General features: G+C 43.9%; 1 protein-coding gene across 1 annotated transcript; it reads right to left on the minus strand.

Annotated features, from left to right (window-relative positions):
* Window positions 1–15,251: 15,251 nt before the first annotated feature.
* On the minus strand, window positions 15,252–31,058 carry LOC141984528 (uncharacterized). Its single transcript, XM_074947607.1, has 4 exons — window positions 30,864–31,058; window positions 20,917–21,286; window positions 20,020–20,328; window positions 15,252–15,316 (listed from the first exon to the last, which is right to left on the minus strand). The coding sequence occupies exons 1-4, from the start codon at window positions 31,056–31,058 to the stop codon at window positions 15,252–15,254; spliced, it is 939 nt and encodes a 312-aa protein (XP_074803708.1).
* Between the last annotated feature and the right edge of the window lie 41,031 nt (window positions 31,059–72,089).

Consider the following 72,089-nt stretch of genomic DNA (forward strand, 5'->3'; position numbering starts at 1 on the left):
GGAGACATCAGCTATGAAAACACCAGTCTTATCTGCCCATTTGCATGAACCTGCTGCTCACATATTCTCTCATGCCACACATTTTCACTTGATGTTAGATATGGTCCCAGTATATTTCAGGATTCAAAATATCACCTGAACAAAATCACAATTCTGTAGCTCCCATCAAACAATCTCCCTAATCAGTGTTGATATCAAGTTTCTGACTATCAAGGAAAAGGAAGGCCCGGAAAAGAGCCCTCCCCAACACCTACCAGCAAAAATGACTAGATAAGAACACTGGAGTTTGCCATATTACCAGCCAAATGCATTCTTAGGATGTCCAGTTGAGAGGAGACTCACTTCAAAGGATAAGCAGGCCACAGCTAGGTCAGATCCTGACTTAATGGGAGTATTGGAGCAGGAAGAAAAGGATTGAGCCAAGCCCCAGAGTTCTGCTGGAGCCATATCTGTCCAGACTGCTAAAATCTGTTATAAACGTGTTCATGCGTTTAAGTCCCCCCCCCCCCCTTTGCCTTTAAATAGCTTCATTTAATGTGGCTTACAACTATGTTTCTGCTCGGTGTGTTCTAATTTGTCACTTTTGTACACAAAAATTCTTGGCTTTGTATTATTTTATGATGAGTGAATTTAAAAAGGGGGTGCCAGAATGAGAACAGGGGTAGGGGCGGGTCATTGCATTATGTTCCATGGCCTACGGTCTGTGACATTTCTGGCACCATTGCAGGCCTGGCATTATAGGAATTCATGTGCTAAGTGGAAAATCAGATGAATGTCTCATTCTCTCTCTGTGCAGCTCATTTAGTACACAGCTCCAGAGAACACTTTTCATTCCGTACTAGGTTTCTTTAATTCAAATGGGCAAGTTTTGAGCTATGGTAGAAATCATTTCAGATCTGGCCCTTTGGCATTCGTTTGACACCTGTGGAAAGTCCCTCCTTTCTCTGGTTCCATCAAGTTTATTTTCCTGGAAATATTTATACTTAATCAGCCCACTTGCATTTTTCAAACCTAATTTCAGTCTCTCTGTTAGCAGTATTAGGTTCAGTTGAAATAAGCAAAACTCCAAGGTCAATGGAATAAATGTTAACAAGCTGATAGCACATATGTATAAAAGCTTTTCATCTATAAGGTTCCTTAAGCATTTTACAAAATGGGCCAAATTCTGTTCTTTGGGTACATTTGCATAACTGCCATTGGACTTTGTTGGCAGTCACATATATACCAGGGCTTCAATGCTGCCAACAGATATGCTAGCATGGATCTCTGACCTGCATGAATTCCATGCGCTCACATTTATGCTAGTCCATGTTTACAGGATTGAGACCTAGAATATCAATATGGGCCTCTGCCCCTGCAGTAGTTGTAGTACCTGGGCAACTACTACAAACATGGCTGACAACCTCAGCTCAAGAGCAGAACCTACTCAAAAATAAGTAAATAGATTTCCGCTTTGGATTCATGCCGCAAGAGAGGGAGAAGGAAGTGTCATTGACCCTGCTGTTCTATGTACTTTGCAGAAATAATGAAAATAGATCACAGGTGTCTGAACCTCACAGTAGTGGAATTCCTCCAGACTGAGACTGTCACAACAACTAGAATCTGGTCCAGCTGCATCTGGTTTCAATTATTTTATGCCTGTTTAAATGCACTATTGAACAGAATAAGCAAAAGACAACACAGACTAGGAGGTTGGCTAGAGGCCAGAAACAGGAAGATTCCAGTTGACTTGTGCATGTCCCTTATGCTTTGGTGTCCTTTCTCCATCAGTGCACACCTTACAGCTCTTCCACATTACAGGCACTGATTGACTGTCCATTGGTAAGACACATGAGTAATTACAGAGTAACTCCTCAAGATGGACTGAGGGGATTACATACCTGCTTGTCTGACAGCAGAGTTTGGCCCTAATATTGTTATTGATATTGAGATCTGTAGTACCTAGAGGAGCCAACTGAGAATGGAACTGGATGTGCTAGGCATTTATGGGGGGTGGGAGGGAACAAACCACACACAGAGTCCCTGCCTGCACTGAAGAACTTACTGACTAAATACACAAGGAAGATAAAGGCAGTATTAACAACTCCATATTAGGCAATTTAGTAACAGATTAAGGGACTTGCCCAAGATTATATAATAAATCTGGGACAGAGTCAATATCAAACCCAGCTTTTCTGAGTCCCATTCAAGTGCCTTAATCATAAGATAACCGTTCCTCTCTAAATATCTGGAGTCCTCAATGAAGATAAGTAGCTTTGTGAAAATCATATACTCAGGGCACTTAAATTATATTTAGAATGTTTATGAATGCACAGAGTCTCCTTGGAGGGAAAGCAGAGACACCAGGAGCCATAAAATAATTCAGATACACAAAGAGTCCAAAGCCCCTTCCTGCCCCAAAGCCATGATAGAGGTTTCGTTTAGGATGGTATTAATGAAGCTGTTTCCTCTTTTGGGGATATGACCCAGACCAATGAGGGGCTGTGTCACCCCCTGCTTTGCAACCTTGCGTGCCTCACAATGTTTTAGTGCTGTAGCTCCTACCTGGGCCATTCACAAACAGCCTGCCAGAAGGCAGGTAGCACCCTGAGTGTCTGTATAGCTGCAGCCTACCAGCCACAAATCAGTCACACTCTGGTTTCCACCAGCCTTAGTTACCACTTGCAGGGTAACCCTAACACACTCCCAAATCTGGATTTCCCCCCAAAACATGAGTTCTGTGCTGCCCAGCCCTCTCCTGGACAGTCCAGATATATTAGGTTCATTTCCCTCTGTAAGGGGATTGATATCCAAACAGTTTGCTACCCTCAATGGAGTTACCCACACAGTTCACAACACTGGATTAATTTTGATTAAGGAATAAAATGAGTTTAACTACAAGGAGATAGGTTTTAAGTGAGTACAAGTATAAGGCTTTGAAGTCAGAAATGGTTACAAGATGAAACGCTTCCTAGTACTAAAACTTGAACTAGACTTGGTTCAAGGTGAAATCCCTTACCACATATTCCCGGTAACATTGCTGACCCATTTCTCAGGCCAGGAACAGCTCCCAAAGCCCAAAAGGCTGTTTCTTTTGTCTTCTGTGACAGAGATAGATGGATAAGGGGTGTTTTGCCCCTTACTTTTATAGTTCAGTCACCTTTTGAGAATGCATTTTCCTGAGGGTCACCCCTAGATAAAGTTCCTTCCTGCTGTGAGGATGGAGACAAGGAGTCTGGTGGTGAAAGAGGTTCCATGCTGTTTGCTAAAATGCAGATCTGTTCCTTGCCAAAGGATGGCCACCAGATAGGTGATGGCCCATCAACTTTGATGACACCTGGCTAGAAGCATCAGCTTGTCCTTTGTCTTTGAGAAACTGGTTTACTCAAACTAGTCTGGTAAACACATTTCAGACCTTTTATGGTCACAACTTTACACGTAATGTTGCTACATACATTTTACCATGATATTATTGACCAGAAAATTATTACTTGAAATCTAATAGCTCACAAAGAACATTTTGTGCAAAGATTATTACATTGGTGTGTAGGGTGTGAATACAGGGGGCTCACTTGGTCACAGGGGACTCAGAATTCTGTCTGATTTCAAGAGGTTATAGTACAAACTAGCAGTCATGACTAGTCCCTGTAAGAGCAAAGCCGAGCTTTATTGCCCTCTGCAAGGATCCCGCTCTGTCTATTAAAAAGTGACTTGTTTCATAGGTGCAACAGCAGACCTGCCAAAGCACTGTAATTGAATAGCCCTATACTTGGTTATCCCTTTCAACCAGCCTCTTCCTTGAAACAAGAGCTAGATGCATAATATCACTGAACTAGATTCATATACTTCTCTTTTGTGAAGAAAAACATTTTTGATTTATTAGCAAAGAGACAAAGCCCTTACGATACCTGTTTGTCTTATTTAATAAGGGAAACCCTGCCTGTGAAATATCCAGCTCATACATTTTTGCCATCTTGAAGCATTTTGCACCATTAGAGAAGTATTTATAGCTACTTCTAAATGAACTGTTACAAGAGATTCTATTTCCTGTTTTCTCCTGAAAGATTTTTATGTGCCTGCTCTCTGAAATAAAATACATTGTTCACATGCTTGCCTTAATATTACTTAATCTATCAAGGAATCCTGAATGGTGAAAGCTCCTGCAAATCCATAGCCATGGGAGATGGCAAATGAAGTAAAATAACCAGAAGCAGATTTTTTTGTCTTGTAGTCTTCGGTGGCAAAATAGAAAGAGAGAAATTTATAGAGGCTATGAAAACTAATATGATACACATTTAAGAAGGGATCAAAGGAAGACATGGAAATCTATAGCTGTGGACATGCAACTTTGGTGTCAGGAAAGGTTCTTGAAAGACACTGATGAGGGACAAAATATAATATGTATTTAATGGAGATGCTTATGGCTTGGTTGGATGTGAAGGTAATAGTTTTATTTCTGCACCAGCTTTGGGTGGGTCTTTTTGCTTGTTAATTAGACAATTCTGGTTTTGTCTGTCTGTGTGAAGAACTTCCTTGTAGAAGGATCCAGGTGTGGCACAGAGGGTCAGCTTACCTGCAGCTCTCTAGCTAGCCAGAAAACACCAGTATAGCACTTACCTTAACTGTCTGTGCTTCCAGGTGATGAGAGGGTGGGGGAACCACTTACCACTGCTCCTCCTCCCAGCACCCCAAGACATATGCTGGATCTATCCTGGCTGCAGCTACCAAGGTCTACTGGTGTCTGGTAAACCACTATTGTCCCTCACTTTCTTTTGCTGTCTACTCTGGGTGTCCTTGCCAGTGCCTTTGCTGGTGATCTTGTGCCTGAAGTTGGTCTCTGATTGCTTGTTTTAAGATTCAAGCTCCTCTTCTCTGCATTTTTTGGTTGCTTCACCCCTTCAGCTCTGCTGGAGCATCCCATTTATCCCTCAGAGAGTCCATGATGGCTCCCTCTAGTGGCTATTTCCATTTCTGTTAACCATGAAGATCCAGAAATCTAATGGTCATATGCAAATAATGCAATGCATTAATTGGCATATTGATCAATATGCATTGCCACATTTGCAGATTTCACAAAAATACAAAGTTCTTGTTTTCTTCTGCTACTCCCAGTTTTCTTCACAGTTTCAGGCTGTGAAAGTCAGTAAAAGAAAGTATACTATACATTTAGGAGCTTTTGAATCCTCATGAAATTGAAACATAAATACAAGGTGAAGTTAAACTCTTGAGCCCGAACATCATGGTGAGAAGAGAAAGCTGTTCTAGTCAAACGAAGAAAAATGCCATGTTAAGTCCCTTCCTGTTACTAACGCCATAGGATACCTGGCACTCCAGGGATCGAAGAAGTCATCCCAGGCCCTGTTTTGTCATTGCTGGCAGCCATTCTGTGCTCTGTTCCTCCTCCCCATAGCTGCTAATCCTGCTGTGAAAGCCCCCACCCCTCTGCACACAGAGTGCGGGTGGGAGGTGCTCCATCCCAACACACTCTATAGTCCCATCCTCTGTCTTCTGACAGGAAGGGAGGGCAAAACATGCTATCCGCACACATTCCTATTCTCTATGGTCTCTACTATGTTGCTTCAGTCAGACTGGAGAAACCTACCAGAGACCATGGAGGCTAGGCATATGAGGAGTGGGGTATGCTTAGCATCTCACCCTCCATTTCCTATTGAGTCTCCCTATTACCCTTAGGAGATTCAGGCACCCCTGGGAGGGCCCCCTGGGTGCCTGAATCTCCCAGGAACATGGGAAGCCAGGTCTGAGCATCCCATTGGTTTGCTTAACATTCCTTATGCAAAATTAACAAGTAACTTCCATGGATCAATCTCTCCCATTGGAGCTCAGGTTGGTGTATTTACACTCTGGTGCAAAATGTTTCTTTGCCAAACACAGTGGTTATAAAAAACACAGAGTCAGACCCTCTCCCCAAGATAATCCAATTTTTGTCTTAAAAAAAAAACAACCAAAAACCCACAATGTGTGTTTCATCTGGCTTTGAATGTTGTAACCTTAAGTCTCATGCCACCTTGGTAAGATAGGTATTACTGTACTCATTTCATAGCTGGAAAACTGAGACACAAAGTCTGAGAATTAAATTTTGGCATTAAGTCATAGACCTGAACCCAGGATAGCACAGAGGCTCATCACCCCCTCCACACAGCATCCACCTGATGCCTTTCACCAGTGCTACATTTATTATATTATTTTAAGAATTAAGATGGCCCCAGGAACTCCCAGGGAAGCCAGAGCAACACAGGCACAATGCCGCCTCTTAATAGGATGCAGCAGTGTTGCTTCCAGAGATGGACTAACAGCAAGCTGTGCTAAGTCTGCAATGAATTTCTACTCAAGGAATCTCAATTATGGCTTCTCACTGCACATGTCAGGGCAAGGATGGTATTTGCTCCCTTTCCCGTTATTAGCCATGCAGGGCTGGCCAGTCTGGCTGGTAGAATTGCTTACTCAACATCCCAGGTGAATGTTTAAAGACACATGTGATATCACCAGGAAGTCCATAGCAGAGACAGGCAAAAAAATCTATATCTGAGACCTAGTTCTGTGTCTTAATCACAAATCCATCCTTCCTTTCCTTTAGATAGTGTCAATCATGTTGATTGTTTTGTGCCAAAGACACTTGACAGCTCAGAAATGGACTGAAAGTAATGAATTGGGGCTTTCTGATATCATAGAATTACAAGTTTTAATCATTACCAATCTGGGCTGTATTTTGGAGGGTGGGAGGAGTGAAAGCTCCTTTTTGCATTAACCAATCCCGTGAAGCATCACTGCTACATAGTAAAATCGGTGACACTAGCAGTGTAGGCATCCTACGTCAGATACAAAATCAATTTTCACACTGGTTTAACAGCAGGTATAATAATCAGAAAAAGAACTGCACCACTTCAAGTAAATATCGCCTTAAATAGTAACGCCCTGAAGTGAATGGCTAAATCACCATTAAAACAGGATAGAAATGGATTTACTACATATATCTGAGAGACTGGGATCCCATTCTTCTGGTTTGGCAAGTGATGTTATTATGCAACAAGATGGCTGCCATCAGCAGGAGGCCCATTTGTATTCCTAATATTTAATTTCACATTACATTTAGATATCTAAAGACCTTCACTCCCCTCCCTGAAACCTAAGCTGAACAAAATGAGTGCTGCTTTCATTTGCTACTGCAGAACTGTTGCCCACCTATTACTCAAGAGAAAAGCTTTCCCCGGCCTCAGAAAAGCATCCTTCAGGTATGAAGAGCCTAGAGGAAGTGGGTTAAATGAAGAAGTTGTCAAAAACATTATAGGTCCTAAAGCCACACTTCATAGGCTAATAGAATTCTCTACCAATGGGTGTATGAATCCAGGTGACTAACTAATCTAACTTCAAGATAAGGGGAAGATCATATAGAAGTTGATTTTTAGGGAACTAGTATTGTTTGAAATGTATTGACTAAATTGTATTGGGAACAGAACTGCAATACAGTATGTTTAATAATACATGGATTTGTCATATCACTTCTGCCATAGCTTCTATAAATGAAGCCATTAGTTTAGGACCTCCTACATTTTAGGCTCATCACTTCAGGAGAAAACAACTGTATTATAGATACATTCACGGCTCTACTATTTGAATCACCTATGGAGTTTGATTGCAGACATCACAATGTAAATGTCATGCCTGTCTAAATTCTGGTGAGCTAATTAGAAGCCTCACAGCTAAGCAGCTCTTCGCACATCACTGGGTGTCACTGCAAGTATTCGTATTCTGTGGCTTTCAGAAATCACTTGCAAGTTCAACAGATATATGATCAGTCAAGTAAAAGAAAATTATGTTGTAGAAGCCACTTTGTAAAAAGAATGGCATACAATATATGCAAGGAAGTGCCATTTAACAGAATGGTCACTTAGTAAACACCAAAACCTGCTACTCCATGGCATTCGTGGGCTCTGACTCAACAGAACTGGTGCAGTTCCTCTGCGGGGGGGGGGAAAGAGGGGTAGAATTTGGGGACCCCACACTGAGGCTCCATACCCCATGGAGCATGGGCATTCTCTGTACTAAAATGCACAGGGAATTTTGGGGATGAGCCTAGGAATCCAAAATTACACTGATCCAACAGCCATTTTCTCCTGTGTATCTCCAGCATTGCTGAGCAGTCTTGGAGGTGGAGAACTCCTTCTCCACACAGCCCCCACAGAGATCCCCAGCCCATAACCCAACCACTTAGGCTGCAGGCTAGTTTCAGCATTTGGCTGTGTGGATTTTAATCAGCACACACAACCTCAAACATACACGTAAGAATGAGTGCCCTGTGTCATCTTGTGCCCTCCCCCCCATGCAAATGCAGACACCTTTCAACATTCAGATGCAGCTATATTTGGGGGATAATCATAGAATCATAAAAGATTAGGGTTGGAAGAGGCCTCAGGAGGTCAAAGCAGGACCAACCCCAACTAAATCACCCCAGCCAGGGCTTTGTCAAGCTGGGCCTTAAAAACCTCTAAGGATGGACCTCCCTAAGTAACCCATTCCAGTGCTTCACCACCCTCCTAGTGAAATAGTTTTTCCTCATATCCAACCTAAACCTCCCCCACCGCAACTTGAGACCATTGCTTCTTGTTCGGTTATATGCCACCACTGAGATCAGCCAAGCGCCATCCTCTTTGGAACCCCCCTTCAGATAGTTGAAGGCTGCTATCAAATCCCCCCTCACTCTTGTCTTCTGCAGACTAAATAAGCACAGTTCTCTCAGCCCCTCCTCGTAAGTCATGTGCCCCAGCCATCTAATCATTTTTGTTGCCCTCCACTGACCTCTCCAATTTGTCCACATCCTTTCTGTAGTGGGGGGTGGGGGAGGCAAAACTGGATACAATACTCCATATGTGGCCTCATCAGTGCTGAATAGAGGGGAATAATCACTTCCCTCAATCTCCTGGCAATGTTCCTACTAATACAGCCCAATATGCTGTTAGCTTGGCAAGAAGGGCACACTGTTGACTCATATCCAGCTTCTCATCCACTGTAATCCCCAGGTCCTTTTCTGCAGAACTGCCGCTTCGCCAGTCACTCCCCAGCCTGTAGCAGTGCATGGGATTCTTCCATCCTAAGTGCAGGACTCTGCACTTGTCCTTGTTGAACCTCATCAGATTTCTTTTAACCCAATCCTCCAATTTGTCTAGGTCACTCTGGACCCTATCCCTATCTTCCAGGGTATCTACCTCTCCTCCCAGTTTAGTGTCATCTGTGAACTTGCTGAGGGTGCAATTCATCCCATCATCCAGATCATTAATGAAGATGTTGAACAAAACCGGCCCCAGAACAGACCCCCTGGGGCACTCCGCTTGATATGGGCTGCCAACTAGACATGGAGCCGTTGATCACTACTCATTGAGCCCGATGATCATCATTTTAAGAGAGTCACCAATCTGCCTCAGTAAGACAGACTTAAAGTAGTCCGTTGTGACACTTTTTTGATCATTTGGACCATTCTATCCTCATTTAATTTAGCTTCTGCGCTCTTACAGACGTTCAACTAAAGCATTTTAACCCTGTTATTGACACACACAAAAAGGAAAAAAAAAAGATAGTTGACTCTGCATTGATGGTCAGTGCAGTGAGGCTTGCCTGGTTCTCTTTCCCTCTCTCAAGTATTCTGAAGTAGCCAAGAACTAATCACTGCAATCAGTGAAGTAATCTGTGACTAGACAGCTACAACATGGGAATCTGGGAGCTACCCAGAAATATGGAAAATCTGGGAATTCTCTGATTTTCTGTGAGTTCTAAGAAGCCTGACTAAATACAATGATAAATCTAAAATTATTTTCTACCATCTAGGGAAGATCTATAAGTTAACCTGTGATTGCTCAACTCAGCAAGGAATTCAAGCACATCTTTAGCTGGGTGTAAATATCAAGAATGCCAAGTCCTTCAATTTTAGCCACTAACAGACCAAGGAAGCCAAGAAACACCAAAACCTCAAGAGGAGGCAGAGGGAAAATCAGTATAATATAGTACAAAATGCACTGATAAGAGCTGGGTTATGATAAACTGTATGTTTCTCCTATTTATAAATACCCCATTCCCATCTGGACTCAAACCAGCCTAGTTTTTGCCCAGATTTAGTTAGTTTCCCTTCAACTTAATGTGATTTAATGAAGTTTCTTGATCTTTAACATTAGGATAAACAAAACCTCAGCAAAATTTGCATTTATATAATTTCAATGTTCATTTTCCTAGCAGTGCACTTCTACCAAATGGTGTTTTCTTCTTAATCTTGATGCAGTTTATTCCCCAACCCCCTGCCAATAAAAGAAATCATATTTTTGGATCTATGTACAAAAGCCATCATTCCTTCCACAAGGAATTAGCGAACACCAGTGCTTTCAGGGTATCTTTTGGAACATGCAACTGAATTAATTTGTTTTATTTACTGAATATGTTACCAGTAATCATACAAGAAGCTTGTATACTACTTCATTTCTGTTGCAGCTCATCTAGATAGTCTCCTAAATACTATAAATCCCATTGAGATGGAGAAAAAAATATTTTCAGGAGTATTAAGTAAGAGTCTAAAAAACTTTAAATAAAAATATTTGGCATTTACATAACATTTTTTATCCAAGGATTTTAACTCACTTTACCAAGCTCAATTAAGCAAGCCCCACAACGAGAGTAAGCTAAACAAGTTTTGTTATATTCATTTACAAATGCATTAGCTGACGCAACGATTGTCTTTCACTAAGTATTTTGCTGAAGGTTAAACGAGGAGTAAATGGCAGAGTCAAGAATAGAACACAAGAATCTTGACTCCCTGATTGTTGCTCTAACCACTTATACTGTGCTCTATTCCCTCTTAAAATGAGGACTAGTGAGAGCACATTGATTGCTTAAGCTACTCTCACAGCTACACTGATAAAAGGCACACATTTATCAAAACCTTGGGGCTCATTGCCTTTAGGCATATATTTGAGGTTATTATTCACCAATAATGGAGCAAGACACTCCTAACCTGTAATTTCTCTGTGATGTAGTGGAGAGTTCAACCATTGTAACCCTCATTGTTCTTGAAATACTACTGAAAAAAACAACAGTATACCATAGAAGAGTTACCATTTTACATTTGTAGCAATTCATTTTTTAAACAAACAGTATTTGGGGCTACATGGTCTCAAATTACCTAATAAGATGACATTTAAAAACATTGCTACATGTCCCCAGATGTACCAAGATACAAAGGAAGAGGTTTTAAATTTTAACCTCTTCATTGAAAGTCCATTTCTGACATATGATTTATGTTCATAGAATCCAAGAGCCGCAGTTTGGGAGGCTGTTGATGAAAGGCTCACATCACCTGGAGCTTGGAGCTGAAAAGCAGAGATAGTGAAAATCTCCAGCAGCATGAACACAAACAATGCAGAGAAATGAAACGTTTGGAGGCTAATAAGGTTTGCCATTGAATATTACTGAATTATTATTTATTTATAATACCCTAGAGGCCTCCACTGAGATCAATGCTGCATTGTGCTAGGCACTTGACATATGCCTAATAAGAGACAATGCCCATCCCAAAGAGTTTATAATCTCAATGCACAAGAGAGAAAGGGTGGGAGAAATGGATACAATACAGAAGCAGAACATGAGGCAGAGAGATTGGTTGGAAGCCTGGTCTACACTACAAAGTTTTGCTTCCATAGTTATGTCAGTTAGGAGTATGGGAGGGGGGGGAATCTCACAGCCCCAGCCAGCATAGCTATGCCAGCAAAACCCCCAGTGTATATGCAACTATACCGACAGAAGAATGCTAAAGTCAGTTGAGCTAACATCTTCCAGGGAGTTGGTGTTACCATACTGGCAGAACCCCTGTCACATAAACTGAGTCTATACTAAGGGCTCTGCCGGTGTAGCTATACTGGCTAAGGCTCTGTAGTGTAGACGTGGCCTAAGGGACTTGCCCAGGATCACTCAGGAAATCTGTGGCAGAGCTGGGAATTGAACCTAGGTCTCCTAAGTTTTAGGGCTTCTCTGCACAGGAAAATTTTACCAGTTATACCAGTATAATTATAGCTGAACAGTTAAACCACTACAGTTATACCAGTATAACTTCCAATGGGGACAAATAAGAGTGACTTTTTTTGGTTTAGCTTAAACCCCTTGCAGAGCGATATAAGCAAAACTGAAAAAGGCACTCATTCAACACAATTACCCACACGGAGAGTTATCCTAGTTTAACTATAGTGGTTTAAATTCACACTTAGCTAGTACTGGAAATAATCCCTCAATGCCTTATCCCTAAGACCACCCTTTTCAGGGGAATTCCAGGAAATATGCCAAATGTTTTAAACCTGCATCTGCAGTGAAGACTCAATGAGAAGAAAGGTGTTTTCTGAGTTCTGTGCAATAGTGTGTCCTGAAAGAGGAACTCGTAGGAAAACCAGGTTCTATGACTATGAGCAAAGCAACTGCATTTTTCATTAATTTTATCTCAAGTTTAGCTTGAAGTTATAGTCGAATACTGATGATGACTGAGAATGTGGCCTCATGGCTATTACAGAAGCTTGGGAGACAGGACTCATGAGTTCATAGGCTCAGACTTGAAGACAAGAAGGGACCATCATGGTAATCTACTCTGACCTGCTGTGCATCGCAGGCCACAGAACCTCACCCATCCACTCCTGTAAAAGGCCCGTAACGTCTGGCTGAGTTACTGAAGTCCTCAACTTGTAATGAAAAGACTTGAAGTTACAGAGAATCCACCATTTACTCTATTTGAAACCAACAAATGACCCATGCCCTACACAGCAAAGGAAGGCAAAACACACTCAGGGTCTCTGCCAATCTGACATGGGGGAAATTCCTTCCCAACTGCAAAACGTGCCAATCAGTTAGACCCAGAGTACTTGGACAAGACCCACTAGCCTGGGAAATGTTTCTCTGTAATAACTTAGAGCCCTCTGTATCTAGTGTCCCTTCTCCATCCACTGGAGATATGTTAATAGCAGTCACAGATTGGCCATATGCCATTTTAGGCAATATCATCATACTGACCCCTCAGCAGCAGTTCAGATCCTAGCTCTGCTTGATCTTGGGCAAGTCACTTAACCTCTGTATGCCACAGGGAGTGCTGTACTCCTTCACCGGAAAAAGCGTTAATATTCAGGTTTAAGTCCAAAGCAACAGGTAATGTTAATTGTGGTAACTCAAGGTAATTTACTTCTGGTAATCTTGTTTTAAAAAGAATACTTTACCGACAATGATCTTGTTGAATAATATGAAAATATGGTGTATGTTTATGATCTTTTAAGATTGCAGTTTGTTTTGATTACCTGAAACAGCATCTGCTCTGTTTTTTCTTTACCCAAAGCAGAACCACAAAATAGCACTGTGCATATTTTGGGATTTGCAAGTCTTTCTGCACATTTCATTAGAGAAGAACTTTTCCAAGGCAAACTTGAAAACATATAACACCATTAGGAAAAAATATATACCACATTTTGTTATGAATATTTCATATTTGCATTCTTATTACTGGAGGCATTAAGATTTGAGCAAGACCTTTCTGTCACACCTCAGATTCTGCCTCAACTGTAGTGCATTCATAATCTTATGTTTATGGCATCCATGGGTGTAGTCAGGCATATACTATGATCACCATAGTGTACAATTTTTAATTTCCTCAGGGCAACATTTTTTATTGCAACTGGCAGGTTGTTGCTGTTTGAAGGTGCTTTTTTGTTGTTCTTCGCCAAGCCATTTATTAACTTACTGCTAGATATCACTCTGACTGCACATGCTGTGTTAGTGATAATGTTGTCTGTAATGGCAGGCCTACCTTGGCAGATGATGAGTATAAAATGGGCAGGGGGCAATTGACTTGTCAGAATATTTACAAATTTCAAATTGCTGGGTACACCCCTAATGACTTTTGCAATGAAAGAGATTGCAGTGTCACCATATCAGCACTGCATGACGTCAGCTAATAGGAGAAGAAGATGGGCTGAGACAAAGAAAACCCTTGTTAAAAACAAATAGCTTTGAGTGACATGAAAAACTGAAGGTGCATGGAAGATAAATGGATTATGTATTTTATTGGAAGTGTATGACTCCAAGTAGCTTTAAGCCGGTTTTAGTGCCAGGACAGTCACTAATCCAAGGACCAAGTCTATTAGCCAACGTGAAAGAGAGCTGTGTTACTTCACCATGGCCATGTCCACCAAAAATGCACACCACCTGTAATTCAAAGGACTAATACAGTTGTGTACTATATATTTTGCACTCTAATTGTACCATTGTCAACCAACTATTTTTTTAAATGACCTACTGTATCTCACTTACTGTCATTGCACTTTCCCTTCCTGGCTTCCCTTTACTTTTTCTTTACTATGACAGATAAAGCTTTAATTACTGTGGAGTAACCTTCAGTATCCCCGACCTTGGTAGAAGAGAGGGAAGGAAAAGAGCAATCTGTTTTTGTCTTGCCCTATATTGTATTCTCTGTCTCCCCTTTCCTACTTTTCTCTGAAAAATTGGTCTCTGTTCTGTATCTTTATAACTTATTGCATCAGTCTCTCCCACTCCTATTCACACACACACAATCCTCCCCACACCAATTCAAGCACATTATCTCACCCTCATTCAGTTACACAAGGCTTGGAAATTTTACCAGACAGCTAAAAACCAGGAGATTAAACTTACTAGCTAGGATGACCATATGTCCCATTTTGGCCGGGACAGTCCCTTTTTTAAGCCCTGTCCTTGCCGTCCTGACTTTTGCCAAAAAAGTGGGGTGCAGACTTCTAGCAGGGTGCAGAGGAAGGTGCGGAGCAGGTGGGTGAATGGCGACACCAGGCCTGTGGGGGAAAACAGGGCTCCAGTGAGCAGCAATGCCAGCTGCACAGGGGGACAGGCAGGGCACGGGTGAAGAGCTATGTCAGCCCTATGCAAGGAGCAGGCTGGGCTTGGATAACAGCCCTGCATGGGGTGGGGGGACGCAGGCCTCAGGCCAGCCCCATGTGTGGAGGGAGGGCAGGCAGTGGCTTAGGTTAGCCTCATGCATTGTCCCGTTTTCCCTTTGAGAAATATAATCACCCTATTACTTGCAGGTATGTGTGGTGTGTGTGGAATAACCTTGTCTATTCCATCTGGCTCCTGAAAGTGCATGGAGTGCATGTGGAACAAAATGTCATCCTCCATGGAGCATGTCCTCAGATGTATAGCATGTGTGAGGTCACGCTGTGCGAAGGATGCTATTCTGTTGTACAAAGTGGCATCTATCATGTTCGTTTGGACGGAATCCGGAGGTCACGGCCCATGCAGGATGCCATTTTGTGGATCACCGCTAAAAAAGCATGCAACTGTAGAAGGTTTTAATGGAGACTTGCCACTATATAAATAAAGAAGGGAACTTCTCTGTTCTGACGACACAGTGATTCAGTAATTATTATTGAGACATCATGCCTTTGTATATTTCTGACAGAGGATTAGATTAAGTGCACTACAGATGTTTAGCATAGCTCTTTGAGGTTGGCATTCTGATTCAATGTATCAACTAAAACTTCACACTTGCAGATAAAAATCAATTAAGATTACAGCTATATGAGAACACTGCTGAGTTCTTGAGATGAATTAATCCAGTGCAGTTCTGCATGGAGGACTGAAAAGGCATGCAAGTGTAGAATTGAATCAACCATGTTAGAACAGAGCTAGTGGTCTGAACTCTCTCAGAATGGAAAGTTTAGTGCAAAATGTGTTAATTCATTCAGTGCTCTAAGCCAGTGGCTTTCAACCTATGGTTCATGGACTCCTAGGGGTCCACAGATTATGTCTAAGATTTCCAAACCGGTTTGCACCTCTATTCAAAAATGTTTAGCGGTCCACAAATTAAAAAAGATTGAAAACCACTGCTGTAAGCGCTAGGCCACACTAGCTCCTCTTCTCAAGTGTCATACTTGCAAGACATTTTAGTACTGTAAAGTTCTTTTAGGATAGGGTTTTTTTTTTAAATTAAATATGCAAGTTAGGGTATGTCTACACTACGGAATAAGGTCGAATTTATAGAAGTCGGTTTTTTAGAAATCGGTTTTATATATTCGCGTGTGTGTGTCCCCACAGAAGTGCATTAAGTGCATTAACTCGGCGGAGTGCTTCCACAGTACCGAGGCTAGAGTCAACTTCCGGAGCGTTGCACTGTGGGTAGCTATCCCACAATTCCCGCAGTCTCCGCTGCCCATTGGAATTCTGGGTTGAGATCCCAATGCCTGATGGGGCTGAAACATTGTCGCGGGTGGTTCTGGGTACATATCGTCAGTCCCCCTTCCCTCCCTCCCTCCCTCCGTGAAAGCAAGGGCAGACAATCGTTTCGCGCCTTTTTTCCTGAGTTACCTGTGCGGACGCCATACCACCGCAAGCATGGAGACCGCTCAGGTAACCGTCACTGTATGTCTCCTGGGTGCTGGCAGACGCGGTACGGCATTGCTACACAGTAGCAGCAACCCATTGCCTTGTGGCAGCAGATGGTACAATACGACTGGTAGCCGTCCTCGTCATGTCCGAGGTACTGCTGGTCGCCTGTGTGAGGTCGATCAGGAGCGCCTGGGCAGACATGGGCGCAGGGACTAAATTTTTAGTGACTTGACCAGGTCATTCTCTTAAGTCCGGCAGTCAGTCCTATTGAACCGTCTTATGGTGAGCAGGCAGGCAATACGGATTGCTAGCAGTCCTATTGTACCGTCTTCTGCCGAGCAGCCATGAGATGTGGATGGCATGCAGTCCTTCTGCACCGTCTGCTGCCAGCCAAAGATGTAAAAGATAGATGGAGTGGATCAAAACAAGAAATAGACCAGATTTGTTTTGTACTCATTTGCCTTCTCCCCTGTCTAGGGGACTCATTCCTCTAGGTCACACTGCAGTCACTCACAGAGAAGGTGCAGTGAGGTAGATCTAGCCATGTATCAATCAGAGGCCAGGCTAACTTCCTTGTTCCAATAAGAACAATAACTTAGGTGCTCCATTTCTTTATTGGAACCCTCCGTGAAGTCCTGCCTGAACTACTCCTTGATGTAAAGCCACCCCCTTTCTTGATTTTAGCTCCCTGAAGCCAACCCTGTAAGCCGTGTTGTCAGTCGCCCCTCCCTGCGTCAGAGCAACGGCAAACAATCGTGCATCTGAGTTGAGAGTGCTGTCCAGAGCAGTCACAATGGAGCACTCTGATTGGGCTAAAACATTGTCGTGGGTGGTTCTGGGTACATATTGTCCGGCCCCCGTTCCCTCCCTCCCTCCGTGAAGGCAAGGGCAGACAATCGTTTCGCGCCTTTTTTCCTGAGTTACCTGTGTGGACGCCATACCACCGCAAGCATGGAGCCCGCTCAGGTAACCGTCACCGTATGTCTCCTGGGTGCTGGCAGACGCAGTACGGCATTGCTACACAGTAGCAGCAACCCATTGCCTTCTGGCAGCAGACGGTGCAGTATAACTGATAGCCGTTCTCGTCATGTCCGAGGTGCTCCTGGCCACGTCGGCTGGGAGTGCCTGGGCAGACATGGGCGCAGGGACTAAATTTTTGGTGACTTGACCAGGTCATTCTCTTTAGTCCTGCAGTCAGTCCTATTGAACCGTCTAATGGTGATCAGGCAGGCAATACGGATTGCTAGCAGTCGTATTGTACCATCTTCTGCCGGGCAGGCAAGAGATGACGATGGCTAGCAATCGTATTGTACCATCTTCTGCCGGGCAGGCAAGAGATGAGGATGGCTAGCAGTCATATTGCACCATCTTCTGCCAGGCAGGCAAGAGATGAGGATGGCTAGCAGTCGTATTGTACCATCTTCTGCCGAACAGCCATGAGATGTGGATGGCTTGCAGTCCTTCTGCACCGTCTGCTGCCAGCCAAAGATGTAAAAGATAGATGGAGTTGATCAAAACAAGAAATAGACCAGATTTGTTTTGTACTCATTTGCCTCCTCCCCTGTCTAGGGGACTCATTCCTCTAGGTCACACTGCAGTCACTCACAGAGAAGGTGCAGCGAGGTAAATCTAGCCATGTATCAGTCAGAGGCCAGGCTAACCTCCTTGTTCCAATAAGAACAATAACTTAGGTGCACCATTTCTTATTGGAACCCTCCGTGAAGTCCTGCCTGAACTACTCCTTGATGTAAAGCCACCCCCTTTGTGGATTTTAGCCCCCTGAAGCCAACCCTGTAAGCCGTGTCGTCAGTCGCCCCTCCCTCCGTCAGAGCAACGGCAGACAATCATTCCGCGCCTTTTTTCTGTGCGGATGCCATACCAAGGCAAGCATGGAGTCCGCTCAGCTCACTTTGGCAATTAGGAGCACATTAAACACCACACGCATTATCCAGCAGTATATGCAGCACCAGAACCTGGCAAAGCGCTACCGGGCGAGGAGGCGACGTCAGCGCGGTCACGTGAGTGATCAGGACATGGACACAGATTTCTCTGAAAGCATGGGCCCTGCCAATGCATGCATCATGGTGCTAATGGGGCAGGTTCATGCTGTGGAACGCCGATTCTGGGCTCGGGAAACAAGCACAGACTGGTGGGACCGCATAGTGTTGCAGGTCTGGGACGATTCCCAGTGGCTGCGAAACTTTCGCATGCATAAGGGCACTTTCATGGAACTTTGTGACTTGCTTTCCCCTGCCCTGAAGCGCATGAATACCAAGATGAGAGCAGCCCTCACAGTTGAGAAGCGAGTGGCGATAGCCCTGTGGAAGCTTGCAACGCCAGACAGCTACCGGTCAGTTGGGAATCAATTTGGAGTGGGCAAATCTACTGTTGGGGCTGCTGTGATGCAAGTAGCCCACGCAATCAAAGATCTGCTGATATCAAGGGTAGTGACCCTGGGAAATGTGCAGGTCATAGTGGATGGCTTTGCTGCAATGGAATTCCCTAACTGTGGTGGGGCCATAGACGGAACCCATATCCCTATCTTGGCACCGGAGCACCAAGCCGGCGAGTACATAAACCGCAAGGGGTACTTTTCAATAGTGCTGCAAGCACTGGTGGATCACAAGGGATGTTTCACCAACATCAATGTGGGATGGCCGGGAAAGGTACATGACGCTCACATCTTCAGGAACTCTGGTCTGTTTCAAAAGCTTCAAGAAGGGACTTTATTCCCAGACCAGAAAATAACTGTTGGTGATGTTGAAATGCCTATATGTATCCTTGGGGACCCAGCCTACCCCTTAATGCCATGGCTCATGAAGCCGTACACAGGCAGCCTGGACAGTAGTCAGGAGCTGTTCAACTACAGGCTGAGCAAGTGCAGAATGGTGGTAGAATGTGCATTGGGACGTTTAAAGGCGCGCTGGCACAGTTTACTGACTCGCTTAGACCTCAGCAAAACCAATATTCCCACTGTTATTACTGCTTGCTGTGTGCTCCACAATATCTGTGAGAGTAAGGGGGAGACATTTATGGCGGGGTGGGAGGTTGAGGCAAATCGCCTGGCTGCTGGTTACGCGCAGCCGGACACCAGGGCGGTTAGAAGAGCACAGGAGGGCGCGGTGCGCAACAGAGAGGCTTTGAAAACCAGTTTCATGACTGGCCAGGCTACGGTGTGAAAGTTCTGTTTGTTTCTCCTTGATGAAACCCCCCGCCCCTTGGTTCACTCTACTTCCCTGTAAGCTAACCACCCTCTCCTCCTCCCTTCGATCACCGCTTGCAGAGGCAATAAAGTCATTGTTGCTTCACATTCATGCATTCTTTATTCATTCATCACACAAATAGAGGGATGACTACCAAGGTAGCCCAGGAGGGGTGGTGGAGGAGGGAAGGAAAATGCCACACAGCACTTTAAAAGTTTACAACTTTAAAATTTATTGAATGCCAGCCTTCTGTTTTTTGGGCAATCCTCTGTGGTGGAGTGGCTGGTTGGCCGGAGGCCCCCCCACCGCGTTCTTGGGCGTCTGGGTGTGGAGGCTATGGAACTTGGGGAGGGGGGCGGTTAGTTACACAGGGGCTGTAGTGGCAGTCTGTGCTCCAGCTGCCTTTGCTGCAGCTCAACCATACACTGGAGCATACTGGTTTGGTCCTCCAGCAGCCTCAGCATTGAATCCTGCCTCCTCTCATCACGCTGCCGCCACATTCGAGCTTCAGCCCTCTCTTCAGCCCGCCACTTACTCTCTTCAGCCCGCCACCTCTCCTCCTGGTCATTTTGTGCTTTCCTGCAGTCTGACATTATTTGCCTCCACGCATTCGTCTGTGCTCTGTCAGTGTGGGAGGACAGCATGAGCTCGGAGAACATTTCATCTCGAGTGCGTTTTTTTTTCTTTCTAATCTTCACGAGCCTCTGGGAAGGAGAAGATCCTGTGATCATTGAAACACATGCAGCTGGTGGAGAAAAGAAAAGGGACAGCGGTATTTAAAAAGACACATTTTATAAAACATTGGCTACACTCTTTCAGGGTAAACCTTGCTGTTAACATTACATACATAGCACATGTGCTTTCGTTACAAGGTCGCATTTTGCCTCCCCCCACCGCGTGGCTACCCCCTCAACCCTCCCCCCTCCCTGTGGCTAACAGCGGGGAACATTTCTGTTCAGCCGCAGGCAAACAGCCCAGCAGGAATGGGCTCCTCTGAGTGTCCCCTGAAGAAAAGCACCCTATTTCAACCAGGTGACCATGAATGATATCTCACTCTCCTGAGGATAACACAGAGAGATAAAGAACGGATGTTGTTTGAACGCCAGCAAACATACACTGCAATGCTTTGTTGTACAATGATTCCCGAGTACGTGTTACTGGCCTGGAGTGGTAAAGTGTCCTACCATGAAGGACGCAATAAGTCTGCCCTCCCCAGAAACCTTTTGCAAAGGCTTTGGGAGTATATCCAGGAGAGCCGCGAATGCCAGGGCAAAGTAATCCTTTCACATGCTTGCTTTTAAACCATGTATAGTATTTTAAAAGGTACACTCACCGGAGGTCCCTTCTCCGCCTGCTGGGTCCAGGAGGCAGCCTTGGGTGGGTTCAGGGGGTACTGGCTCCAGGTCCAGGGTGAGAAACAGTTCCTGGCTGTCGGGAAAACCGGTTTCTCCGCTTGCTTGCTGTGAGCTATCTACAACCTCGTCATCATCATCATCTTCTTCGTCCCCAAAACCTGCTTCCGTATTGCCTCCATCTCCATTGAAGGAGTCAAACAACACGGCTGGGGTAGTGGTGGCTGAACCCCCTAAAATGGCATGCAGCTCATCATAGAAGCGGCATGTTTGGGGCTCTGACCCGGAGCGGCCGTTCGCCTCTCTGGTTTTCTGGTAGGCTTGCCTCAGCTCCTTCAGTTTCACGCGGCACTGCTTCGGGTCCCTGTTATGGCCTCTGTCCTTCATGCCCTGGGAGATTTTGACAAAGGTTTTGGCATTTCGAAAACTGGAACGGAGTTCTGATAGCACGGATTCCTCTCCCCATACAGTGATCAGATCCCGTACCTCCCGTTCGGTCCATGCTGGAGCTCTTTTGCGATTCTGAGACTCCATCATGGTCACCTCTGCTGATGAGCTCTGCATGGTCACCTGCAGCTTGCCACGCTGGCCAAACAGGAAATGAGATTCAAAAGTTCGCGGTTCTTTTCCTGTCTACCTGGCCAGTGCATCTGAGTTGAGAGTGCTGTCCAGAGCGGTCTCAGTGGAGCACTCTGGGATAGCTCCCGGAGGCCACGTCGAATTGTGTCCACAGTACCCCAAATTCGACCCGGCAAGGCCGATTTAAGCGCTAATCCACTTGTCAGGGGTGGAGTAAGGAAATCGATTTTAAGAGCCCTTTAAGTCGAAATAAAGGGCTTCATCGTGTGGACGGGTGCAGGTTTACATCGATTTAATGCTGCTAAATTCGACCTAAAGTCCTAGTGTAGACCAGGGCTTACTGTTCGAAAGAGATTGTATAGAATTCTGTAATTTCATCAGATTTTGACACTGTTCTACAAACACCAATTTTTCTAAATTATTCAAAATATTAAAAAGGTAATAGTTGGAGCATCTGGTTTATCATAAAATAGAACATATTTGCTAAAGAGAAAGATTTACAAATGTTTTTAAAGTTTCTATAGAAACCAGAAATTCCCAACACTCTTATGCCAGTGCTATTAACTTGGGAAGGCTGCTTAGACATTTTGCAGCATGTATGGAACAATATATTCCCAACAGAATAGCATTTGCTCATTTTTTTAAAGTGACAGTGCTGGCAAAAGGTTCCAGATTGACTGCCCTGGAAATGGAAGATCTCTGCCATCGAACAAATGGCAAAGCAAGCTTCCCAATGCTGCCCCACCCTGTTGCCAAAGAAAGCCCTGCTTTGAAAGGGTTATTTCCCTAGAAGAAAGGAGTTTAGGCTCCATATCCATCAGCTGATTCTACCAACTGGACTCAATTATGATAGATTTAGTGATGTAAACAACTGAGATTGAGTGGATTGACACCACTAAATTCATTGCTTTCAGGCCACCAAATTGCCATCAGATCGGAGCAATTTTGGTCACTATCAAACTGGACTAGATTATTGACAACACATTTTCTTTCTTCAATCACGTGAAAATCCATTTTCTCTTTGAAAAGTCTCACAGCTTTTTCACAAGAACTTTTGGATTTGTCTAAGGAGGCCAATTCATCATTTGCACTGGCCAAGACAGTTTAATAGCAATTTTCCTAAGGAGAGCAAATTCATTTAATTAGTTTACTTAAGTGAAATTTTGCCCCACTGTGAAAACTTCTTTTCCCGTCATTAAAAATGGCAAAATAGCTAGGTTCTCGGAAAAACAACCAAAAAATTTATTCAACACTTGGTTTTATTCCCCTCCGAGCCCGGGATCAAGTTCTTATACTTGCTATGCAATAAATTAGCAAAGCAAAGTTCCCCCACATATAAAAACAGCTAATTAAAACCTCCCTCATCTTCATACGTTATGGAAAACATGGGATGGAATTACTTTTGCAACGGTGATTTTTCTCTTTTCTATTTCTTCCCATGTTCTCTTAGGTGAACTTGACTGATACTTAACAATGACTAGTACTTAACATCTTAGAAAAATTATATCATGCCTAAAAAGAAGCCATGTGGCCTAAGCTTAACTTTACATTTGAGTAGTCCCATCAAAGTCAACAGAATTACTTACATGTATAAAGCTATGCCTGCACATAAGGCCCTGATCCTGCAAGTCATTCTGTGCAGATGGCCCTTGTGCTGACACAGAGGCCCTTTGCAATAGCAGAGGGTTGCACTTGCAGAGAGTGATTTGTGGGATTGCAGCCTTTGTGTTTGCAGGATGGGACCTGCTCTGCTTCTGACTTGCCCAAAGTCATACAGCAAATATTAGGCCCAAGTTTTCACTAGTGGCCTGTAATTTTGGAGGCTTTTTTAAATAACCATCTTCAGAAACCTAGGCCTTGATTTAAACACTAAAAATCCAGAACTTCAAGGGAACGGAATGGGAACTCTGCAAACCCAGGTCTTCAGAGAATCAGGCCACTTATAGTTAGGTAGCAGACTATGCATTGCAGCCTCATTTTAGTCCAAGTTTAAACATTTTGCCCTAAAGTTGTTCACCAAAACTTGAGGCATCCAAAATTAGAGGCTACTTTTGAAAATCCCATCAATTGCTGTGCCTTAATTCCCAACCTGTAACACAGGGGAAATGATGACACTTACTCACCTTTGTAAAGTGTTTTGCGAAATCAGTGGACAAAGAGCACTTTTACTTACAAAGTGTTATAACTAAAAAGATTTTAAACAGCTTCACAACCGGAAGCCACTTTATTCCTCTTGTGAGAACACAAATAGCTGCATGTTTCTTTGAAAAATACTGAGTGCTCATAAGGAGCCCTGCCTAGTATAATAAAAAGAGGGGAGGGAGAATCTACATAATATTCCAAATTAAGGTTACATGAAGTATTCATATAATTAACTTATAAACAATTACAAGAAATTGCTTTTCCCTCCCTAAAAATTGTAATAAGAGGTAGTCTCATACTTTAAAATCTGTAGGGAGTTTCTGGATATTAATATCGCAACTCCCAAAAAGGAGGGAGTAAAAGGCACCAGGGTTGGATGTTGAATATTATTCTTAGAGTCAGACTCTAACTTGAAAATCATCAAGTATTAGCAAGTTTTATTAATCCTTTGTTAATTACAGTATTAACAGTGTACAATACATAGAAATGCTGCCTTAACTTAAAGTGTTACCAACATTTATTGAATTGCTGGGATAATCCAGGCTTGTACATCAAGGAATACTAGGCCCAACATCTGATGATGGCAAAGTGAATTTATCACTTTGCTATGAGAATCTGAATGTGTCCGCCTTGATAGGAATAGCTGAGGTTGTCACTGAGCTGAGGAGTTCTTAGGGTCACATTACCATCCTTCTAGTTATGGTCACAATAAATTCTAGGACAATTAGTTGCTTAGAATTCAGAAATGTCTCGTAATACACATCTGGACACATCTCTAAGTCACACTGGGCTTGCTTGTGCAGCATATACTTATGTGAATGAGCTCTTACAGAAACTGTCCCATTGAAGCCAAAGGGTGCAGTAGCAAGAGTAAATACTCAGTAAATAAGAGCTCCATAACCTGGCAGACTAAGATTGCCACTTACCAATCACCACTCTTGAAAAGGAAAAGATTTGCATTCAGGTCCTTTAGTTATCCTTCTATTTCCATAACTATTTTGAGGTCTTAAAATGACAGTTCCACAGAAATAAAACCAATGCTAGAATTCTCTTTCAAATGTGGTAAGTACCAAAGTGGCAAACCAAAGAGATCAACTTGCCATCTGTCCATTCACCATTGGCACATAATTTCCCCATACCTTCAGATGTTGTATGTGAATTTACACACCACATAACACTGGCCTCTTAGTAACCAAAGTTAGTATTACTGTTTTATTGCATAGCATAACATATATTACTGCATATTGCATAACACAGCCCTGAGACAGATTGGGGTGCCATAATAATACAAGTAATCAATATTATTATGGGAATATGGATGCATTACCTTATCAACACACTGGCAATTACTAAAGAGCAGAGCTGGACACTGTATGACCAAAGTTCACCTTCCCCATTGCCCACCAGCTGAAACTAAACTACTCAAGACTGATGCCTCACCAACCAGCTTTCAGATGTATCATCATTGCTTTGAAATTGACAGTGTAATGAGATGCATAAACATTCAGTGGGTCTATTCTCCCATAGATGTTTGCGGCTAATTCTCATTAGTAATGATGGGATACAGTGTTTTCCTCGTATTTCAATCCAGTAAACGCTGAACATTTTGACAGTTAATTATGCAGTCATATAGCTACCACCATGATGCTGCAGGTGACAAATATATGGTCTTACACATCCTGATCATGTTCCTACTGAAGTCAATGACAAAACTCCCGGGGCAGACTTTGAGGATGCAGAATTAAGGCCATAACTGCAGTAAGTGTCTGTAGAGAAAGTCAACATTTGTTCAGTCACTCTCATGGGTCTTCGGGCATTTTCTTCTGTCATTCAGAGTGTTGCCCTTTCTTATTAAATCGAAAATGTCTATACTCCGTGATTGAATTATCCAAGAGTACCTGTTTAAAGTGATCAAACTAAAAAGAGTAGAAGTTGTGCAGTCTCATTTTAATATAAATAATTTGATTCAAGAAAGGTTTTGATCTAATTAAATGGAGGATCTAATTAACCAGCCATTAAATTAAGTGGAGAGCATGATATAGAGGCATAAATCCCCTACACATTGAGAGGAAACTAATTGTGATACCCATATTTACAGATGTAGCCAAAGGAAAGTAAGTAATAAATTCAAAGAAGAAAGAGAGGTCACAAAAGAAAGAAAATAAAAGATGAAGGGACTGAAAGAAAGGAGATAACTACAGATACTGATTACCACTGTAACAGCACTAGCAAAGGCTGGTAGACTGAAGCCTGGAAACAAGCCGAAATCTGAAGAAAGATCACTTGTAACCTGGAAGCCTTGATTGTGTCAATGGAGGAACTTCATCATACACAACAGCAAAATAATCAGATTACAGTGTAAGTGATCTGCAGTTTACACTGCAAGGATATAATAAGGAAGAGTAAAGTCCTAAGCACACATAGGGGATTTCCTATGGCCCTACCCACACAATAGCCCCAGGCTGTGGCCACAATTTTGGTTGTGATGGTTCTGATCACAAATTTGGTTCTGATCACAATTTTGGTGATCAGACTCACTCAAGAGCCATTTGCTGACTGCTCAGGGCACAACTAAACACTCCTTTTTGAACAGGTTGGAGTCTCTCTCCTTTCCAGTCTTTAGGCAGGCTGTGGTTTGCCCTGGAGGAGGGAAGATTCAACCCCATCCAGCCCACAGAGGGTTCTGTGTGTGGACTGATGGCAGGGGAAGGCCAACAAAGCATGGTGGAGATGGGGGTAGCAGTGAGGCCTCTCTCCTCATCACACACACAGTCCTCTGCTGAGGTGGTGACAATGGAGGCCAGCAACTTCACACACACACACACACTCCTCACTCTGAAACTGGCTGCTTTGAACAGCCCATTGAGATGAACGAGGAAGTTCACATCTCACAGAGCAATTGTTTCAGGCTGGCTGTGTAATTGGGCAGAAGCCACTGCATCAGTTACACTCTGATCACATTTCTAAGGGCGTGTCTACACTGCCACTTTACAGCACTGCAACTTTCTTGCTCAGGGGTGTGAAAAAACACCCCCCCCTCGAGCACTGCAAGTTTCAGTGCTGTAAAGTGGCAGTGTAGACAGTGCTCCCAGCGCTGGTAGCCGTGCTCCCCTCACTGAGATGGTTTAATGTTGCTAGTGAAGACGTATCCTAAGATGTTCTTCACAACCAAGAGAGCTTAAGTCATGGCTGAGATTGTGACAACATAACTCCAGAAACCAGGACGGTAGGCATGTGCTTCTGCCTTAACTAGGCCCTTTAGAAAAGGTACATTACTAAGGATTCCAAGATTCAGAGAAGTACAGTCCAGTTGTTGGGGCACGTTTGTAATAACTGAAACCTAACATACCTACCCCTATTGTGAGCTCAACTGTTGCAAAATAGGTGAAAGTTCGTAGTGTTATAACCTGTAACAATGAATATTGATAGAACGGGCTTGTAAAGGAAACAGACTAGATTAGTCCAAACAAAATGATTTACTGATACTACCCAAAGACTGTTTTTATATTAGGACTGATAAATAGAAGGAGAATGGAATTGGAAATTAAATGAACCACAATTGGTGTGTCAGATCTTAGGCCTTAGAACACCAGAGAGGAAACTAAAAGCATTTCCCTCACCACCCCAACCATGGTACACGCTTGCCAGGGCTCAGAGTGGCTAATCAGGCTGTTTTTGCTGTACTTGTGTTTTTCCAGCAGCAGAGTCAGCAGCAGACCCAGAAGCGGCATGTTCTATCTTTGCTGTTCTCTCCCCCTGTGCATGTTGGTCTTATATTTTTCTTCAGAGAAAAATGATCCGACTTTTAACAGCAGCAACAGTAGCAGCTGCAGTCCATCTCCAGTAATGTTTTTCTCTTTTCCGCACAAGGACAGTTACCACCATCTTTAATACTAGCTAAAAGACTGTCACGGAGGGAGGTTTCCTTATAGAAACTCTTTACAGCTAAAGGGACCAATAGATCATTAAAATGAACTCCTTATTTAACACTATACATTTCACATGTTTGTGTGTTTTCCCTTTTGTTTGGTATCTTTAATCAAAGGTTACAAAGCTTTTTGATGCTTGTTGCTACCCTAGAATAAGCGGGCTAAAGTCTCTGTACTCCAATCCCCATTTCTAACATGATATTCACTGGTGACACGTAGTATTTAAGTGCTAATCGTCATCACTTGTTTTTAAAATTCTCTTTGTATCACTTACAGACCAGTTCATCCATGTCTATATCAAATAAAAGCATCTCTGAACTTTCATCCCAAACACGGAGCAAGCTCAAACCCAAAAAAGTTAACTTCTCTGGTTTTCTGCCCCTCTGAATTTCCAGATTCTGACTGGACACAGAAATGGCAGAATTTTGTGATAAATCACTCTGTTCTTGCAACACTTCTAGCCTGACCACAAGAAAAAAAATCCTGGAAATCTCAGAAGACAACCTGTTTTCAGATGATCTCTAGATTGATTCCACAGACATTCAGAAAGGTCTGAGCAGCTCTGGATAAGCATCCATACTTCTTCACACTTATACTAACAAGCTGACAAACATTTGGAGATGTAGCCATCACTTCCCATTTTTGCATTCTGCAGCCCCCCTTCTTCGTGCAAGTTGCAATCTAACTACAGTGGAATTCTGCTGGAGTTTTGCACATTTAAATTACACTGCTCTAAAGACAGCTCACCTTTTCAAGTGTGTTGCTTGAACAGGTTACAGAAAATAGCCTAGATTTTCAACAGGGGCTAGTGATTTTGTGTCCTTCAATATTTGGGTGCCCCCAACTTGAGAGGTCTTAAATGGGGCTGATTTCCAGAGGGTTGATACTCACCATTTTCTGAAAATCAGGTGCTTTTAATGCACCCAAAAATTGAGGTTCTGAAAATCTCTAGCCACTTCTGAAAATTTAAGCCACTGTTTTTACATTCCATCATAGGGTTAATGTAGATTTTTGTGCACTAATCAGTTATATTATGTGCATAGCAACGATTCCTGTTCCATGGTAATTTTCAAAATAATCTCAGGCAGCATTTTCTTTTTCATTCACAGTTTTTTCCACCTACACAAAATAACCTTGCGTTTGCAATCAGTAGCTTGAATGAAATATTGGATTAGAAATCATAGTGCATGATCAAATTCAAAGTCTTAAATAGCAGAATGCTGATTGTTCTTTCCAGAGTAGTAATGCCAGGATCTCTCTACCATCTTTTTAATATCAACAGTTGTGCAGTGAAGATATTAATTTCCATTAACAGGCCTGAATTATGCATATGGTAGTTGTCAGCTACTTTATGTGACCGGAACAATGAGTCAGCCGTACACCAAGCTGGCAACTCTGCAAAAAAATGTATATCAAGGTCTAGCCATCCATTTCATTTTCCTTTGCTACGGGAACATTTCTAACTTGGGAAGCTATGGCAATCATTTGTTCTCTTAAAATCTGATAAAACAGATTAATCTTATTTTATACATAGAGTAACACATTCTTTTATACACAGTATTGGTTAATTTCTGTATGTAAGTGTACACCGAACACTAGCAGAAGTTTAGTACACAAGTGCCATAATAGTTTCCCATTCTCTTTCTTTGCTGGGTGGCAGAACTTGTTGCCTTCCCAATAATGGCCTCCCTCTCCACTGATTGTTCTTATGGTTTCTTTCCTTGTATTTCCCATGGGAAATCGGTAGTTGTCTTGCTAACAGAATCAGGAACATGAGAAGTGCTCCAAAAAGACCTCTAGTTTTCCACTTCATTTCACATAATCATGGCTCCCATGACCTTCATGACTCCTCACTACATGCCCTTGAACAAGGAGGATTACGAGTTAACTGACCAAGGGAAATAGCCAAAACTAAACACATTATTTATCTGGGCTCTTGTGACAGCCCTGAGTAATGGACAAATCATTTCAGGCTTCTCTTCCATTACTTCAGCTTCAGTTCTCTGTTGCACCTATGTATTCTGTTTTAACTCTTTAGTCTTCAGAAAGTTACCAGTTTGCTAACTTGTTTATTACTAGGAGAGTGGTAGAAACTCTTACAATCGTTTTACCTGTGAGTTAATCCTTACTGGCACAAATGATGTGTTACTGACTCACATAGGAGAACATTCAATGCACTGTCTTCTGGCAGCTGCGAAACCCTTTGAACTTTCCTTCATATAATCATTTCCTGTCTTTTACACCGTTGTACACCTGCAGTGAGTAATCAGTTTCTTATTCCATTACTTAATGTTACACATCCTTAAAACTCTATTAGACTTCAATGCAAGTGATTTGATGTTTACTCTATATGCAATTTTAACTTATCCTGCAGACTCATTTTTTCCCCCCAGGTGCTTCCAAACAGTTCTGCGTGCATCAGCAAGGTAATTGTACCTGTTACATTTTATTTCTACAGCTACAATAGCAATCTCTAATGCTTCTGCATTATTTTTCAAGGACCTAACTAGAGGCATAGGGGATAGAGAATCATCCCACTGACTGAATTCTAGGAAGTTGGTCTCCCCAGCTCTGGACCCCCAATTTGGAGCTCATCGACTAAGAAAAAAAATCAGAGGTACAGCATATCTGCAAGTTTCGTTCTCCAAGCCTCTCTTCTCTCCTACCATCTCCTCCCAGTCTTATTCACCCCCCCAGATATGAGTTTTGTGTTTCATTCTTCACGTGACTGGTGTTTGGTTTCCAGTGAATCTGCGGATGTAAGAGGAGGTTCCTTACTGTAACTGGACATTCTTCAAGATATGTGGAGCCTGAATGCTGGGTGAGGGTGGTGCAGGGGCAGGGCAGTCAGCACCTATGACCCTCACCATGGGTGTTCCACGGCCACAAACTCAGGGATAGTGGCCCAGCACCACTCAACTTCCCCGATGCAACACAAGAGGCACAAGAAGGCTGAGAGAGGGCGCTCACCATCCCCAGTATCTGCAGGATTGTCAGGGGATGCACGAGCACACCCCAGAAAGGACCCAGCATCAAATCAGCATGAGTCGGTGCCATTGACTTTGGTGCCCCACAGGGGACCATCGAGTCCGGCATGTAGTGAGTCTCCAGCAGAGCAGTGCCAGGTGGAGGTGTTAGACCCATCCTCCACCCCAGACAGTCCCCGGCTCTCAGGGACAAGCCTCCAGTAAGACCAGTACTGTCTAGAGGCAAGCCCACTATGATGTGGCACTTGCAGTCCCCAGCTTGACACCATACCCGGCACCGCTCTTGGTTGCCTTTGCTGCAGCACTGCTCCCTGGCACCGAGCCCCATGAGAGCACCTCTGGCACTGGTGACGTGATGTTCCCCGTCCTTGACACTGAGGCCAGACCAGCACCAATCCCCGGCGCCAGCAGAGGACCAGTACCGACCCGCGGCACCAGGCCTTCATCCTCAATTGCCAGCATCAGATACCCGCTACCATTCCCCATCGCCGGATCCCATGCACTGGTCCTCAGCGAGATCATCCCAGCACCGGTCCCACGCCTCATCGTGACACCGGTCATCAGTGCATGGGTCCTCGGCACCACTGTGGTCCTCATGAGCAACTCCTTATCCAGGAGGTGCAATCGCTCCTCGCCATAGGGGCAGTGGAGGAGGTTCCTTGGGAGCTAAGGGGCAAGGGATTCTACTCCTGCTATTTCCCAAGGCAAAGGGGGTGGGGGTGTCTCATTTTAGACCTGTGAGGACTCAACCAGTTCATGGTGAAGATGAAGTTCCGCATGGTCTCCCTGAGCACTATTATCCCTTCCCTGAATCTGGGAGACTGGTACACCGCCCTCGAGATGAAAGACGCGTACTTTCACATAGCCATTCGACCTGCGCACAGACATTTTCTCTGGTTTGCACTCAACCACAAACACTATCAATTCACGGTCCTCCCATTCAGTCTGTCAACAGCCCCCCCGAATATTCACCAAGTGCATGTCAGCCATAGAAGCCTTCCTCCAGAGGAGGCAGGTGCAGGTATACGCATACCTAGACAACTGGCTGCTCAGGGGCCATACCAGGAAGCAGGCAGAGTCTCATGTATGGTCAGGTCCACTTTCCAGAGTTTTGGACTCCTCCTCAACGTAAGTCAACCGTATTACTGACCCAAAGAATAGAATTCATTGGAGCAGTGCTGGACTCAGTACAGGCAAGGGCATTCCTGCCAGAGACCCATTTCCAGGCCATGACAGACTTTATTCAAAGTCTCAGGTGGTACCCGACCACTACCGCAAGGGGATGCCTTAGTCTCCTGGGACACATGGCGGCCTGCACATACATAGTCAAGCATGCCAGAATGAGGCTCAGATCCCTTCAAGTGTGGCTCTCCCAGATATACCAGCTGGGGCATGACAGGCTGGACTCAGTAGTGAAGGTGCCAGGACACATACTCGAGTCCCTACAGTCATGGCTCAACCCTCAGATGGTATGCAAAGGTGTCCCCTTCAACAGCACACAGTGTTCCTTGTCCCTAGTAACGGACACATCAGATCTGGGTTGGGGGGCGCACCTGGGAGATCTCCAAACATAGGGCCTGTGGGCACAGGACAAGCTCTCCCTTTATATCAATATCAGGGAACTCAGAGCAGTGCGACTGGCTTGCCAAACTTTCCAGTCCCGGTTACAAGGCCAAAGCATGGCAGTGATGACAAACACCACCACTGCTATGTTGTACATCAACAAACAGGGTGGAGCCCATTCTTCCCCCCATGTCGAGAAGCCCTCCAGCTATGGGAGTTCTGTATAGCCCACTCTATTCACCTGGACACGTCCTATCTCCCAGGAATGCAGAATGAGCTAGCAGGTCATCTCAGCAGATTGTTCTGCAACCACAAATGATCCATCCATCCAGATGTTCTTTATCCCATCTTTCAAAGGTGAGGATTTCCCCAGGTCAACCTATTAGCCACCCGGAGCAACAAGAAGTGCCCCATGTTCTGCTCCTTCCAGAAACACAGCCCGGGTTCAATCATAGATGCATTTCTGCTTCCTTGGGGAGACCACCTCATATATGCCTTCCCACCGGTCCTGCTTGTGCACAAGGTGCTGCTCAAGACTTGCAGGGACAAAGCGGAGCTGATTCTGCTGGCCCCAGCATGGCCCCATCAACATTGATACACCACGCTTCTGAAGCTCTTGGTGGACACCCCCATCCTGCTACCACTCTGCCCTGATATGATCACTCAGGACCACAGTTGCCTCCACCACCCAGACCTCCAGTTCCTCCACCTCATGGCCTGGAAGCTTCATGGTTAAACCCCACAGATCTCCTATCTTCAGAGCCGGTAAGGGATGTTCTACTCGGCAGCAGGAAACCTTTCACAAGGTCTACTTATCTAACCAGGTGGAAGAGATTCACTTGCTGATGTGCCCAGCAACACACACCTCCACTCCAGGCATCTATAACACTCATCCTGGAGTACCTTCTGCATCTCAAACAGCAGGCCCTATCTGCAGCATCTTGCTGCTATCTCAGCCTTGCACCCGGGAATGTCTGGACGCTCCATGTTCGCTAACCCCATGGTAGGAGATTTCCTCAAGGACTTGGAACACCTATATCCACAGATTAGGCAACCAGTTCCCACATGGAACCTTAATCCGGTACTCACCAGGCTCATGGGGCCCCCTTTTGAACCACTGGCAATTTGTTCCCTGCTCTATTTGTTGTGGAAGGTGTCATTCCTGGTAGCCATCACGTCAGCCAGGCGGGTGTCCGAATTAAAGGCTTTGACCTCCGGCCCACCCTACAAGGTTTTTCAGAAGGAGAAGATGAAAGTAGTGTCACAGTTCCACACTGGTCAAAACATTTTTCTACGCATCTTCTATCCTGAGCCTCACACCAGTACCCAAGAGCAGAGTCTGCACTCACTGGATGTTCGGAGAGCACTAGCATTCTACATCAAGTGCACGAAATCATTGAGGAAGTCAAACCAACCGTTTGTGGCGGTAGCAGACCGGATGAAAGGACTCCCACTCTCATCTCAAAGAATATCTTCCTGGATCACATCCTGCATCCGCACATGTTACAAGTTAGCCAAGGTCCCAGTCCCAACTCTTACAGTACATTCCACAAGAGCACAAGCCTCGTCAGCTGCGTTCCTGGCCCAGGTGCTGATACAAGAGATCTGCAGGGCAGCAACTTGGTCATCGGTGCATATGTTTACCTCTCCCTATGTTATCACCCAACATGCCAGAGATGATGCAGCATTTGGCATGGCAGTGCTCCAATCAGTGATTCCTTAACTCCGACCCCACCTCCGGGGTAGAGCTTGGGAGTCACCTGATTGGAATCGACGTGAACAAGCACTCAAAGAAGAAAAAATGATTACTCATCTTCTTGCAACTGTTATTCTTCGAGATGTGTTGTTCACGTCCATTCCAATACGCACCCTGCTTCCCCTCTGCTGGAGTAGCTGGCAAGAAGCGACTGAAGGGGGGTCGGGTCAGCAGGGTCATATATTGAGCGCCATGAAGGCGCCACTCCAGGGGCCTCCACAGCTGACCCGATGGGAGCTGCTAAGGGAAAACTTTCCGAGGACCATGCACGCAGCGCATGGTTACCTGATTGGAATGGACATGAACACCACATCTCGAAGAACAACAGTTATGAGAAGACGAGTAACCGTTTCCCCTCCTTTGTTCTTATCTTGCTAAGAGTTGTTGTGTAATTAGTTCCCTGGCTTCAAGAACTGCATCTTCTGCCTTCATTCCTTTTCCATCAGTGATGCGCATTAACAGTCCCTCTGCTATCTGCACGAGGTGCACATTTTGATGAATTGTGGCACCAGGAAGTCCTTCCTGCCCAGAGCTAGAGAGGCCTGTGAACTCCGACTCCACAAGTTCATGATGGCTATCAGGCCAGGGAGGACCCCCCCCTCCCCCGCCGCCTCCACTACAGTGGTCTCTGTCGATCAGTAGTGCCCTCTGAGTACAAGCCATGGTGCAGAGCCACTGGCACCAAAGCCCAAGGACAAGCCCCACTATGAGAGTAAGAAACACTCTTTTATGGGCATAAGATCAGGTCCCCACAGAGAACTGCTCATAAGAGACACATTCCTCTGGGAGCTCTGCCGGGTAGGGTGAGATGTCACAAGTGGATCCCATGGAACAGGCCCCAAAAGCCCCCCAGCTGGAGGATAAGGCAAAGAAGAAATTGGAACCGTTCATACCACTGGTGACCTCAGTAACAAGACACATGGAGCACCTGCCTATAAGTATGGCTCCAGATATCTCATTGGTGCCACCTCACCAACAAACAAACCAGCCAGCTCCAACAACCAGACCAGGTCTCTCTGGAGTCTCCACAGGCACCCCATGGACTCTGGAATGTACAGAGATGTTCCTGATGCCTCCACTCCTCTTGGGCTCTCATATGCTCTCTGGGAGGTCCCTGTGCTGAAGGATGAACCATTTCTCCTGTTATAGGAAAAGCCCATTCCCCAGCCATCGGATTGGGACCTGCCATTTCTGACGGAACCATCATCTGACTCAGAGGAGTCCCAGGACATAGTCTCACCAACATTTCTTCTGCTGTGCAGGACCCCGGAGAGACAGCCCGAGTCACCCTTACCGCCCCCCGTCCCCGGGAGGCCTGATACTGCTTCCCAGGGGGTCCACCCAGACTGATGGACCCCCTTGCTTTGGCTCTACTGGAGCCCCTAGGACCTGTACACCATAGATGTCAGGCACCATCACAGGGGTCTTATCATTCCTCCTCCATGTGCCAGCCAGCTCCATCAGTGTACAAGGAGGAAGATGTGGAATTGACAGTCCAAGATTCCCATCATCATCTCCTGCAGATCCTTTAGCCACAGGGACTGTCCAAGTTGGCCCTTCCTATACAGGAGGCCATACAGGAACCAGCCCAGACGGTCTGGCACACACCAGCATCCTGTGCCCCTACCCCGAAGGGAAATTGTTGGCTAAGGTGACCCGCTAGGCTGCAGTGGATGCAGCTGACACTGCATTCTGTTCCCTGGCCAGCATACAGCCTGGCACCCACAGGGCATACAAGATGTTCTCCTACATGTGCTGCAGGCCAGCGTGGAGGAGGGGTTGAGGCCAGGGCCATGCCTCTTCCCTGCGCCTTTGGGGTGGAAAATGCCTGTAGGGATTCTAGAAGGCGCGATCATTGTACAGAGGGCTTAGCATTTTTGTAGTACTGTCTAGCTTTAGAGTACTGCCCAGGCCACCTTAATTCTGAGATTTCCTCACTTTTAACTGATTGACTGATTGACTTTGCAACCTTCACAATGGGCTATGAGGTTGTTTAAAATGTAATTTCTCAAGTTTAAAAAGGCAAACTGAAAAAAAAAATCTACCGTGTGGAGCCAAATTGACCATCCACATGTTTTATTAGTAAAGTTTATGGGTGGTGGGTAGAGCCTCCCCACCACAGCTCTGCCCCTTCTGCCCACGCCCCTCGCCCAGAGGAGCCCCGAGCGCCCCTCACCCTCAGAGGGAGGAGCCCCATCCGAGCCGCTCCCATCTGCTGGGAGGAGCCCCGAACCCCCTCCCCCAAACACACACACTTGCCCAGAGGAGCCCCGGGCCAGCTGCAGCCGCACTTCCCTTCGTCTTCCCCTCCCCAGACCCCAAGCTGCCCGGGAAAAGCTGCAGCATGACAGCATCTCTTCCCTGAAGAAGAACCTGAGCTTTTGATATGCCCCATGCACGTTCTGGGGCAGCTGAGGAGCCATTATCTGCTACTCAGTTTTCTGGATTCATCAGTAATCTCTCTGGAGTCCAGGGAGATTACTGAGAACCCAGGAAGCTGAATAGCACATATCGCCTTCTCAGTCTCCCCGGAAACTACATGGGGCATAATAAAGCAAAAATCTTCTCCTGCCAAACCTGCAACCGGGTGCAGAGCCTCCCCTGGCCTATTATACCCACCGTCCATGGCAAGGTTGGACCACTGCATCCAAAATAACTTGTAGCAGTAGCAGACGGTTATTCTCCATCAAACAGTCACTAGAAGGGAATGAAACATACTTGGATAGTGGGATTCACAGATATTTGCTGGCAGCAGAGTAATGGAGAGACTCAAGTCACCTGGGTTCTTTTCCAGGTTCTGGAGTGGGGTATATCTAGTAGTTACAGGTCCTTCTGACCCCATTTCCCCCCAGCCTGCCCCATTCCTGTAGCATTTCCCCCTAGCCTCTTCCCTTTTGCCCCAGTCTACCTTCCTCTATATTTGAGTCAGGAAGCTTCCTCCTTGTCTTTCATACTACCTGGGCACTAACATGGTATGCACTGAAAGCACAAGAGAAACCGTGGTCTGCTCTCAGTTCCAATGTCTGGCAGCACAGCTGCTCCTGGCAGTCATGAGGAGTAAATGCAGGGAAAGTCCTGCTCGGTTCCTGAAGCCCTAGGGTGGGGTATGTTCAAAGCAAATGAAACTTTTGGAGAACTTTGCTGCCAGCCTCTAAGTAACCTCTCCTGAGCATGTGAAAGCAATTATTTTCAGAGGCTTATAATTGCCAGATTTGATTGACTTTTCCTCAGCCAGCAATATCTCTCTCTCAGGCAACCCCTCTGCCAAACTTGCAGTCCCTGGAGGCATTAAAATGGCTCGAACAGTTGAAATATTTGTTTTCTTTATCATTGTCAAAACAACCTATTTTTCTCCAACCTCGTTTTCTGAACCATTTTTGCTGACAATTTCCAAGAGCATTTAGCTAGAAACCTGTCCTAAAAAAATCTCAGCCCAAACAGTTAAATGTTGCAAAGTTATAAGCAACTGAAAACAGGGTCTTATAATGGAAAGTGTTAGGCAACCTTAACTAATAGCCTTACTGCCAGCTCTGCCTATAAATGTAAATATAGCTATTGATATATATGTAACCCTTCTGTCAGGTGGAGCCAGCAGGAACAAGGGCTAGGTTCAATATACCGGGGTCCCTCAACAACATAACACAGAACTGTCTCGAGCCCCCACCCAGTAATCTGGGAAAATTGAATGCCACTCCAGGCGCCTCTAAGAGGTAATACTTCCCCACTCACAAGCACTGAGTCTGTGTGTAACAGAGAAAACTTAATAAGAAGAGGAAAGGAACGTGGGAAAACACCACAACCATGATTCGAATACATCTGACCATGAGCAAGACTCCCGCACTCCAGAGTACATTGGGCAGTATCCTTTGCCTCCATTTCTCACTTTGCAGTGTGAAAGTCCAAACAAATGTCCCTTTAACATGCCACCTCAGCCACACCTCACTCACAGTTGCTGTCCTTGGTCATCAGAGACCCAGAGTTCAGAGGTGCATTTGCCTGAGTACACCTCCCACTCGGGGTGGGGGAGTAGAAACGTCAAGCAATGCGTTTGCTACGGCTTCCGCTGTTCACTCTGCATCACTTCCTGTTGCCACTGCTGTGCTATTGTTCACTCTGCTGCCGTCATTCGTTGTGCCATTGTTCACTCCACTATGCTGTCATCTGCTCTGTCGCTGACGGCCCTGCGCTGTCATCTTCTGCTGCCACCTGCCTCTCTACTGTGACCTTTGTGAGTTGGTCTCTTGAGGTTTCACCCAGCTCCTAGTGGACGCACTTCACCTCTAGCGCAAGCTGGGCAATCTCCGGCAGCAGGTCTAAGCACTTACACCTGATTATCAGTGATTTCAGCTCTAGTGGTCACTTAACAGAACAAAAGACTCTCAATGGAGCATAATCAGTTCTATCTTTTAACAGAGGAGAGGGGTAGGTCAAATGGTGCCTATGACTCTTAGGCAGATGCCACACCACCGGGCAGAAATATCTATCCCCTCCCGCTCCCCCCCTCTCCCCACACACACACTGGGATTTGACATCCAAACCCCTTGCTTAGCGAGTGCAGTTCAGTTAAGGGTGACACTTTCCATCAGGACAGGCTAAGTACAGTTCTGCTGCCCTTTACTCATAGAATAAGGATAACAACATTTCATTACCCCTGCATTCAATACTGAAGTGGTTTGTAACCCAATGCCAGCCAAAATTGATCACTTGGTCAACACAGCTCTGTTTGCTGGATACCAGGCAGAGTAGGTGTGTTCATATAAATACAGTCTAGTCCTGAAGCCTTTTGCCCCATAGCTCATCGCCAGCTTTTAGGGGAAAGCTCATTCAGATCTTGCTTACATATAGATATTGCTTTTTCCTCAATAAATTATTTTGATTATAAAGCACGTTGTAGAGAAATGTAAGAGGGATTTTACATACTTGTTATATTTTGTACCAGGTTTATTAACCATTCTAAAATTGTTTTTATAAAATGCTATAATCCACTTAATAATAAGGGAAGATTGTACTGTTATGACTCATAACTTAGCAGTAGAAATTGATAAATGTTACCAATAAAGTATTACCAAAGTCTCTTCTGTCTGTCGAGTTTTAATCCTAGAGTCACATTCCACAGGGGACCCACACCAGTATCAATGGAAGCTGTACATGCAGATCTAGGGCAGCAGGCCAGCCTCTACAGAGTTTAGCTGCTCTAGGCAAACTGGAAAATATCCACCCTTCCTTACACGCAGTCACACACACAGTCGCTAAACATCATGCTTCTTTTAATGTGTCAGGTCCTAGAAGCAACCACCTGTGGGATGCGTACAATGGAGCTGGCCCTAGCAGTATCCACTGTAACAGCTATCACAAAAGAATATGGATGTCATTCATGGTTTCTTTAAAATTAAGAAAAAACTCAAACGTTAGATTGAATCTCTCAGCTGTGCCTTAGGCAAAGTTTGTTAAATGCAGAATAGCATGAGAAAACCCAAGAGTTGTTGCTTTCAAGATTAAGGCCCGGTCTACATTATAAGCTTACAATCAATATAACTATATTGCTAAGGAGTGTGAAAAATCCACACCCCCGAGCGAGGTAGTTATACCAACCTAACCCTTAGTGTAGACAGCGCTATGTCGAGAGGAGGGCTTCTCCCGTCGACATAGCTACCTCCTCTCGCTGAGGTGGATTAACTACACCAACGGGAGAAGCTCTCCCAGCTGCACAGCAGCATCTTCACTGAAGCGCTGCACAAGCGTAGCTGTGCCCCTGCAGTGTTTTAAGTGCAGAGCTGCCCTTAGTCTTACCAAAAGAATGCAATTTTCTTGAACGCTGAAGAAGGATCAGGAAGAGGTACAAAATTAAGACTCTCACCTCATCAGGTGATCTGATGTAACCAGTTGCAACCTAATTCAGCCTGCTGAATGTTTCACTTAAAGATTGTTGAGGAAAGCAGAGACTTTAAACTCCCATTTGAAAAACACTCTACTGCCCTCTTTGTAAGCAATGTACCATACCTAAGCAGGTTTCAGAGTAGCAGCCGTGTTAGTCTGTATTCGCAAAAAGAAAAGGAGGACTTGTGGCACCTCAGAGACTAACAAATTTATTTGAAAAGCTTATGCTCAAATAAATGTGTTAGTCTCTAAAGTGCCACAAGTCCTCCTTTTCTTCATACCTAAGCAGTTAGCTATTCTCCCCTGGAATGACTCCAAGGGAAAAAGAATCTGCCACAGTTTTAAATTGCTGTAGTGTGACTTCATGTATCGGAGTCTGGTCTGCCTCTCAGTTCACCAACCCAGAGGACATATGCTAAAAGGATTCCCTTCCCCATCAGGTCATGTATTCAGAGTAGGATCCTGGTTGTGTGGCTTTTACTTAATGCTCAAATAATATAATGAAGGCTGCTCTATAAATACTTAAGAGACAGATTTTAGTCTCCTCTCCCCCCGCCACTACCCTCCCTCCTTCTCTTGCAGCAGTTATCAAGACTGATGATTCTGTAGCAGTTTCCTCTAAGATGTCAATGTCCCTCCACAACCAAATGCCACGGGTAGCACAGTCTTGGAAGAAAATTGTCATTGATACTTGGTGAGTGCCACCTCTTTTTCTTTGACATAGTCACAGACACATTGCAGCCACATATCGCAACTCTGCACCTCCTGAACCATCATTATAAGTGCCTGACAATTAAAAAATTCAGCTCAAAAAAAAAAAAAAAGAGAAGAGAAGATTAGGCAGAAGTGAGAACTCAAAGAAATGCACTCAGAGTTTGTCAACAGTAGGAAGTTACAATGTGTTAGAATAAGTGTTAACATGATGTTAAACATACCACAGCACTAAGCATAAGCCAAGACTTGTGTTTCACACCATGTCAGCTGGTTGTGATTAACTGGGGGTTGGGAGAGGAAGGGAGTTAACCACAATCAGCGGACATGATGTGAAACAGGATATGGCCCGATTTACACCTTATGAGTTAGAAAATTTCCTAACGATGTAATTTCCTAGTGAATACACAGCAAACAATCCCACAAGCACATACATGCATTGGTATTTGCCTATGCATGTTCAATAGCTGGACACGAAACATATCCAAAGTCAAATGTATGTTTGCATGCTCAATTTTAAAAAGGCAAATGCTTATGTATGCTTTTGAGGGAGTGATGAGGCACAAAACTGCAGAGGTAGAAGTTCAGTTACAAAAAGTAAGGTTTCGTTTTTGTACTGTCACTTTACTGACCATGACTAAATTTCACCATTTCTGCATTCTAAAACCAAAAATACAGACATCAGATTAAAGCCAAAGAGATTACAAATAGTTTCATTTAAACATCATTAAGTGCAATTCTTGTATAACACAAAAGGTTAATATCATAGCAACTTATTAAATGAATTTCTGTGAACCTCATCAAGAAAGTTAATAATTTAGATACCACATGAACTATGAGAAAAATCCCTCTGATACACTTGTCTCTATAAGGCAGCAGTTTTCAAGGTTATTCCTTTCATATGTCTTTATGGAAGTGACTGCTGCTAACTGGAAAATGACACATACTTTGAGATTTATTATTTCAGTAATTGCATTTCAGTTGCTAATTAAAAGCACAGCCAAGATGACTATTTCAGAAGAAGATACAAATGTGACATTTTCTGAAATTTTGTGTACACACACACACACACACACACCAACCCTTCCTGCCTACACCTCTCACACACACCCCAGTACAAGTTGCATACATATACATAGCAATATACACTCTGAGTGAGGCATTTCTGGAGAAGCCCCAGAGTGTGACAGATAGGAGACTGCAGTGTGACAGGAGATGCAGACCGGAGACCAGTCAGTTACAATGCATGACATGCTGGATCCCACAAAGGTCTTCTAAAGGTGAAGGGAACAGAAGAGTCTAGGGGGATGTCAGAGAAAGAGGGAGTCTTGGTAAGTCTATCAGAGGTATGACTATTGGGATCTAGAGGCTTGGTGCAAAGTACATGGAAATCAATGGAAAGATTCCACCCACTGACACAAGGAACTTTGGATCAGGTCTTCGGACATGGACTAGGATGACCTTTAAGTAGGCTGGAGTCACCCCTTGGGATTTGTGAAGGAAAAGACTATGCAAAGCCTTTTGAAGGGCCATGGAGGAAGCCACTCACCAAAAGGAGAGTTAAAAGGTTCCAGGCATCAGAAAGACAAGTGAGACAGACAAGTGAGATGGAAATGGGATGAGTCTGTTCTTCTGTAATTCTACTCAAGGTTTAAGTTCTATTCCTAGAAAGGGTGGCAGTTTGGATAGGTTCTCACATTAATGGATTCACTCTGACCTTCTGCACAGAGGTGAATTGCACCCACAGTTAATAGGTAGCAGTATCCCTTTCCCACAGCAAGACACTAGGTTTCAAAGACTGTTACAGAAGGTCCGTGCCTTCCAGCCCATGTAGACAGATGTGCTAGCTCTGTTTGAGCTAGCCCACTTAAAAATGACAAAAACCAAAAAAAGAACCTCATGCGGTACGGACCTCAGGGCACAGACAGCAGCATGGACTAGCTACCCGAGCTCAGACCCAGGGGGATGAGCAGGCTTGTACTTGGGTGCCCGTGCTGAAATTCCACACCGAGATTTTTAGCATGGTAGATGGAACAGAGCTAGCACATGCCTGTCTACCCTAGCTGGGAGGCACGCTCTCAGCTGCAGCAGAGACATATCCTCAGAAGCTCTCGTATTTTCATACTGTTTCCAGGGTTCACTGAGGGAATGAGAAGGAAGACAAAGAAAAGCAGATGAAGGGAATTCAAGCTAATGAATATTAATGTAGGTTCTCACTCAAAAGAGCATTCTGAATTCAAGTGTCTTTGAAAATCATTCTAGTGCTGTGGCTATGAACTGTGCAACTTTCCTGTCCCTTATTTCTTGCCATCTGGTAGTAATCATCTCCAGGATAAATGGAGATATTATGGGGAACATCTCACCTGTTCCTGGAATTAGGTTTATAATTAACAGAAATGGTCTTGAACTAGGCAAAGAGGTGGAGGAAAGTAAGGTAAGAGTCAGGAAACGGAAAGGGGAAAAGGCAAATGGCAGGGCTGAACTGTGATCATTTGTGGCAAGACCATTATCAAAATTATTTTTGTTCCTCCTTTGCTGCAGATTTTTAAAATTAGTGTTTTTAATTTCCCTCTCTGTTCAGAATTTTACAGCCCATATCAGAATAGCAAATATAACAGAGGGTTGAGTTAAGAGAGGGAGTTTAAAACATTTGTCATTGTTCTAGAGAAAAATAACTAGCATCCAGTTCCCACAACCCCTCCTGAAGGGAAGTAGTTCTTGTGTGAGAAGTCCCATTGACTTTGATGAGACTAAGAACATAAGAACGGCCATATTGGGTCAGATCAATGGTCCACCTAGCCCAGTATCCTGTCTTCCGACAGTGGCCAGTGCCAGGTGCCCCAGAGGGAAATGAACAGAACAGATAATCATCAAGTGATCCACCCCCAGTCGCCCATTCCCAGTTTCTGGAAACAGAGGCTAGGGACACTATTCTTGCCCATCCCGGCTAATAGCCATTGAATAGCTACATGTGTAAGTAAGGATTCCCCCTCACGTAACGAATGCAGAAACCTTACATGAGTATGGTCAAAGCATTACAAGATTGAGGATTTAGAACACTGAACTCCCTCCGCATTTTCTTCCCTCTTGCTTCTCTTTTTAAAAATAGAGCCAAAATAAACCCACAACCTGCAAGCCCTCTGTAAACTGCCCGTGTGGAAACTTTTGTACATCCATGTGCTGCACACATCAAGCTGCTTGTTGTCACCTCGTGTTGTCATTTAGTACATGTCATTTAGTACATGCATGGAGTGCTGGCAAATCAAAATGGTAGCATCTTACCAACTTTGCACAGGTGTGGAGGACCCAAGGCACTGGAGAATTAGGTCCAGTATTATCAAGACATTCAGGGCACAGAACATTATGCAAAGTTAAAATTGCCTAGTGCGGCCACTCACCCTTCCAGAATGTGAAGGGAGGCCAATCAAATCTCTGAAAAAAGTCAGCTAACGCAGAGTGAAAGCAACACAACTGTAAGCCTCTGAAACCCAGGAATTAGAGAGTTAAGGTACTGCCTCCCATCCTGCCCCCACCTAGCAACCTTACACCATTAATACCCAACAATAACGTGCAGGGCATGGATTCCCTCAATGCCAGGAGGAAAAGTCTTGGGCTACTTTAGGAGCAGTGTTTGAATGTTAAGATTGTTTAAAATACCTCTTTAATTCAACAACAAAGTCTTTCTACTAGCTGCAGAGACTTTCCCCTCTGCAAATTGTCAGCTATTCACTGGGAATCACCACAGTTCTTACTTGACAGCACTGCTTATTGATTAATGAATACATGCTCTGTTGTGTGTTATTTATTATAAAAAGACGTGGCTTGAAAGAACAAATCTGATTAGTTGGGAAAGATTCTCTGCCTTTTGAATCCGGAAAGCTATAGCTGCTTTTACATATCAGCAGCCTTCCACAATGCCTGAGATCTACAGTTGTATCACATGTACATAAGCATGTTTTACAAAACTGGAAATAAATCTATGGCCAGAATTTCAATAGACTGAAGACATATTTCTAAGGCCAAGGCCTCTTATGAGCCATGTTGCTTCTTGTACATAATCATCACTCATGATTTACCAGGAGATGGTCTGTTTCATATGCATGCACTGAAAGCCCCACTTATCATGGTCAAAACAGAAGGATCTTATGAAATTTTAAGAGCAGGGTACTGTGATTTTTGCACAATAAGATACCTTGTTTAGACTAAAGAAGGGAAGGGCAGTAAGGTTCAAGAAAACACAGTGATTTCTTTTTCCCTCTGGTGGCTGATTCTATACTGTGTGATGACAGAGGAAGTGACAACAGTCACTAAAACAACATTATTGGAATCGACACAGAGACCAAGGCAGTCATATCTAACTTTAAAATACACAGTCTGGGTATATCTGACTAGGCTGGAGTTGATAAATTTAGATATCTGCAGGCCCCCATCTGGTTACATTCTAATTTAAATTCCAATGAGAGTATTGATTCTGTTCTCAAAAGAACGGAGGTGAAATTGTGTGGTCTTGACAAAGTAAATTGTCTCGTGAACCATGCTATAAGCTACTCTTGGTCACACAAATAAGTCTGTATACGCAGTCACTTATAGAATATGGCTTTGTCCATTACAGATATTGCTGGCTCTCTCTAGATTAAATGTTCTAGAGTGCTAATTTCACAGATTTATAACTCATGACAACTTTATGGCTCACATTAAATACTTGGGATGAAAACCAAGAGCAGCAGGCATGGGAGAAGGAGCTGAAAACTTTAAGATTTATTTTGGTCTTTTGGAATTTACTATAGATCCATTTCCAGGCTTTTCCCTATCAGCAAACATCTCCACCGTGGTATGCTGTAGGGATTGTGTATACAGTCCCATTTTCCATTAAACAGGATTTCTGAGTATCTCCTTCACACTGCTTTGAAACCTCTAGCTTTAAAGGTATCCTGGAATTTTGAAAAGAGCACACTTCAGATCAGCTAGACCTGCATAATTCATATCTGGATACAAAGACACACACAGCTGCATGGCTAACTAGTGCAACTGTACCCAGAGGAAGTGGGGTAGAGCATTGTATACAAAGAGGCTAGGAAAAAGACTCAGTGGTACTGCAATTGGTTGACACAGTTCCTACTGGCTTAGCTCCCTTTTTGATCACCTGGCTGCACCAACGCTCTAGAGAGCACCAAAGTTCCAATTCAGGTTCTAGCTTTAGTAATGGGTACGATGCAAACAAAGCAAGTCCAGTTCTTGGATGGGGAACTCTGCTAAATGGTTGACTCCATGTTACCATCTAGCTACTAGATGGCAGACAGAGCAATGGGGAAAGCTGATATGGTTGAAGTTTGTCATGTAAATAGCCCTCTCTGGACAGGAGTGCCTTTGAATGTGCCAGTGAAAGTGTATTTTGCTATAACTGGGAAGGAGTATTTGAAAACTGAGTACTGTGCATACGGCACTGTATTTTTAACCAGGAAAACACTGTGCTCATAACAGCATGCTCTCCATACCTGGCTAACTTACCTGCACAGTTAAAACCTTAGTGATGGTAGACAGTGAGTTCTACAGGAGACTTTCCTCATTTACTTCATGCCTCCTAAGGCACAAGCTAGTAAATGGCACAAGGTTCATAGGAAAATGGTGCTCTCTCTCCTCCCTACGCCTGGATGCAGTCCTATTTTAAGTATAGATACTCGGGACCCTGCCAGCATGACCCTCCCCGCCAACATACCCAGACAGTACAGGTGAGGTTGAGGTCATGCTGTGTGGACGATGCCATTTCGTTTCTGTAGAAATGCTGAAACAGCAACCCCCTACCCCACATCTAAGCAAGTCCTATAGACTTGGTAAGATGCACAGAAGAGGAGATCCTGGCTCTGGATCTCATAAGGTACCCAGGATAGTACATGCCAGTTTAGCCAAAATCCCCACAGCACACCAAAGGAGATGGGTGTAATGGAATATTCAACTATTCTACTGTTCAGCCATGGCACGGCACGGTAAGTAACATGCCTTATTTAAGCTAGCATTCATACCTGGCAGATCACTGAAGATCGTATAGTGATCACAGCCGGTGTGTATCCTTCTGAGACAGAAGCTCTGTTCCCGTCCATCTCTAGGACAGAAGCCTGACCTGCTAGTAGCAGTCCTGCAATCTACTGTATTCAGTAAGGCCGAGCAACAAACAGGGGTAGTGCCTCGACCATCTCTTCCATGCCAGCCCAAGTGTCAGTAGGATTCCAGGTGTGAGCTGCCAGAATTAGGTCCTTGCAAAAATAATTGATCAAATTAAAGTTAGTAAAGATTTCCTGAGCCATTAGGCCAATGAAAACTGCACAAGTGGAAAATAACTTCTAAAAAATTAAGATGCTGCTGCATTGGTTTTGTTCTTGTTTCCTTTGACTTTTACGCCTTTTGAGAAAAGGTGTTGAACCGACCCATGAATGTGAGATTAACCAAGGCAATTTCTTTGCACTTCAACTGCTTGCCAGGGGCACTGCCCTAACACTGACCCAGCCAATATATTTCCATCCAATCATCTGCAGAAAGAGAAACAGACCTCTAAACTTCAAGGTCGTTAAAGGAGCTAGGATTTCAATGCCATTTGTTTGTGGAGTCATATATATGTGTAACCGTCTTATGCCCATGTTAAGTTTTACTGCCATTCAATACTCAAACAAGTTTCTAAAAAAAGAGAGAGCCAAGTTTCAAGGTAACAGGAAAGAGGTTAACATTTCAACAATGGCAGTTTTAGAGTAGCTAATTTAAAATTACAAGGAATCCAGTGGCACCTTAAAGACTAACTGATTTATTTGAGCATAAGCTTTTGTGGGTAAAAACCCCACTTCTTCAGATGCGTGGAGTGAAAATTACAGATGCAGACATAAATATACTGGCACATGAGGAGGTGTCAATTCCATTATTGGCAGTGGACTACATCCACCCTGATCGAATTGGCCCTGTCAGCACTGGTTCTCCACTTGTGAGATCACTCCCTTCTCTTCATGTGCCAGTATATTTATGTCTGCATCTGTAATTTTCACTCCACGCATCTGAAGAAGTGGGGTTTTTACCCACAAAAGCTTATGCTCAAATAAATCCGTTAGTCTTTAAGGTGCCACTGGACTCCTTGTTGTTTTTGTGGATACAGACTAACACGGCTACCCCCTGATCATTTAAAATTACTTACTTTTAAATGTTTAACTAGATATTTTCTGTAACTAGTCTAGGATCTTAAACAACTCATAAAAAGCTTTCCATTCTGCTTTTCAGACTAGTTAAAAATGTACTGAGTGAACATTACCGTGGCCTTTCCCAAAAACCTGAACTGACCTCCTGAATAACCAAGCCATAGAAATTCCCCAAAATAAGTGCTTTTGAACAAGGGTGTCTCTTCTCAAAGAACATCCAATTGTGATCTGAAAATTGCCATAGATGGAGAATATGCCATGACCTTTTGTAAACTGATCCAATGGTTAATTACCCACTGTTAAAGTATACACTTTGTTTGCAGTCTGAATTTGTTTAGTTTCAACTTCCAGCCATTGGATCTCGTTACAGCTCTGCTAGATAGAAGAGCCCATTATCAAACATTTGTTCCCCATATAGTTACTTAGAGACTTTGATCAAGTCACCTTTTCTTTGTTCAGCTAGATATATTGAATTCCTTGAGTCTATCACTATAAAGCAGATTTTCTACTCCTTTAATCATTCTTGTGGCTCTGCTCTGAACCCTCGGCAATTTATCAACATCCTTCTTGAATTGCGGACACCAGAACTAGACACAGTATTCCAGTAGCAGTTGCACTAGGCCAAATACAGAAGTAAAACAACATCTCTACTCCTATTTGAGATTGCTATTTGTCCATTCAAGGATCGCATTAGCCTTTTGGCTACAGCATTGCACTGGGAATTCATGTTCAGCAGATTATCCACCACAACGCCTAAAACTTCAGAGTCACTGTTTCCCATGGTAGAGTACCCCATCTTGTAAGTATAGCCTGCATTCTTTGTTCCTAGATGTGTACCTGTCTATTTAGCAGTACTAAAAATAAAGTACCTGTAGTGGGACAATTTCCCTGATGGAGACGTTCTGGAAAAAACAAAGTCAGCAACTCCTAGTGAAACTTGCAAAAAAAGAGTAGTTCTTCTTACCGCAGTCATTAAGCGAACAAACAAACAAAAAACCCACACAGACGTCAAATTATTCCTAGTGTTCCCCCAAAATCATACAAATGTATGAATGGTAAATAAAATGCACTCTAAAGGAGTATGGAAAGTCACAATCAAGGATGCTGATGAAGGTTGAGAGAAATTTCAGGCTGTTCCTTAGTTGCTCAGCCAGAGAGGAAAAACAGCAGCTCAGAGTGACAAGGCAGGTGAAATGCTCACAGAGCTCCTCAGAGTGGCCTATTATCACCTCACTGCTCCTCAGGCACACATATTTGATGGGCAAAGGGAAGCAATAGCTTTTAATGCTCAGGGCAAAACCTTTAAAGAGATAAGCACATTGAAGCATATAAAAATCTTTGTTCACTTCAACTATTCTGCTAAGGCTAGAAAAAAAAAATCTTGACCCAGATGCGACAGGAACAGAAAGCAACTTGGAACACTGGCTGAAGGAGGCAGAGGAAGTCTTTAGCTACGGGCCTGTAAACCGTATGGCTCCTGGGGTGCCCCAAGGGGATGGGATCCTTTAAGAAGTCTTCTCTGTCAAAACAACACGGCTGCAACAACACTGCATACAGAACAATGCATAGCAGTCCATAACCCTTGTTTAGTGTGCCCTCTCCTGGGAAGGAAATTGTCTGGGGAGTGAATGGCACAACTACTTCTTGGCCAGAAAGGAGAGAATTGAGGACTCAGCAGAGGCACCTTCCAGGCTGGCAAGGACCCGGGCCAATGTATCGTTCTGCCTCCCCCGTAAGCAGCCATCTCATTCCACTCTTCAGAAATCCTCCTTTTCAGCCAGTAGTGCTGGGTATAATGGCTGGTTTAATTACCTCCAATTCCAATACATGGATTATCCACTTAATTCACCACTCCAATAAAACCAAACTGACCCTAGCGGAAGTAATCCCATATGCTGTGGGTATGACAGTCTGGAGGAAGAGATAGAATCATGGCGGCTTAAAATAATGGGGCACTCACCACTCGGGTTGACCTAATTCTCTCAGTTGTCACTAGGGAGAGGCGAAGTGTCCTTGGCATGCAGTCTTAGACATCCCGCAAAGGGAGGACCAACACTTGTCTACACAGGACAGAACAGGACAGGACAGGCCATTCCCTTTTTCATGCAGGATTCTTTTTATTATTACCTGAGAAACAGAGCAAATCAAAGCTCCTCGTCAGGTGAATTTGTAGGCAGAGTGAAAGCAAAGGTGTTTCCAAAAACAAGTCTCACATTTGATACAGAAAACAAGGCTAAAATATTTGATTCAATGATAGAACTGGTCAAGAGTCCAGAATTCCTGGCCCACTGGAAATTCTGATATCTCCACCTTGGTTTTCATCTTGCATCGAAATGTTTCATTCTGCCTCAGCTCAGCATCAAATTACATCTACCCAAGCTGCCTCAGTGCCTCACAGGAGTTGAAGTTCAGGGCCATCACACCTCCATTCTTCTCTACAGGCTTTGATCCCTGATTGTCCCATGATGTCTACAGTTACAGGGTTCCTATGATGCACAGCAGTAGCTCCCTAAAGGGGAGACCGCAGTTCCATCATAGGAGATAGTCTGCCCAGAGAGACCAGCCAGAGAGAAAACGGGTGCCCATGAGGCACCTGAACAGCTCAGGTGCACACATTAATATTGTACTGAATCAAAACAATTTGAGACTTGGTTTCTTACGTGGGTCTAAATAATTACTTTCACAGGAAGTAGGAAGCCGAAGCAAGGAAGTGGCAGTCTCTTCCAGGAATGGACAACATGCACTGCCAAAAACGGTCATTACTCAGCAAGGAGGGGCATGGCTTCAGCACACACAACATAGCTGAAAGCTCCCCGAGCACTCCCACAACCTCATTGAGCAGCACTGGCAAAATCTAAGCAGAGAAGACTCTGACCCAGAGTAAACAGAGTACGCCCTGCAGAATTTGAGACGACAGACCAGATTCTCAACTGGGTGAGTTTCCACAGTCCTGCTGAAGTAGATGTAGCTATGCCACTTTACACCAACTGAAGAGACGGCCACTAATTCTGGGAGTGATAAAGAAATGAGAAATGATGGGGCAGCACTTCTCTGAAAGCCTATTTTTAGTATTTACACTGCTTATAACCCCCAAGTCAATGAAGTATCAGGCCACACAAACAATCTTGGACAGGAAATAGAGCATAATCCTATTTTGCCAACACTGCACATGAAAAAAAAATGAAAAATAGATTCTTCTAATCCGTTGCTTGGTCTAGATTTCCTTTCAACTTAAAAACCCAGTGACACTTGTGGTTTGGAAATACTGATGGGCTGTGCTCAGGCAAAGGAGGGATTAATTGTAATTGCTGACTTCTTCTGAGCACATTTAACAAAGTAGCAGCCACATGCTGCCTTATTCCATGAATCCAGGGGATTGTGTGAGCAGGCAGTGTTATATTACTCTTGGGTGGGAATGAAATCATGTGGGAGCTGCAAGCGTGGCTCACAGAGAAAAATTACCATTTTATATTTATTACTTTGGCTGGCTTAAGTGCCACAGGAATAGACTCACTAATGCATTTGAGGGCAATTCCCCAACACTTTGACTCTGTTGCTTTGTAAACTATTTTTAGGGAATGTCTCGGAAGGCATTTAAAGGGACATGCCATCCAATTTTTAAAGGTTATTTTGGTGGTTTGTCAGAATGATACCAATAGTACACTACATCTCCCCAAATTACATGGCTATTCTGAATTCAGCTAAGAAATCCATATGTTGGGGGAAAAAACAAAACACAAACCCTTTTCTTTTTCCTCATACATCTCTTTTGTTCCCTAAAACAGATTATATTTTCAATAGGATATTATCATTCTGACTGCTAGCTTTTAAACTGGTAATTGTACAATTTAGATGACTTGTGCATGCTTCCTGCTATTTTTAAGTATTACTTTAATGAATATAGAGGCTTGAACATACATAATAACTGCATAATTAATCCAGAAATTCACAATTTCTTTTCTGAAAGGGCATCTCATCAAAACTATACCCTTTTCATACAAGGACAAGGTGTGGGTGTATGGGAGAAGGGGTTACTTCCCCTTCCTGAGTCTTCAAATATTCAGACTACAGTACACTATTCAGAATATAGTTCCCCCTTTGTCTTGCAGATTGATTTGCTTTTCCAGCACAAAGATATACCTTTCAGCTGTTGAATCCATACTGTAGGTCAATCTTCAATCTGGATTTCCAGCACAGGGCAATCAGCATGCTTCCTGTTTATGCAATAATAACCCTATCCTGAACTCACCAGATGCTAAAACTGAAAGCCGAGGGGTTTATTGGCCCAGGATGTTTAATGACCACTTGAAGGTGCTTCCTGTTTATTTCAGTAGCTTATTTTATTGTAATAACTAAATTCTGGGGTGGATAAACTGCAAGGTTAGAGAGCAAGGAGTTTAGCAAGTAAGCTCAAAGGTTGAAATTCGAACCTGCAGCAAAGACTATATTCCAGATATGCACATTAGTAATCAAAAAGTAGCTTACAGCCCAACCAACCCACAGCTAAAGTAGCTTGTATTCTCTCCTTTACAGATCGCATTTAAAAACCCCACAATTCCACAACTCAAAATCATTTTTTGTGAAGAATTTGGTTACTCTTCCACTTAAACCTCCTTGTCCATTTCTTCCCTGCTATAATGCAGAAGGAAATGTAAAATGTGAGTAGCTCATCATCAAGTTATTTATATTCTAATTCAAAGAGAGAGCACATCTAAGACTATCTTTATTCTGGGAAATTTTAACCAGTAAAGATCGTCAGCCAGTTATATTAACATGACATGGCTGCATAAAAAAGAAAATGTTTCACATTTTTTTCTCCTTCTGTCAGCTAGGTGAGAAGAAAAGCCCAGCACCAGGTCCATCTGATGAAGGAAGTCTGGCAGCACTGGTAAAGGGCACTTGGTCTTGCAGCAGCAGATCTGGAGAGAGTGAGCTGGAGGCAATCTGAACACCTCTAAGAACCACAGCTGCCTTGGGGGAAGTACGAGTAGCAGGATAATCTGTTCCCTTTCTTGCCTGTAGGGTTGCCAACTGTCCAATCACACAAGCCCAAACATCCCTTCCCCACCCCAACCCCGCCCCTTCCCCACACCCCTGCCCCAAGCCTTCTCTGAGGCCCCGCCCTACTCACTCCATCCCCTCTCCCTCCGTTGCTCACTCTCTCCCACCCTCACTCACTTTCACTGGGCTGGGTTGGGTTCTGGGGGGGGGGTGTGGGCTCTGGGCTGGGGCCGAAGTGTTCAGAGTGTGGGAGGTGGTGTGGGGTACAGGAGCAGGTGTAGGGTGCAAGATCTGGGAGGGAGTTTAGGTGCTGGAGGGAGCTCACAGCTGGGAGAGGGGTTGGGATGCAGAAGGGGCTCCAGGAGGGGGCTCAGGGCTGGGGCAGTGGATTGGCGTGCAGGAGGGGATGAGGGGTGTGGGCTCTGGGAGGAAGTTTGGATGTAGGAAGGGGCTCCGAGCTAGGACAGGGGGTTGGGGTATGGGAGGGGGTGAGGGCTCCAGCTGGAGAGTGCTTATCTTAGGCAGCTCCAAGGTGGCAGTGGAGCATGGCTAAGGTAGGCTCCCTGCCTGCCCTGTCCCCGCGCCACTACCAGAAGCAGCTGGTATATCCCTGCAGCCCCTGAGGGAGGGGCAGGGGTCTCCGCGCGCTACCCACGCCCTGAGTGCTAACTCCACAGCTCCTATTGGCCAGAAACTGTGGCCAATGGGAGCTGTGGGGGAGGAGCCTGTCTTAGCTGTCCTGGGAGCCGCCTGAGGTAAGTGGAGCCAGGCAGCTCCACAGGCTGCTCCCTCTGTGCGGCGCTCCTGGAAGTGGCCCGCACATCCATGCAGCCCCTGGGGGGGCACCAGCCCCACAGCTCCCATTGGCTGCAATTCCCAGCCAATGGGAGCTGTGGAGTGAGTGCTCAGGCAGCATGCAAAGATGCCCCGTCCTCCCCCAGGGGCCGCAGGGACATGCCAACTGCTTCCGGGAGCGGTGCAGGGCCAGGGCAGGCAGGGAGCCTGCCTCTGCCTTGCTGTGCCACCAGACTTTTAGCGACCTAAAATCTCCCACTTTGGCTTCAGTAGCCTCTGGGAGATAGAGCCCGATTCTGGGAGACTCCTGGCAAAACTGGGAGGGCTGGCAATCCTACTTGCCTGCCTTTCCTGAAGAATCTATGAATTAAAGAGTGGAAGGAATGCATCTAGTTTCTACCCCCGTCCCACACAAAGGTAACCACACACCTGTAAGCTGCTTGCCTCTCTTCCCAGCCAGGAAGGACCAATACCACACCCAGTCTTTTCAGGCACTTTCTTCAGAGCACAGTTTTACTCTTTACACATAAAACTTAGGCAAAATGTCAAAACAAAGCATTTCCTCTGCCCATCATGGGCTAGAGCTCACAGGGGCTTTTCTCCTTACCTCTCTGTGCTGAAAGGAGGACATACCCTTCCTTTCAATCCCCCTGTTTCAAGGCCTACTGCACCAACTGCACACTCTGAGTCCTTTATAGTGATCACCTGGCCCATTGCCAGATGGGTCCGATAACTGAACACAGCTAGCTGGCCCCAGCCATCCTGGACCTTAAGGGAACAGACCACACTAGTACAACATAATAGTCTTGGAACAATAGCCCTGGAGCAGTGTTGAGGATGCCTCGCCAACCAGAACAGGACAAATCAGCTGATTCGCAATGAAGTTCAAAGAGTTCTGATTAGGGTTCCACTTGCTGGAGTGCATTTCTAGCCTACTCCATCATCACAAGGCTACTAGCTAAGCTCTAACATTACACTCTGACACAGATCCCCACTGTAGCCTTGGGAAAACTACTTAGCCTCTCTGCCTCAGTTTCTCCATTTGTAAAATAATATTTACCCTTCTGCAGAAGATTGTGGTAGATTATTGGCAATTGTAGTGTCCGATTCTCAGGTGGTAACAGTCAGCCTATATCCACTGACTTCAGCAGAGTTACACTGATTTCCATCAACTAGTCTTAATATTGTTAAATAATCAACTGCAGGAAAATCAGGCAAGACAGGGAATAGTTTATTCTAGTAAACCCTGATTTCAGTGGAGCTACCCAAGTTTACCAACTGAGCACCTGGCCTTGGAACGGTTTTCATCTTCAGAGCACTTTAGAAACATTCACTAAATATTATTTAAGTCACAAAATACAGAACATTTTTTAGTTTCGTGGGGCAACATTTCTTGTTGCAGCAGAAAAGGGTTTCTTTTTCTTTATCAGGGACTGTCCTTACCTCCAGGGTGCCCCTCCTGTCCAGACACTGTTGCAGGGGACTTTGCTTCTTGTATTCCCTCTGGTGGCCACTTCCTCAGCCATGATGACCAGTGCCTTCCCTGGACTGCCTTACTGGGTCTTCAGTAGCTCTGGCCATGTCACACAACAGTTTGAGCCCTCCTGGGGTTCAGATGTAAACAAAGAGTCCTTTGAGCCTCCTGGGCTCAATTCTGAAAAGAGAGGCTCTTTGCTCGTCCTGGGCTTGACTTCAATTCTTCCTCCTCCTCACGGCACTGATCCTACGCTGATTTTCCCTGCTAGGAGTCCAAATACCACTTGATTTAGCCTTCCATCACTCTTGTGCTTCTATCTTATTCCCTGGTGGTCATAGACCCTAGCTCATCCTATGGTCCCAACACAGCTGCTAACCCTGCTGCTGTAGCTCTACTTTCTGACCACAGCCAATCCCCACTACTACCCCTTCCAGCAGGCCCTTCCCAGGTAGAAGGAACTCCCTATCTCTTACTCCCAAGACTAGGAGTCAGTTAATCACATCCCAGATGCAGAGCATAACTAATTATTCTCTTCCAGGTGATGGGGTTTAAGACTCCTCACAAACCCAATTTTAAATTTCTGCCTTCATGGACAGGACCAACCCATCTTATAACCATATAAAACCACTTCATGCCCTGGTAAATACCACTGGGAAGGTCACTGCATCCACACTGTTAGTGATCATAAGAGGCCAAATCCTTCTCACCTTGCTTATGCACATGGTCCTGTTGACTAGAATAGGATTAGTCTATAGAGAAAGGAGATGAAAACTCATGGCGATTGGGGGAGGTCCCGGATGACTGGAAAAAGGCTAATGTAGTGCCCAAATTTAAAAAAGGGAAGAAGGAGGATCCTGGGAACTACAGGCCTGTCAGCCTCACCTCAGTCCCTGGAAAAATCATGGAGCAGGTCCTCAAGGAATCAATTCTGAAGCACTTAGAGGAGAGGAAAGTGATCAGGAACAGTCAGCATGGATTCACCGAGGGCAAGTCATGCCTGACTAATCTAATTGCCTTCTATGATGAGATAACTGGCTCTGTGGATGAGGGGAAAGCGGTGGATGTGTTGTTCCTTGACTTTAGCAAAGCTTTTGACATAGTCTCCCACAGTATTCTTGCCAGCAAGTTAAAGAAGTATGGGCTGGATGAATGGACTATAAGGTAGATAGAAAGCTGGCTAGATCGTCGGGCTCAACGGGTAGCGATCAATGGCTCCACGTCTAGTTGGCAGCCGGTATCAAGTGGAGTGCCCCAAGGGTCGGTCCTCGGGCTGGTTTTGTTCAATATCTTCATAAGTGATCTGGAGGATGGTGTGGATTGCACCCTCAGCAAGTTTGCAGATGACACTAAACTGGGAGGAGAGGTAGATACTCTGGAGGGTAGGGATAGGATACAGAGGGACCTAGACAAATTAGAGGATTGGGCCAAAAGAAATCTGATGAGGTTCAAGAAGGACAAGTGCAGAGACCTGCACTTAGGATGGAAGAATCCCATGCACTGCTACAAACTAGGGACCGAATGGCTAGGCAGCAGTTCTGCAGAAAAGGACCTAGGGGTTACAGTGGATGAGAAGCTGGATATGAGTCAGTAGTGTGCCCTTGTTGCCAAGAAGGCCAATGGCATTTTGGGATGTATAAGTAGGGGCATTGCCAGCAGATCGAGGGACGTGATTGTTCCCCTCTATTCGACATTGGTGAGGCCTCATCTGGAGTACTCTGTCCAGTTTTGGGCCCCACACTACAAAAGGATGTGGAAAAATTGGAGAGAGTCCAGCGGAGGGCAACAAAAATGAATAGGGGACTGGAACACATGACTTATGAGGAGAGGCTGAGGGAACTGGGATTATTTAGTCTCCAGAAGAGAAGAATGAGGGGGGATTTGATAGCTGCTTTCAACTACCTGAAAGGTGGTTCCAAAGAGGATGGATCTCGACTGTTCTCAGTGGTAGCAGATGACAGAATGAGGAGTAATGGTCTCAAGTTGCAGTGGGGGAGGTTTAGGTTGGATATTAGGCAAAACTTTTTCACTAGGAGGGTGGTGAAACACTGGAATGTGTTATGTAGGGAGGTGGTGGAATCTCCTTCCTTAGAAGTTTTTAAGGTCAGGCTTGACAAAGCCCTGGCTGGGCTGATTTAGTTGGGGATTGGTCCTGCTTTGAGCAGGGGGTTGGACTAGATGACCTCCTGAGGTCCCTTCCAACCCTGATATTCTATGATTCGATGTCAATACCTATTTTTTCCTGTGATCTTCAAAGAATAAAGAAGACTGGTTTGTACTTTTTTTTTAATCCACACAATTTAAACACAGCTTACTGAGGAAAGCTTGAATAATTTTCTGAAATGGAAAAGCAAGCAATTAAAAACCAAATCAAATCACATTGCTCCGAATGTTTTTCTTTGATAAAGTATAAGCATAAAAAAGCGTCTACCCAGAATTGAAACAAAGGCTGAAAAACTTCATGCTTTAAAAGGTCTTCTGAAAAAGATAAGAGAGTTAGAAATAAGGCTTAACACCTAACTGTCATTCAGCCTTAATTATGGTGATCTCCTTCGACTCCACAGAAAGTCAGTAGTGCACGGGGTAGCACACCTAAGTAGGGATAAGCAAATTGTAGGGTTGTCCATGGCTTGCGGACATTTTGTTCTTACATTGCCAACCTCTTTTCAGTTTGCTTATTTAAACCAAAGTTTGTGAAGCAAAACCTATATGGTGCTGACACTGTTACTAGCTGGCTGTGCATTTAGTATATCCTGGTACAATCCTTCACTGTTTTCTTATGTGCCTTCCTTCCTACACACCATGTTGTGCAGCTGACATTGTGTTCTACCAAGCATTTACACCAGCCATCAAACAAATGATTTTTTTTAGCATTAAAAAAAAAGCACCTCATCAAGCTGGCTTTAGACCAGTAACCTATGAAAATCCCTTAAAGATCATTATGGTCCTCCATTCTAGTAACAAAGATCTTGAATAGTTCATTTTGATTCATGGAGACAAGCTTATACACCTTTCAATGAGAGCTACAACCAAGTCAATCGAGGACTAATAGTGGATAGACAGCCTCACATGTCTACCTTGCAAGAGCATAGGTGAGGGCAACTGATTGGTCAGTTTGTGTGATTATAAATTGCTGACTATCACCCTTCTTCCCGTAGTTCTAAAGTGTAAGTGACTCAAAGCCATTTTTTGTTTTCCATCAAGCCAATTATGAAACTGGATTTCTTTCACTCTGTGAGTTTTAAAGGGCTTATTTGCCCTTATTTGAAACTCTAATGAAGATCTTGCTACAACTACTTCTCTTTGATCAGTGGGATTCAACTCCAACCATTAAGTGGACAACCTAGATAAGTGTCCCTGCAGCCCCTTCATTGCCACCCTCTGGCAAGTCACTGCTCCGTAACTCAGCGGGAGAGTTAATGGGCATTTCTTACAAACAACAGGAAGAAGTCCTGTGGCTCATGTAGTATCTGATTCATGACTCGCTTAGGGAGTGCGCTGGTGAAAGTTCAACTCCTTTCATTAAGTCAATTTCCTATTTTCTTACAGCACAATCTATCTAGTGCAATCAATCACAATGAAGCAACCCCGGACAGGCCTGTTTTCCATAGCCTGCAATGAGGTGGAGGAAGAAAGAGGAGGAGATATGTAAGACATCAGTCCACTCAAGACTCACATAAAACATCCCACCAATCAAACAGCGGCATTAAACCCTGCTGTACTTCAATGCCATGATACCCCCTCACTAGGCACTTCCAATTAAACAGATTGAAGGGGCTCTGACCTATCAGTGACAACAAGACAACTGACTTAAAAGATGGAGAGAATGAAATTTGTTGCACAGGGGGATGCTTCTGAGACCAGAACTGATAGAATAACTGTGGGGGAAACCTACCAGTGACACAGTCTCTCTATGACTCTCTGTGATGGCTTTGTCTCAGATGGAGAAGATGAATCAGGGAGGAATACAGCTGACAATAAAAGCACCCACCAAAATGCTGCCATACCTCCAAACACAGACAGGCCAATTCCCACAGTAGCATATTTTAACAGGGCAAGAGAGACAGGCACGTAGTAAAAATGCCAGTAGGTGCAAGCAGCACAGCTAATGCTATCACACACAGTGTGGATGGTCAGAATTTTATTTCAAAGAATCGTAGTGTAACTCAATTAGAACATTACAGTTTACAAAAGGATCTACATAACAGAAAAACAGCCTCCCATTTTCATGGGAGTCTTTTAGAAGCAACAGGAAATACCTACAATAAAATAGTGGCCATTGGGTAGTCTTTTAGGGATTTTAGTAGTTTCTAAACTACTTCTTCTTGTGATTGAAGTTGAAAGGCTGTGAGTTGTTTTGCTGTCAGGAAGATGAACGGTCTCTCTCTCTCCCCCACCCTCGCTTGGAGAATAAAAATCAATATTGAACAGGTTGGAAGGCAAAGCTTAAATCTAGATCAGGGGTCAGCAACCTGTGGCGAGCGCCAAAGTCGACACGCGAGCCAATTTTTACTGGCACGCTGCTGCCAGCCGGAATCCTGGTAGCCACCCCTGCTCAGCCCGCTGCTGGCCTGGGTGAGTGGAACCCCAGGCCGGCAGCAGGCTGAGCGGGGCCGGTGGCTGAGACCCTGGTTGGCAGGAGCCCCAGACTGGCGGCGGGCTGAGCCAGTCTGGGGTTCTGTCCGCTGGTGCAGTGTATTAAATTTCTCCCCGTAGGAATGTGCTACTTGCGAAGCACCAGGACTGGCAGCCATAAGTAGTACACCATAAGTAGCACGTTCCTACAGGGAGAAATTTAACACACTACACGAGGGAAGTGGGCCAAACAGCTGGCCCACTTCCTGCCCCCCTCATAGCCCCTGACCCATCCAATCCCCCCTCTACTCCTTGTCCCCTGACCACCCCCTCCCAGGACCCCCTGCCCCCTGACTGCCCCCCTCAGAACCCTCCACCCATCCAGCGCCCCCCCGCTCCTTGTCTCCTGACCACCCCCTCCTGGGACCCCACACCCCCATCTAAGTCCCCCTGCTCCCTGTCCCGACTGCCACGACCCTTATCCACACCCCTGACCCCTGACAGGCCCCCTGGGACTCCCACGCCTATCCAACCACCCCTGTTCCCCATCCCCTTACCACGCCGCTCAGAGCATCAAGACTGGCAGCCGTAAGTAGTACACCATAAGTAGCGTATTCCTGTGGGGAGCAATTTAATACACTACACCTGGCCCCGCTCAACCCACTGACGGTCTGGAGTTCTCCAAATATGTTCTCTCACCCCTTATCAGAAATTACGCTACAATTAGCTTAAAAACTTGAAAACTTAAGAACTTTGTTTGTATATTACAGTAATTATTAAAAAATGTATAATGTTAATAAATACATAGGTTTGATGAAACAAAGTAGTTGTACTTATGTGCCTGTGCTTAATTTGTGTTTTTGATGATTTACCTTCTAAAAAAATCTCGCATGTCTCACACCCCCAGGGGGTGCGTGCACCCCAGGTTAAGAACCACTGCACTAAACTGATAAGATCTGCATTTTAATTTAATTTTAAATGAAGTTTCTTAAACGTTTTAAAAACCTTGTTTTCTTTAAAAACAACAATAGTTTAGTTACATAATATAGACAGAGAGAGAGACCTTCTAAAAACGTTAAAATGTGTTACTGGCACGCGAAACCTTAAATTAGAGTGAAGACTCAGCACATCACTTCTGAAAGGTTGCTGACCCCTGAGCTAGATAAATAGAATAAAGGACCTAATACACTAAAGGCATAATCCTGTAAACACAGACCTTCAAGTAGTTCTCACAGCACTGCTCACCTGAGCAAAGTTCATAGAATCATAGAATATCAGGGGTTGGAAGGGACCTCAGGAAGTCATCTAGTCCAACCCCCTGCTCAAAGCAGGACCAATCCCCAACTAAATCATCCCAGCCAGAGCTTTGTCATGCCTGACCTTAAAAACCTCAAAGGAAGGAGATTCCACCACCTCCCTAGGTAACGCATTCCAGGGCTTCACCACCCTCCTAGTGAAAAAGTTTTGCCTAATATCCAACCTAAACCTCCTCCACTGCAACTTGAGACCATTACTCCTTGTTCTGTCATTTGCCACCACTGAGAACAGTCTAGAGCCACCCTCTTTGGAACCCCCTTTCAGGTAGTTGAAAGCAGCTATCAAATCCCCCCTCATTCTTCTCTTCCGCAGACTAAACAATTCCAGTTCCCTCAGCCTCTCCTCATAAGTCATGTGTTCCAGTCCCCTAATCATTTCTGTTGCCCTCCACTGGATTCTTTCCAACTTTTCCACATCCTTCTTGTGGTGTGGGGCCCAAAACTGGACAGAGTACTCCAGATGAGGCCTCACCAATGTCGAATAGAGGGGAACAATCACGTCCCTCGATCTGCTGGCAATGCTCCTACTTATGCAGCCCAAAATGCCATTAGCCTTCTTGGCAACAAGGGCACACTGTTGACTCATATCCAGATTCTCATCCACTGTAACCCCTAGGTCCTTTTCTGCAGAACTGCTGCCTAGCCATTCAGTCCCTAGTCTGTAGCGGTGCATGGGATTCTTCCATCCTAAGTGCAGGTCTCTGCACTTGTCCTTGTTAAACTTCATCAGATTTCTTTTGGCCCAATCTTCTAATTTGTCTAGGTCCCTCTGTAGCCTATCCCTACCCTCCAGTGTATCTACCACTTCTCCCAGTTTAATGTCATCTGCAAACTTGCTGAGGGTGCAGTCCACGCATTATGTTCATTAATGAAGATATTGAACAAAACCAGCCCCAGGACCGACCCTTGGGGCACTCCGCTTGATATCAGCTGCCAACTAGACATGGAGCCATTGATCACTACCCGTTGAGTCCGACGATCTAGCCAGCTTTCTATCCACCTTATAGTGCATTCATCCAGCCCATACTTCTTTAACTTGCTGGCAAGAATACTGTGGGAAGTTACTAACATCCCTCAGTGTTTGCAGGATTGAGACCTTAGTGGGTGTTTAAAAGCTAGGACAGGTAAGAGCTAAGTTGCTAACAGCAATGATAACTTGACTATGGTGCACACTCTCGTAAGTTTTATTTCAGGTATACATTTTAATCATTTACAGTTCAGATTAGATTGATGGGGTGTAAGGCCAGATTCTGATACCCTTATTCATGTTAGTAGTAGCTTAGTGGATGAACAGACCCATTAATTTTAATGGGACTCTTCAGGGAGTAAGGTACTACTCAGTGTGAATAAGGATGGAAGGTTCTAGCAATAAATGAACTAAAATTTTTACGTGAAACCTCTTTTGGCTGAAAACTGTATATTTGGGTTGATTTAAACAATTTGTAAATTTGGATCAAATTTGACAAATTGTTTCAAAAAAGAGAAAAATCCAAAAATATCAAAAGGTTTTGTTTTCTAATGAAAGCATTTTGATTCAAGACATTATTCCATTTTTGTAATTTTTTTAAATAAAATTTTTAAAAAGCCCAAAATAAAATGAAATATTTCAGTTCAGTTCAAATGAAACATTATGTTTGACCTGAAACTTTTTATTTAAACCTTTTCAGTTCAGCCATCAAATTAAAAAAAAGTCACTTATTTCCACAGGTGTAAAATGAACTGATATAAACAGAATATATTTAGAAAGTCCTTAGTACTTACATGTAAAGCTAAATAGTGTATTACTTGGAAACACACAATAAAGTTCAGATTGTTAATTACCACATTTTCTTCTAGGCTTGTACATGACTATAGGCAATATAAAAATATCACTTAAATTACTGTACCAAGACTTACTTTCTTTTTTCATGTAAATTCATCACCTGTGAAAGGTGCTGGATTGACAGAAAGAGAAGAAAATGTGTGAGATAATCAAAAGGAGTTTTGATCAAATGTTGTTCACGCTCCATTGAAGTCAAAGGAGCCATGGTGATTTTCCCCAGCTTGGGTTCCAAGCCCCTATTTTATGTATTTGTCCAAATGTGTCAGAAGCTGTTTAACTTAAAGCTCTGTGTGACCTTACAATATATTTACTACTTGACTGAACTAATTTCTCAAATGCTTTGAGTAGTTGTGAGGGACCAGAGTGTGGGCAATCTGGCCTAGCAGTCACCGCTGGGTTGGTGTTAGCAAGTCAAGGACAACCACCAGCCTTTTCCACAACTGATTCATGTTCAATTTGTGATCCAGGATAACCCTAAGATCCATTTTTCAGCAGTAGCACGACCTAGCCAGTCATTCCCCATTTTGTAGTTGTGCGTGTGATTTTTCCTTCCTAAGTGCAGTACTTTATGAGTGCTGTACACATGATCTCATTGGTAATGGATCGATGCTTCATGTGGAGCCTGGAGCACGGTAGCTGTGACATCTCTATATAGATAATACTTTTAGTGTTTTTTGATACTGCAGTGTGCTTTTGTTTTCTCTCAGATTTAACTGGAGCTACAGCTGTTTCTTACACTTCTAAAAATTTAGCATTTTATAACCACCTCTCAGTTTGACTCATGACTTCATATTACAGTATTTACCACCTGTAGGTGATCCAATTTTATTATTGTTTTATAAAAGGAGTTGGGTTGTGGAAGACTCAGTCCCAATACTTACTACCAGGAGCAGTGCTTGCTACTCTGACTAGTTCCAATGAAATCACTGGGACCGTTCACAAGAGCTGAGAGAATAATTGATTTTTTTGGCCCAGGAGCCAAAACTGGGGGGTGGAGTGGAGGATCATTTCATTTTGAACCAAAACTGATTTTTTTTTCAGGTTTTTCTTGAGAAAACAAGAAGCCCCTAAATTTTTTGTGCTGGGTTGAGAAACACGAAACTAAACAAAATGTTTTGCATGTTTTCGTTTAGTTTCTGGGGTGTTTTTCAATCAGGAATTTTTTTCTGTTTCATACTATGTTTTTCACCCTTTTTCTGTGTGTTTTTTTAATCAAAATATAGCAAAATTTGAAAATAAAATATTTCAAAATGAAAAGTCAATACATTTTGTTTTCAAAATTGTCAGAATGAACTGTTTCAACTTTTTAAAAGTGCACTCTTTTTCTGACAGAAATTATACACTGAATTTGACCAAAATCTGCAAATGGCTTGAATTTTGGTAAATTTATTATTTGCCAAAAAATTGGACACAACTTACTACTCACCATGGGCCTAATTCAAAGCCCATTAAAATCAACTAAAAGATCCCCTTTGTCTTCAATGAAGTAGGTCCTATAGTAGGCATAGTAAGTGGTGGTAAGTAAAGGTAGGCTCGGGCCCTTAATTAGATCATTCACACACAAAATACTTTGAGAAATATCCCAATTTTTCCTTACTACATGGACAATAGAAAATGTGTTGCTGTGTATAATCAGCATCCCCTTGGATCCGCAGAGTTCTGACAGGGCTGAGAGAGTGTCCTGAGGCCTCGCAGAGAAAAAGTGATGGCAACAATCAGATCAAATTTATTCTCTATAACTAGAGAATAAATTGGGGTTGGAATGGGAATGCCATGATAGAAGGATGTGGTGAAATTACAACATGAAGCCGAATAGCAGGAAATATAAACATTATATGATCAAGATTACTAATGCCATAGAACAAGTAAATTTTCTACAAAACTGATGAATTCTCAACTATTGGTAGCATGTTGCAATAGAGAAATCTTATGTACAGGAGATGGAGGGTGATTTTTCTCTCTTATCTCTGCTCTCCCTGGTTTAACTGTAAGCTACATAGAAAAAGACTATAAAATATAAATAGAATATACCCAGAAATGAGAAACCATGTTTGAATATTTGTATCCCATCCATTTTCAGTTTACCATGTGAGTATCAGTATGACAGAAGAAGAACAAAGAGAGACTAGAAAACTTACTAAATTGCTTAGGCATCATTATCGCCTTTATTACATACTGCAGTTTATGTGTAATGGTTTAAATAATACCAAATGCACTTTTAAGTCATTTGCAGGATGTACTAGAAACACTGCACTACCTTTCCCTCTACCTAAGGAGCTCCTTGGGCACTTGAGAGTTTTAAAGACAAGCAGTTACGCAAGTTGTGGGATCCCAAATGAAGACTCAAGATGCTGGATGATTCTGTCTATTAGTGAAGTTCAATGAAGATATATTGAAGGAAATGTACATGCAATTCAAAATATTTATTTCTTTTCCTCGTTCATGGGGCATCATGACCTTCCACTATGAACAATGCTGCTTTCTCACTGAATTTATTCAATGTTAGTTTTAAGGACATGAGCTCGTTTTGTGAACAAATAACTCAAAAATGTATAAAGATCAGAGGGGAAAAATATCTCCTACCTAGCACAGTGCACAGTGACACTTAGCTGCTATTGGGGTATTTGCTGTGTGATGCTACTTTGCCTGTATGGTACCACTATAGAACCCTGAACAGAAAGGAGGTCAGGCTAACCAGGAGTCTGACCACTTTCAGGGTGCACGCAAAACTCTGGTTTTTGGACAGAGCCTTTCTACAATATCCAGATCCTTCAGGGAGGAAAGGAAGGAAGAAAACATTTGCACAAAAAATTACAGCCTCTGTATGGCGGAAGTTAGAAGAAACTATGATCCATGGGGGCTCTTGTTATGCAGAGCTGATTTACATGGGAAGCGCTAGAGTGATGGGTACTACAACAAAATCCTAAAACAGACAAAATCACAGAGGGAAATAAAGTTCAACATTTCTGACCCATATCAGGCCTCCAATGTACTCAGATATAAGACTTCCTTTGAGTTTGATGGGAGCTGTACTTTTGGATTGGAGATACACTGTAGCCCTATGTTATGTCAAGACTGGATGCCTCTCTGGAAGATATGCTTTAGTTAACTACAAGTTATTGGTATCAATACAGGAGTAACTGGATGATATGCTATGGTCAGTGGTATATATGGGAGGTAAGACTAGATGTCATAATGGTCCTTTGTTGCCTTAATCTATGAATCTATAAATTCTAGTTTGTCATATTTTCGTACATTTCTTGTGTTCACCCACTTTATTCTAATTCTCTCCCACAAACACTTGTTACATCACTCTGAAAGGAATCTACTAGCCAAAAGAAATAAAAAAAGGAGCTTATGATGGGTTCCCCAATCCGGGATGCCACCTGATGTGCCGGGGTCTCACTGAGCCCGCCCGTTCCACCAGCCTGGGTTTCCTCACCCTGTTTATGCTGCGCCAGGCCCTGAAGCCTTCGCTAGCACACTCACACCGGTAAGGCCACACCCAGCTGCAGACACAGACCTAAGTCAGCTCTGTGTGAGAGGGTTCAGCTTGGAGATTCACCCAGCACTCACATGAACACACCCTTTGGGGAGTAAACCCAAAGTAATATTGTATTGCACTGTATAGAAAGCTCTGCACAGCGCAAGCTCATAAAAATTTGCCCTCTCCCTCAATGTGGAGAGAGATATGCACAGCTTCTTGCCCCCCTCCCCCCCCCGATATGAATTGCACAAAATGGGTTATGTTATAAACAAGCAACAAGTTTATTAATGACAATAGGTCAATTGTAAGCGATTATAAGGGATAGCAAACAGATGAAAGCAGATTACCTTAGTAAATAAACAAAAACCACAAACTGAGCTTAACATACTAGATAGGTAAGAAATAAATGAGCAAGTTCTCACCCTGAGTGATAAACCAGCTGGCAGATTCTTAAGGCACAAGTTGCCTTGGCTTTCCCAGGTTTTCATACAGAGGCTAAAAATCCTTCTAGCCTGGGACCATCACTTCCCACAGTTCAGTCTTTGTTCGTCATTTTTCCATATGTGTTGTTGCAGGGAGCGTGCGGTGCCCCCATAATGTCATTTCCCCACTTGCTGGAAAGCTCTTTTGCTGTGACCTGAGTCAAACAGTTCCCATTGTGTAGTGCTATCTCTGAGAGGTTTCTATTGTACACAATTTCTGGGGTAATCCTTGTGCTTGTGTGCATTTCCTCAATAAGCCATTAACATTGTTTGGCCTTTTTACTGTCATACCTGAAAGGCTGCTTGTGGGTGTTTTCAACCTCAGGACATGTTTCAGCAACACATACACAGCCAAACATCATAACTTTACATACGAAATAGCACATACAATCCAATGAGATATTACTATCTAGCAGAACAAAACTTTTAGAATGACACCTCACAAGGCATACTTTGTATGACATATCATATTTACATGACAGTGGTGAATATTGGGGTTTCAGGATGTAACATAGCTCCCAACACTCTCTGCACATACACACAAAATTTTAGTGCACTATAAAGCCAGAATCAGAACAGGAAGTACCCTCAGGGCATATGTTCAGTGTTTTGTTAAAGACAAGTGCTGCATGAAACTCAGCAGCCTCTAGCTGCACACAATGGATAAGCCTGTGAGTCTGTCACAGAGGTCACGGATTCTGTGACTTTCTGGGACCTCCGTGACTTCTGCTGCGGCGGGTGCAATTGGTCCAGGGGCTGCCCGCACAACATGGGCAGCTCCACTGGCCATTGCTGGGGCAGTCTTGGGACACCGCGCCCCTCCTGAGCAGCAGCAACGGTCTGGGGCCGCCGAGCTCCCTTGCCTAGAAGCAGCACGGGTCCCAGGCTGCACGCTGCTGTCCGCCCCTCTCCAGGACCAGTGGGGGTCTCAGGCTGCATGCCACTGCACCCCCAGAGCACCCAAAGCACCCCAGCCCCCCCCCCACCCCAGAGCACCCAAGCTTTAGTCAGGGGTATATAGTACAAGTCATGAACAGGTCATGGGCCATGAATTTTTGTTTACTGCCCGTGATCTGTCCATGGCTTTTACTAAAAATACCCATGATTAAAACATAGTCTTAACAATGGATATTGAGGTTGAAGAGTTCAAAAAAACTCATTTTAATCTCTAAAATACAAATCCACATATTATATCTGTCACATAGTTTCCACATTGTTCAATGTTTTCCCCCCTCTATATGGAATGCTGCTTGTTTCAAAATGTCAGGAAGTCAAAGAGAATTCAAATGACATCAGACATGATTTCTGAGCCACTTAAAAAAAAATCTATAGACTCATAGGGTGGCATTTTCCTCCAGAGAAGCGTTTGACCAGACAGCAGCCAGGTGCAATAGGTGACACACATATACTAAAAGGCATGTCCTGCTCAGAAGCCGAGTAAATGGATGAACCCAAGATTGGACATGAAACCTTTTACCAAGAGTTTTGGCTCCTCTCTCTTCTGCATACCCAATGAAATTCCATCTCAAAAAGTCAGAGCATTTTGATAATTTATAACATAACATGAACCCCTCAGGCAACATTGTAGTATCTAGCTCTTTCCTGAAATCCATGTTTCACGTTGTCGACAGTGCGTCCTGATCACAAAATGTAACGATGCATCAGCATCTGTGAAAAATGCCAGCAAATTATTCCCAAGTTAACCTCAACGAACAAAGGTGAAATAAGGTTATTGGTGTTGCTGAAAATGACATCTAGGGGGATCTGGGCTGCAAAACTGAGGCCGAGACTCTGGCCTTCACACATTGCAAAATGTAAAAATGAAAAGAGCAACTATAAAATTAATAATTAAAATTAAATTAAAAAGTGGTGCAAGTGAAGGCCAAGGGAGTATTCTTAGTTTATAAATTTTTTATTATTTTTGATCTATTACAGAGGCTGAGAATGCTGTGAATACAGAAATAAGCATGTAAATGAAATAGTTGGTACTGTGGTTTACGATTGTGATACAGTACGTAAACCACCATAAATTATATAATTAATGCAATAATAGATTAAAGCCACAAATAGGTAACCAGGAATATGTTTAAATAACAACTGTAGAAGCAGGAGTCCAAATTAATTTAAAAAATACAGCCTAGGAGCCAGATTCTTCTGTCACTGTGGGCATGGCTGCGGTGGTTATATGGGGCTTACGCTGCCGTAACTGAAACGAGATTCTGACCCTGCAGGTTCAGCTGTAATTCCGAATTACTCAGCTTTTATGAATCCAAGACTTTCTGACGAACTAAGCATTATTTTAGGAAGCCTGAAAGGGAACTTTTAGTCTAATTTCACAAGGCTAAGGAGAAAAACCTTTGAAAAATTCCCTAACTGTATAGAGATGGGTGGTAGGTGATACTGTCGCCAAACGGCAATAGCTCATTGATAATATAAGACTACATTGCAGCATTTAGCCACTGGCCTGAGTGAGCTGCAGTGCAACGCTGCAGCCCTTCTGGACAGGATGCACTCCAGGAAAAAGTGTTCCTCCCTGAATATAATCCTTCCCTTAGCAACCTTGTGTGCAGGCTGCACCAGCCTTACGTCAGATTCTGCCATGGTTCCAGCACGGCAGTGTAGGAAAGGGGAGCAGAGATGCTGGCCAAAGTATTCTCTTAAAAAGAAACCTGCTGGTGCCAGACATGAGTCTACAAAGTACGCTTGGACACTGTGCTGTGTGTGTGCTTTGCTGCTCCTCTGAGCAGAGACAACCTATGCGCTTTCCATTGCCAGGTACTACTTGCTGCCACTAGCCAAATACATACCAGCGCAGTGAGGAGGCCTAGACAGACTTCTTCTCCTGAACACCACATGCCTCTCCATAAGGCCTTTCTCCATGCACTCTTGAGAGCACCATGGAGAGATTCTGCCTGGCAGCTGAGAACTTATCACTCTTTGCGGGAGGTTTTGTGTCTATCTCCACCCTTCTCCTACCTGCACCAGCGTGAGCATGAGTAGGATGTAGTTCTGAGATGTCATCTGCCAAGTTTTAGCCAAAAGCAAATGCAGTTAGAAATAGAATTATAATGGTAATAACAACAGATGGTGAACTAATACTCTTCAGTCTCTGAAGTGCTTAGTAGCCGTCTTCATTTGCATGGCTGCATGTCTTGCATTCAGGTCCTCAAAAAAAAATCACTCTCGAAAGCACAAGTTTATCTCCAGCCTCATCATTTTTTATAGGTACAAATAATACATTCTACACATTTAAAGTGCAAGTTTTTCTGGTGGTTGGTAAGGTATCAGCAGCTTGCTGAGGTCAGAAGCCAGGTTGTGTTTTTTGAGTATGATTTTTCAGGAAAGGGATGCATGGGGGTATCTGTATGTTGCAAATGAATGGGAGTTCATTGAGGAGGTGATGAAGCTGAGTGCACTGGGTACTGTGATTCTGGAGTGGTAAGGCAGGTGAATAGAGATTAGTTGTGATGTTAATGTTGCCTTTCCTGTCACCTCCTTGGATTTTTTTTTCTTTTAGTGCATTGATAAGAAATACACTTGAGCAACCTCAGCTCAAAGTTACAGATTTTTATGGAGTGAAATGGCCAAGTGGAATTTTCAATAAGTTAAGAATTCTTTACAATACATGACTATATGTGCAGATTTATCTGGAATAATAATAGTAAAAAACCCAATTTTGACATGTACAAAAGCTGGGATTATTTCCACCTGGAGAGCAGATGAGTGGCGACGTTGACACTGGTTGCAGAGTGACATTGTAAAATGGAATAAAACCATGTAGCCAATTAAATCTAGCATTTGTATCCTGTTGTGCTTTTCCCCTCTAGTGCTTGCTTAACATTCTTTGGATTATGTTCACAGCTGCAGCTTTGATTTGTGCCATTAGTAAACTTTTCTATCCTCAGCACAAAGAAATGTCTAAACTTCCTTCATGGTTAATTCTTTCTAGGGCTTTGTGACTCTATGGTGTGATTTTGGATTGCCAGTGACACATAAAAATTCCATCCCATTTGTCATTTTCAACCCTAGCCTCATTACTTTACAAGTTTTTTCTACATTAAATTGTCTATGCTACTTATCATCTTGATCACCCATTTTTCTTTGCCTCTTTTGATTCAGATTCACTCTTCTTTGGCTCTGGCCAGCCACCCTTGGGTCTTCTACATGTTCCCATCTCCAGCCCATTGATGTACTATATGGTTGTGAACAAGACACGGTACAATACTGATCTCTGTGATATTCCACTTGCAATTTCCCTCCCACCCTACCTATAATCATGGACCATCTCCCTGGCTTCACACAAAACATTTTCACATGACAGTTTTTCAGTGACAATGCTATATTTATTTTATAAGCATTGCTAGGTCACTCAGCACGGTACTATCAGAATATGTCATGCTCATTAATGAGTTTATCTACTTCACAAGTGTATTGTGAGGGAAAGCATCATTATCCCCATTTTACAGCTTGAAAAATTGAAACATGAGGTGAAGGCAAATTTTCCATAAGCTGATTTTGAGTGCTCAACTTGACACACATAGGGTCTGGTTTTCAGCTGTGCTCCGCACCCACAGATCCCACTGACTCCAAAACAGAGTTGCATAGGTGCTAAATACTTCTGAACAATCAGGCCCAGAGTGGTCACTTACGAAAATTATGGACCAAATGACTTCCTCAACCTCCCCTTCCCACAATGGAATCTGTGGGAGAACCAGGAATATAACCCCAGCACCAAGCCTTCAAGCCCACTCTTATTCCTCCCTCAGGAAATCTTATGACCAAGATACTTAGTCATCTAACTGGTTAATTCAACTCTTTAAATATGATTATCTATGCCTCAGTTGGAGATGTGAGGATCCCTATTTCCTTTCCACTCTGCGCTCTCAAAGGTCCCACATTACAAGCATTAATTTTTTGTTCTGTGTGGTTCTACTCCCACTGGATCCCACCAATACTTCTATTTGACTGGACAAGAAAGATTGCTTTTGAGCCATGCAAGGCCTTCCCTCCCTCCAGAGACCAGGCACATAACTCTCCCAGCCATTTGACCAAGAACTGAATCCAGATTTTCAGTCTTGCAGTATAGTTAAGAGTTCCAAATTGGCCTCCACTGGTTATTTATTGTTGGAAAATCCAGAGTGGTAATTAGGAAAGTTGATGCAACAGAGGAAAAGTGTACATTAGCTATGACCACTCAGTGAGCAGACTTTTATTTAAGCCAGATGTAAGAAGCCTTAGGAGATAAAACCTTAAGTACCTGGCTGCAAACAGTTGAAATCATTTGCATAAGGAAGTACGAAGATTAGACTAGATAAATGTTTTGAAAAGAGCTTTGCAAAAGAAGTGCAGTAGATCATGCAATGTGTGCTGATATTCTAAGATATTTTATGGAAGGATTTGAGGGTGAGCATATATATTGGTGTACCTGCTGTAAAGGAAGCTATTTCAACTTGAAGAGCACCATCCAGAAAAGTAGGCATCTG

This window comes from Natator depressus, chromosome 3 (assembly GCF_965152275.1).
Source record: "Natator depressus isolate rNatDep1 chromosome 3, rNatDep2.hap1, whole genome shotgun sequence".
Lineage (NCBI taxonomy): Eukaryota > Metazoa > Chordata > Testudines > Cheloniidae > Natator > Natator depressus.

Coding starts and splice junctions, on each gene's coding strand:
- LOC141984528 (XM_074947607.1), bottom strand. CDS start 31,058: ATGGGGAATGGTAGCGGGTATCTGATGCTGGCAATTGAGGATGAAGGC. Junction 20,329..20,916: donor AGGCGGAGAAGGGACCTCCG/GTGAGTGTACCT, acceptor TTTCTCCACCAG/CTGCATGTGTTTCAATGATC. Junction 15,317..20,019: donor GCTGCTGGAGGACCAAACCA/GTATGCTCCAGT, acceptor ATGCTTTTTTAG/CGGTGATCCACAAAATGGCA.